This window comes from Oncorhynchus kisutch, linkage group LG8 (assembly GCF_002021735.2).
Source record: "Oncorhynchus kisutch isolate 150728-3 linkage group LG8, Okis_V2, whole genome shotgun sequence".
NCBI lineage: Eukaryota > Metazoa > Chordata > Actinopteri > Salmoniformes > Salmonidae > Oncorhynchus > Oncorhynchus kisutch.
In genome coordinates, this window is record NC_034181.2 from 78,390,292 (window position 1) to 78,462,380 (window position 72,089).

Below are 72,089 nucleotides of genomic sequence, written 5' to 3' on the forward strand. Positions count from 1 at the left end.
CTTTCGACACCTTGTAGAGTCCATGCCCCAATGAACTGAGGCTGTTCTAAGGGCAAAAGGGGGTTCAACTCAATATTAGGATGGTGTTCCTACTGTTTGGCATACTCGGTGTGTAGTGCCCTACTTTTGACCAGTGTAGTGTACTGTAAAGGGAATTAGGGTGTAATTTGAGATGCAATGGGTTTGACTGCATGCAGCCCTCAAACGGAATCCAAGGAGCGTTGCCATGGAAACCGAGTTCTGAGCACCGCACCACTGGGAGATTATACGCCTTGCAGATTCTTAAGGGAGCATCCTCATTATATGCATTAAATATATACAGTATGCTTCACAGGAGGCTGGTGAGGGGAGGACAATTCATAATGACTGTAATGGAGTGAATGGATTGATATCAAACTATGTGTTTCATATCACCAGCCACCTGTGGTATGCATTCTATATAATTCCATATCCAGATACAGTAAATAGGATTATTAAACCTTCATCAGTATTTATAACATTAGTTGTTTAGTTCTAATAGATCGATATCCGTAGTCAGGGAAAGCCAGGGGCTAGAAATTCAACCTGGCGTTTCTAATACCATTATTGTCCTTGAGGCCGTCATTATTAGCCAAATAATGATCGTTCTGCACAGAAACCCTCCCCTCTGTTCTTCTCCAATGGGTTTTGAGAAGGAGGTGAGGAGAGAGGTGAGAGGACACGAGGAGTATGCTATTAAGATTCTCCCAAGGAGAGAGAGGAAGGGAAGGAGGAGAGGATGGGTGTAAATAATATATATGACTACATAAAATCATTCAGAGGCATGCACACACACACATTACTGTGCGAGTTTCCTATAGCTGGTGTCTACACATGGTAGAGCTATAATGAGCATGACATTCGGTTTTCCCTCTGTCTTTTAAAATCATACTTTTGCAAATGTATTAATCAGCTTTTTATGAATCATGGTGTCCAACCCAAATGGTACCCTATTCCCTATATAGTGCAGTACTTTTGACCTATGGGCCTTTGTCAAAAGTAGTGCACTAAATAGGGAATAATGTGCCATTTGGGACTTTGCACTGCAGAGTTTCACTAATTAACATGTTAACAAGGATCTGACTGCACGACATAACCTCTGACCCTGCTAAGACCGGAGAGGAGAGGACTAACCTGACTCATCAGTAGCACTTATAAGAAGCAAAAAACTCACCAACCTTCACTTTGTGAACCCTCTCATTAACATAATGACATCATAGCTACAGTGGCATGATGCCTGGGATGCTCCGGATGCTTCTCATTTACATGGGCCCCAAATGGCACCCTATTCAAAACATATTTCACTACTTTTGACAAGAGCCAATTGGAGCCCAGACATATTGTTTATTACAGTATACAGTATACACAACTCACGCCTTCTCACAGGACCCTTCCTAGTGGGCCACAACTGGTTGCAATGATGGCGTTATAACATACTTCATAACATTATGATCAGGTTGTATACTGGTTGCATAAGGACATTATGTATATTTAGATGTTGGGGGTTCTACTAAGCTACAGTGAGGGAAAAAAGTATTTGATCCCCTGCTGATTTTGTATGTTTGCCCACTGACAAAGAAATTATCTGTTTATAATTTTAATGGTAGGTGTATTTGAACAGTGAGAGACAGAATAACAACAACAAAATCCATAAAAACACATGTCCAAAATGTTATAAATTGATTTGCATTTTAATGAGGGAAATAAGTATTTGACCCCCTCTCAATCAGAAAGATTTCTGGCTCCCAGTCTTTTATACAAGTAACGAGCTCAGATCAGGAGCATACTCTCAAAGGGAGTGCTCCTAATCTCAGCTTGTTACCTGTATAAAAGACACCTGTCCACAGAAGCAATCAATCAGATTCCAAACTCTCCACCATGGCCAAGACCAAAGAGCTCTCCAAGGATGTCAGGGACAAGATTGTAGCTGGAATGGGCTACAAAACCATCGCCAAGCACTTTGGTGAGAAGGTGACAACAGTTGGCGCGATTTTTTCGCAAATGGAAGAAACACAAAAGAACTGTCAATCTCCCTCGGCCTGGGGCTCCATGCAAGATCTCACCTCGTGGAGTTGCAATGATCATGACGGTGAGGAATAAGCCCAGAACTACACGGGAGGATCTTGTCAATGATCTCAAGGCAGCTGAGACCATAGTCACCAAGAAAACAATTGATAACACATTACACCGTGAAGGACTGAAATCCTGCAAGGTCCCCCTGCTCAAGAAAGAACATATACATGCCCGTCTGAAGTTTGCCAATGAACATCTGAATGATTCAGAGGACAACTGGGTGAAAGTGTTGTGGTCAGATGAGACCAAAATGGAGCTCTTTGTCATCAACTCAACTCGCCGTGTTTGGAGGAGGAGGAATGCTGCCTATGACCCCAAGAACACCATCCCCACCGTCAAACATGGAGGTGGAAACATTATGCTTTGGGGGTGTTTTTCTGCTAAGGGGACAGGACAACTTCACCGCATCAAAGGGACGATGGACGGGGCCATGTACCGTCAAATATTGAGTGAGAACCTCAACCAGGGCATTGAAAATGGGTCGTGGATAGGTATTCCAGCATGACAATGACCCAAAACGGCCAAGGCAACAAAGGAGTGGCTCAAGAAGAAGCACATGAAGGTCCTGGAGTGGCCTAGCCAGTCTCCAGACCTTAATCCCATAGAAAATCTGTGGAGGGAGCTGAAGGTTCGAACTGTTAAATGTCAGCCTCGAAACCTTAATGACTTGGAGAAGATCTGCAAAGAGGAGTGGGACAAAATCCCTCCTGAGATGTGTGCAAACCTGGTGGCCAACTACAAGAAACATCTGACCTCTGTGATTTCCAACAAGGGGTTTTCCACCAAGTACTAAGTCATGTTTTGCAGAGGGGTCAAATACTTATTTCCCTCATTAAAATGCAAATAAATGTATAACATCAAAAATCAAAAGGACATTTGTTCTGAAGTGTCTGTCCTATATCTGAGAGATATAAGAAAGCTCAGGAAACATTTGTTATTTTTTAACATGTATTTAAGCCCCTATTTTTGGTACTTAACAGTCTCCATATAATTCCATACATTTTTTCAACTGGTACCGGGGGACCTTCAGACAAGTCTTGTGAGGCCTGTGCTCGTCCCAGAGCAAAACAACCGACATCCGTGAGAGTCTCATACAAGTCTCATACTAGTTTGTTGGCCGTTCGGACGCTACTTTTTGTGAGAGGTATTTTGTGAGAAGACCGATTTTCGGGATGTCTCATGATCTGACAAACATCACTCTAGCTCTGTCACCTTTCACCGTAGATGCTGAAGTGCAAACCAGATATCTATAGTTTAAACTGATAGATTTGTATGTGGATTGTTGTATTATACTAATAAGATGTCTGCCGGGGTCATGGACATCGGCTATAGGGGGTTAATGTCTGTACAGGGTGTTGAAATGTTGAGGTACAGTTATTTATACTGACAAAGGGCATCAATTATCAGAAATTAATGTGTATGAATACCTCACACACTGTCACACACACACACAAGCCCAGAGATGCTAAACATGTTTATGTTAATTAACGGTCATTACCGTGAGACCAGCAGTCATTTACATGACAATTACGGTGACTGCCACAGTCCTACACATATACGCACGCACGCACGCACGCACGCACGCACGCACACACACACACACACACACACACACACACACACACACACACACACACACACACACACATACACACACACACACACACACACACACACACACACACGTTCTGTCTCTCTCTCACACACACACACACACACACACGTTCTCTCTTTCACACACACACACAAATAAATGCCCACAGATAGGCAGACAGACAGTAGATTTACAGCTGCCACTTTACTTGTAGATAAATCACGTAAAGTGCCTGGAGGAATGTTCCGGGGGCAAATGACTGAGCAGAGGACAGGAGACATTATCATCAAAATGAGAATCAACAAGGAGAATATGAATCACAGCAGTCCTTATGCTAGAGAGAGGGAGAGGGAGAGAGAGAGAGGAGGAGGAGAGAGTGAGAGAGAGGGAGAGAGAGAGACAGAGAGATTGAAGGAGGAGGGAGAGTGAGAGGAGAGAGAGAGAGCAAGAAAGAGAGAGAGATCGAGGGAGGAGGGGGGCACACACAATCTGTAGGATAATTGAACATGCCCAGCTGTTGTCTAGGACACACACACAATGTACACTCACTCATGCGAGTACACACACACACAGATGATGCATATGCATGCATGCACACACAATAAACCCCATAGCTTTAGAGTCAAGAGGCCTGGACCCCACGCCTTTAGCATCCTGAGGCATTCTCTCTTCAACCCAGCTGAGGCATTCTCTCTTCAACCCAGCTGAGGCATTCTCTCTTCAACCCAGCTGAGGCATTCTCTCTTCAACCCAGCTGAGGCATTCTCTCTTCAACCCAGCTGAGGCATTCTCCCTTCAACCCAGCTGAGGCATTCTCTCTTCAACCCAGCTGAGGCATTCTCTCTTCAACCCAGCTGAGGCATTCTCTCTTCAACCCAGCTGAGGCATTATCTCTTCAACCCAGCTGAGGCATTCTCTCTTCAACCCAGCTGAGGCATTCTCTCTTCAACCCAGTGTTATGATGACATCATGATTACAAGAGGGTTTACAAGGTGAAGGTTGGTGAGTTTCTGCCACTGATGAGTCAAGTTAGCCCTCTTCGCTACTTCCCCTCTCATCTCCACTCTTCTCCATTCCTCCCCTCCTCTCATCCCTTCATCTCCTCTCCTCCTCTCCTCCATCTTTCATCTCCCTTCTCCTCTCTTCTCCTCAGCCTCTCCTTCCCCCTGTAATAATTACTGTTCCTCAAGACCATCTGCAGGGGAAGAAAGGCTACTCTCTAACACAGATAGTGTGTGTGTGGGGGGGGGGGGTGTTCCTGCCTCTTAATTACAGTAAGCTGAGTCTCAATGGGCAGAGAAATCTGCTACCTCCATTAAACACAGCCACTATCCTGTTCCACTGCTTCACTCGGGGTAGAGGTCTGTGTGTGTGTGTGTGTGTGTGTGTGTGTGTGTGTGTGTGTGTGTGTGTGTGTGTGTGTGTGTGTGTGTGTGTGTGTGTGTGTGTGTGTGTGTGTGTGTGTGTGTGTGTGTGTGTGTGTGTGTGTGTGTGTGTGTGTGTGTGTGTGGACCCAATAACAGTGTTTTCTAGCTCTGTCTATGATAGATGAGATGTTGGGGTGAACTATAGCTCTGTGTAACGAACCATTGTGTTGCCTTGGGATCAAAAATCATTGTTACTACTTCCAATGGTTGACAGTTTCATAAGAAACACACACACACACACACACACACAGGACAGCAACAAAACAAACATATTTACACACACACACACACACACACGATAGCAAATAAAACTTTCACACTGAAATAAGTGTCATTTATTTTCAGCTTGGGAATATTTCAGTAATGTATTGGATTTAATTATTTATTTATTTTTATATATGCATTTTTTCAAATCAATTCAATTAAGCACGTCAAATTACTAACAAATAAAATCCAAGCAAATTCCTCATGATGGAATATAAAGGTAATCATTTAAAAAAATAAAGTAGCTGAGTGGTTGAATCCCAAATGGCACACTATTCCCTACATAGTGCAATATACAGGGAAAATGATGTGATTTGGGACGTAACCACACAATGTGCTGACTATTTCAGGTATTTAAAGTATTTCAGGTATTTGAAGTATTTCAGGTGTTTTTAAGAGCTGAGTATACAGTATAAAGGACTTTACTACAGAAGGTATACAGAGTTTGTTCTCTATGATTACACCTTACAGCAGTAGCCTGATAAGCACTGTTCTAGGAGGAACACAAAACTCTGCATCAGCATTTTCTACTAGGGACTCGACTTACCTGCCAAATCCCCAGAGAATCTCCCAATGGGTTGACTAAAAACTTTTCTTTTCTCTCAGTCTGTGATCTGTAGCTGATGCATTGAGACTTATAACAGTTGTGCTCGAAGTCAGTTGTGTGAAAACACAACAGTTACAAAAGACATGTTGAACACACCAAGCATCAGCAGAGCCCTGCTCACTCCTTCTCTGGAAGGGCTTTATTGGCATGGGAAACATGTGTAAACATTGCCAAAGCAAGGGAGGTAGATAATATACAAAAGTGAAATAAACAATAAAAATGAACTGTAAACATTACACATACAGAAGTTTTTTTTAAATAAAGACATCACAAATGTCATATTATATATATATATACAGTGTTGTAACAATGTACACATGGTTAAAGTACACAAGGGAAAACAAATACGCATAGATATGGGTTATATTTACAATGGTGTGTGTTCTTCACTGGTTGTCCTTTTCTTGTGGCAACAGGTCACAAATCTTGCTCCTATGATGGCACACTGTGGAATTTCACCCAGTAGATATGGGGAGTTTATCAAAATTGTGTTGTTTTTTAAATTCTTTGTGGATCTGTGCAATCTGAGGGAAATAAGTGTCTCTAATATGGTCATATATTGGGCAGGAGGTTAGGAAGTGCAGCTCAGTTTCCACCTCATTTTGTGGGGAGTGTGCAAATAGCCTGTCTTCTCTTGAGAGCCATGTCTGCCTACGGCGGCCTTTCTCAATAGCAAGGCTATGCTCACTGAGTCTGTACATAGTCAAAGCTTTCCTTAATTTAGTGTCAGTCACAGTGGTCAGGTATTCTACCACTGTCTACTCTCTGTTTAAGGTCAAATAGCATTCTAGTTTGTTCAGTATTTTTTGTTAATTCTTTCCAATGTGTCAAGTAATTATCTTTTTGTTTTCTCATGATTTGCTTGGGTCTAATTGTGCTGCTGTCCTGGGGCTCTGTGGGGTGTGTTTGTGTTTGTGAACAGAGCCCCAGGACCCAGCACCACTCCCCAGTATACTTCTCGCCAATGTCCAGTCTCTTGACAACAAGGTTGATGAAATCCGAGCAAGGGTAGCATTCCAGAGGGACATCAGAGACTGTAACGTTCTTGGAAACATGGCTCACTGGAGAGACGCTATCGGAGTCGGTGCAGCCAGCTGGTTTCTCCACGCATCACGCCGACAGAAACAAACATCTTTCTGGTAAGAAGAGGGGCGGGGGCGTATGCCTTATGGCTAACAATACAGGAACTCAAGCCCTTCTGTTCACCTGATTTAGAATTCCTCACAATCACTGTCGACCGCATTATCTACCAAGGGAATTCTCTTCGATTATAATCACAGCCGTATATATTCCCCCCCAAGCAGACACATCGATGGCTCTGAACTAACTTTATTGGACTCTTTGCAAACTGGAATCCATACATTCTGAGGCTGCATTCATTGTAGCTGGGGATTTTAACAAGGCTAATCTGAAAACAAGACTCCCTAAATTGTATCAGCATATCGATTGCGCAACCAGGGCTGGCAAAACCTTGGATCATTGCTATTCTAACTTCCGCGAAGCATATAAGGCCCTGCCCCGCCCTCCTTTCGGAAAAGCTGACCACGACTCCATTTTGTTGATCCCTGCCTACAGACAAAAACTAAAACAAGAAGCTCCCGCGCTGAGGTCTGTCCAACGCTGGTCTGACCAAGCTGACTCTACACTCCAAGACTGATTCCATCACGTGGACTGGGATATGTTTCGTATTGCGTCAGACAACAACATTGACGAGTACGCTGATTGGGTGTGCGAGTTCATTAGAACGTGCGTTGAAGATGTCAGTATAGAGACAAAGTAGAATCTCAATTCAACGGCTCAGACACAAGAGGTATGTGGCAGGGTCTACAGTCAATCACAGATTACAAAAAGAAAACCAGCCCCGTCACGGACCAGGATGTCTTGCTCCCAGGCAGACTAAATCACTTTTTTGCCCGCTTTGAGGACAATACAGTGCCACTGACACGGCCTGCAACCAAAACATGCGGCCTCTCCTTCACTGCAGCCGAGGTGAGTAAAACATTTAAACGTGTTAACCCTCACAAGGCTGCAGCATGCGCAGACCAGCTGGCTGGTGTGTTTACGGACATATTCAATCAATCCCTATCCCAGTCTGCTGTTCCCACATGCTTCAAGAGGGCCACCATTGTTCCTGTTCCCGAGAAAGCTAAGGTAACTGAGCTAAATGACTACCGCCCCGTAGCACTCACTTCCGTCATCATGAAGTGCTTTGAGAGACTAGTCAAGGACCATATCACCTCCACCCTACCTGACACCCTAGACCCACTTCAATTTGCTTACTGCCCAAATAGGTCCACAGACGATGCAATCTCAACCACACTGCACACTGCCCTAACCCATCTGGACAAGAGGAATACCTATGTGAGAATGCTGTTCATCGACTACAGCTCGGCATTTAACACCATAGTACCCTCCAAGCTCGTCATCAAGCTCGAGACCCTGGGTCTCGACCCCGCCCTGTGCAACTGGGTACTGGACTTCCTGACGGGCCGCCCCCAGGTGGTGAGGGTAGGCAACAACATCTCCACCCCGCTGATCCTCAACACTGGGGCCCCACAAGGGTGCGTTCTGAGCCCTCTCCTGTACTCCCTGTTCACCCACGACTCCGTGGCCACGCACGCCTCCAACTCAATCATCAAGTTTGCGGACGACACAACAGTGGTAGGCTTGATTACCAACAACGGCGAGATGGCCTACAGGGAGGATGTGAGGGCCCTCGGAGTGTGGTGTCAGGAAAATAACCTCACACTCAACGTCAACAAAACTAAGGAGATGATTGTGGACTTCAGGAAACAGCAGAGGGAACACCCCCCTATCCACATCGATGGAACAGTAGTGGAGAGGGTAGCAAGTTTTAAGTTCCTCGGCATACACATCACAGACAAACTGAATTGGTCCACCCACACAGACAGCATCGTGAAGAAGGCGCAGCAGCGCCTCTTCAACCTCAGGAGGCTGAAGAAATTCGGCTTGTCACCAAAAGCACTCACAAACTTCTACAGATGCACAATCGAGAGCATCCTGGCGGGCTGTATCACCGCCTCGTACGGCAACTGCTCCGCCCACAACCGTAAGGCTCTCCAGAGGGTAGTGAGGTCTGCACAACGCATCACCGGCGGCAAACTACCTGCCCTCCAGGACACCTACACCACCCGATGTTACAGGAAGGCCATAAAGATCATCAAGGACAGCAACCACCCGAGCCACTGCCTGTTCACCCCGCTATCATCCAGAAGGCGAGGTCAGTACAGGTGCATCAAAGCTGCGACCGAGAGACTGAAAAACAGCTTCTATCTCTATCATCAGACTGTTAAACAGCCACCACTAACATTGAGTGGCTGCTGCCAACACACTGACTCAACTCCAGCCACTTTAATAATGGGAATTGATGGGAAATTATGGGAAAAAATCACTAGCCACTTTAAACAATGCTACCTAATATAATGTTTACATACCCTACATTATTCATCTCATATGTATACGTATATACTGTACTCTATATCATCTACTGCATCTTTATGTAATACATGTATCAATAGCCACTTTAACTATGCCACTTTGTTTACATACTCATCTCATATGTATATACTGTACTCGATACCATCTACTGTATCTTGCCCATGCCGCTCTGTACCATCACTCATTCATATATCTTTATGTACATATTCTTTATCCCCCTACACTTGTGTGTATAAGACAGTAGTTTTGGAATTGTTAGTTAGATTACTTGTTGGTTATTACTGCATTGTCGGAACTAGAAGCACAAGCATTTCGCTACACTCGCATTAACATCTGCTAACCATGTGTATGTGACAAATACATTTTGATTTGGTTTGATTTGAGCTTGCTTATGGGACTCTTCTCCAGGTTCTCCTCTCCGTAGGTGATGACTTTGTTATGGAAGGTTTGGGAATCGCTTCCTTTTAGGTGATTGTAGAATTTAACGTCTCTTTTCTGGATTTTGATAATTAGTGTGTATCGGCCTAATTCTGCTCTGCATGCATTAATTGGTGTTCTACATTGTACATGGAGGATATTTTTGCAGAGTCTCAATTTGGTGTTTGTCCCATTTTGTGAAATCTTGGTTGGTGAGCGGACCCCAGACCTCACAACCATAAAGGGCAATGGGCTCTATGACTGATTCAAGTATTTTTAGCCAGACCCTAATTGGTATGTTGAATTTCATGTTCCTTTTGATGGCAAGAATGCCCTTCTTGCCTTGTCTCTCAGATTGTTCACAGCTTTGTGGAAGTTACCTTTGGCGCTGATGTTTAGGCCAAGGTATGTATAGTTTTTTGTGTGCTCTAGGGCAATGATGTCTAGATGGAATTTGTATTTGTGGTCCTGGTGACTGGACCTATTTTGGAACACCATTATTTTGTTCTTACTGAGATTTACTATCAGGGCCTAGGTCTGGCAGAATCTGTTTGAATATCTAGGTGCTGCTGTAGGCCCTCCTTGGTTGGTGACAGAAGCACCAGATCATCCGCAAACAGTAGACATTTGACTTCAGATTCTAGTAGGGTGAGTCCGGGTGCTGCAGACTTTTCTAGTGCCCGCGTTGATATATATGTTGAAGAGGGTGGGGCTTAAGCTGCATCCCTGTCTCACCCCACGGCCCTGTGGGAAGAAATGTGTGAGGTTTTTGCCTATTTTAACCGCACACTTGTTGTTTGTGTACATGGATTTTATAATGTCGTATGTTTTACCCCCAACACCACTTTCCATCCATTTGTATAGCAGACCCTCATGCCAAATTGAGTCCAAGGCTTTTTTGAAATCAACAAAGCATGAGAAGACTTTGCCTTTGTTTTGGTTTATTTGGTTGTCAATTAGGGTGTGCAGGGTGAATACATGGTCTGTTGTACGGTAATTTGGTAAAAAGCCAATTTGACATTTGCTCAGTACATTGTTTTCATTGAGGAAATGTACGGGTCTGCTGTTTATGATAATGCAGAGGATTTTCCCAATGTTGTTGTTGACACATATCCCACGAGAGTTATTGGGGTCAAACTTGTCTCCACTTTTGTGGATTGGGGTGATCAGTCCTTGGTTCCAAATATTGGGGAAGATGCCAGAGCTAAGGATGATGTTGAAGAGTTTTAGTATAGCCAATTGGAATTTGTTGTCTGTATATTTGATCATTTCATTGAGGATACCATCAACACCACAGGCCTTTTTGGGTTGGAGGGTTTTTATTTTGTCCTGTAGCTCATTCAAGGTAATTGGAGAATCAAGTGGGTTCTCATAAATCTTTAATAGTTGATTCTAAGATTTGTGTTTGATCATGTATATGTTTTTGCTCTTTATTCTTTGCTATAGAGCCAAACAGATTGGAGAAGTGGTTTACCCATACATCTCCATTTTGGATAGATAAATCTTCGTGTTGTTGTTTGTTTAGTGTTTTCCAATTTTCCCAGAAGTGGTTAGAGTCTATGGATTTTTCAATTACATTGAGCTGATATCTGACATGCTGTTCCTTCTTTTTCCATTGTGTATTTCTGTATTGTTTTAGTGATTCACCATAGTGAAGATGTAGACTCAGGTTTTCCTGGTCTCTATGTTTTTGGTTGGACAGGTCTCAATTTCTTTCTTAGATTTTTGCATTCTTCATCAAACCATTTGTCATTGTTGTTCATTTTCTTCGATTTTCTATATGAGATTTTTTAGATTTGATAGGGAAGCTGAGAGGTCAAATATACTGTTAAGATGTTCTACTGCCAAGTTCACACCTTCACTTTTACAGTGGAACGTTTTACCCAGGAAATTGTCTAAAAGGGATTGAATATCTTGTTGCCTAATTGTTTTTTGTTAGATTTCCAAACTGCATTCCTTCCATCTATAGCATTTCTTAATGTTACTCAGTTCCTTTGGCTTTGATGCCTCATCATTGGAGTATTGCTCTGTTCAAGTAGACTGTGATTTTGCTGTGGTCTGATAGGGGTGTCAGTGGGCTGACTGAACGCTCTGAGAGACTCTGGGTTGAGGTCAGTGATAAAGTAGTCTACAGTACTACTGCCAAGAGATGAGCGACAGGTGTACCTACCATAGGAGTCCCCTCGAAGCGTACCATTGACTATGTACATACCCAACGTGCGACAGAGCTGCAGGAGTTGTGACCCGTTTTTGTTGTTTATGTTGTCATAGTTGTGCCTAGGGGGGCATATGGGGGAGGGAATGATGTCACCTGCAGGCAGGTGTTTGTCCCCCTGTGTGCTGAGGGTGTCCGGTTCTTGTCCGGTTCTGGCATTTAAGTTGACACAGACCCTGGGCCTGGAAATGATTGATTACCCCCTCCAGGATGGAGAAGCTGTCTTAATTATAGTATGGGGATTCTAGTGAGGGGGTTAAGGTAGCACACATTTTTCTCTGTTAAGATAATTTCCTTTTGAATTTCTAGCCAAATGTCAAATGTTCCTGTTTTGATTAATTTAATGGAGTGAGTTAGGTTTGCTCTATAGCAAATTAGCATACCCCCAGAGTCCTTTCACAGTTTCACACCTGGTAGTTTGGTGGATGGGACTACCAGCTCTCTGTAACCTAGAGGGCAACCAGTGGGTCCGTCTCTTCTATACCAGGTTTCTTGCAGGATGACAATGTCTGTATTACCGATTTATTTGGTGAAGTCCGGGTTCCTGCTCTTTAGGCAAAAGACAGATGACCTCAGGCCTTGGATATTCCAGGATGATATAGTGAAGGCTTTGTGTTCCATAAAGTGTCCAATGTTGTTGGTCGTGTGGTTTGGCCTTCGGCCAGTAAGTGTGAGCGGAGCCTGCTGAGCATCGGGTACATGCCATTGGCTTGGGCGAGTGTAAGAGTGGGGGTTGGGCCTGTTTGCCTCTCTCTTTCTATCTGTCTCTCTCACTTTCACTCTCTCTGGCTCTCTCTCTCTCTGGCTCTCTCACTTTCACTCTCTCTACTCTTTATCAATTCAATTCAAGGGCTTTATTGGCATGGGAAACGTGTTAACATTGCCAAAGCAAGTGAGGTAGACAACATACAAAGTGAATATATAAAGTGAAAAACAACAAAAATTAACAGTAAACATTACACATACAAATGTCATATTATATACAGTGCCTTGCGAAAGTATTCGGACCCCTTGAACTTTGCGACCTTTTTCCACATTTCAGGCTTCAAACATAAAGATATAAAACTGTATTTTTTTGTGATGAATCAACAACAAGTGGGACACAATCATGAAGTGGAACGACATTTATTGGATATTTCAAACTTTTTTAACAAATCAAAAACTGAAAAATTGGGCGTGCAAAATTATTCAGCCCCCTTAAGTTAATACTTTGTAGCGCCACCTTTTGCTGCGATTACAGCTGTAAGTCACTTGGGGTATGTCTCTATCAGTTTTGCACATCGAGAGCCTGAAAATTTTCCCCATTCCTCCTTGAAAAACAGCTCGAGCTCAGTGAGGTTGGATGGAGAGCATTGTGAACAGCAGTTTTCAGTTCTTTCCACAGATTCTCGATTGGATTCAGGTCTGGACTTTGACTTGGCCATTCTAACACCTGGATATGTTTATTTTTGAACCATTCCATTGTAGATTTTGCTTTATGTTTTGGATCATTGTCTTGTTGGAAGACAAATCTCCGTCCCAGTCTCAGGTCTTTTGCAGACTCCATCAGGTTTTCTTCCAGAATGGTCCTGTATTTGGCTCCATCCATCTTCCCATCAATTTTAACCATCTTCCCTGTCCCTGCTGAAGAAAAGCAGGCCCAAACCATGATGCTGCCACCACCATGTTTGACAGTGGGGATGTTGTGTTCAGGGTGATGAGCTGTGTTGCTTTTAAGCCAAACATAACGTTTTGCATTGTTGCCAAAAAGTTCAATTTTGGTTTCATCTGACCAGAGCACCTTCTTCCACATGTTTGGTGTGTCTCCCAGGTGGCTTGTGGCAAACTTTAAACGACACATTTTATGGATATCTTTAAGAAATGGCTTTCTTCTTGCCACTCTTCCATAAAGGCCAGATTTGTGCAATATACGACTGATTGTTGTCCTATGGACAGAGTCTCCCACCTCAGCTGTAGATCTCTGCAGTTCATCCAGAGTGATCATGGGCCTCTAGGCTGCATCTCTGATCAGTCTTCTCCTTGTATGAGCTGAAAGTTTAGAGGGACGGCCAGGTCTTGGTAGATTTGCAGTGGTCTGATACTCCTTCCATTTCAATATTATCGCTTGCACAGTGCTCCTTGGGATGTTTAAAGCTTGGAAAATCTTTTTGTATCCAAATCCGGCTTTAAACTTCTTCACAACAGTATCTCGGACCTGCCTGGTGTGTTCCTTGTTCTTCATGATGCTCTCTGCGCTTTTAACGGACCTCTGAGACTATCACAGTGCAGGTGCATTTATACGGACACTTGATTACACACAGGTGGATTGTATTTATCATCATTAGTCATTTAGGTCAACATTGGATCATTCAGAGATCCTCACTGAACTTCTGGAGAGAGTTTGCTGCACTGAAAGTAAAGGGGCTGAATAATTTTGCACGCCCAATGTTTCAGTTTTTGATTTGTTAAAAAAGTTTGAAATATCCAATAAATGTCGTTCCACTTCATGATTGTGTCCCACTTGTTGTTGATTCTTCACAAAAAAATACAGTTTTATATCTTTATGTTTGAAGCCTGAAATGTGGCAAAAGGTCGCAAAGTTCAAGGGGGCTTTCAAGAAAACTTTCGCAAGGCACTGTATATATATATATACAGTGTTTATCTCTCTCTAGCTCTCTCTCTCTCTGTCTCTCTCACTTTCACTCTCTCTACTCTTTATCTCTCTCTATCTCTCTCTCTTTCTTTCTGTCTCTCTCACTTTCACTCTCTCTAGCTCTAACGCACACTCTTTCTTTCTGTCTCTCTCTCTTTCTGTCTCTCACTTTCACTCTCTCTACTCGATCTCTCTCTTGCTCTCTCTCTCACTTTCACTCTCTCTACTCGCTATCTCTCTCTATCTCTCTCTCTTTCTTTCTGTCTCTCACTTTCACTCTCTCTACTCTCTATCTCTCTCTAGCTCTCTCGCTCTTTCTTTCTGTCTCTCTCACTTTCACTCTCTCTACTCGCTATCTCTCTCTATCTCTCTCTCTTTCTTTCTGTCTCTCACTTTCACTCTCTCTACTCTCTATCTCTCTCTTGCTCTCTCTTTATTTCTGTCTCTCTCACTTTCACTCTCTACTCGCTATCTCTCTCTAGCTCTCTCTCTTTCTTTCTGTCTCTCTCTCTCTATCTTTCTGTCTCTCTCACTTTCACTCTCTCTACTCTCTATCTCTCTTTTGCTCTCTCTCTGTCTTTCTGCCTCTCTCACTTTCACTCTCTCTACACTATCTCTCTCTGGCTCCCTCTCTCTGCCTCTCTCACTTTCACTCTCTCTACTCTCTATCTCGCTCTAACGCTCTCTCTTTCTTTCTGTCTCTCTCTCTTTCTTTCTGTCTCTCACTTTCACTCTCTCTACTCTCTATCTCTCTCTAGCTCTCTCTCTTTCTTTCTGTCTCTCTCACTTTCACTCTCTCTACTCTCTATCTCTCTCTATCTCTCTCTCTTTCTTTCTGTCTCTCTCTCTTTCTGTCTCTCTCACTTTCACTCTCTCTACTCTCTATCTCTCTCTCGTTCTTTCTGTCTCTCACTTTCACTCTCTCTACTCTCTATCTCTCTCTAGCTCTCTCTCTTTCTTTCTGTCTCTCTCACTTTCACTCTCTCTACTCTTTATCTCTCTCTAGCTCTCTCTCTTTCTTTCTGTCTCTCTCACTTTCACTCTCTCTACTCTCTCTCGCTCTAACGCTCACTCTTTCTTTCTGTCTCTCTCTCTTTCTGTCTCTCACTTTCACTATCTCTACTCTCTCTCTCTAGCTCTCTCTTTCTTTCTGTCTCTCTCACTTTCCCTCTCTCTACTCTCTATCTCAGGGGAATATATGGAGCAGGTGAAAACAGAGTATTACTGTCATATGAGATGCTACAGAGACTATGGCGCAAATGAGAATAACGGCGTTTAGACAATTCATCACAGTTGTAAAAGATCAGATGGAGAGTAAACAAACAAGGTAATAACAGCGATGGTAGATTCAGCACCACTGAAGTGGACAGTGATGATAGATTCAGCACCACTGAAGAGGACAGCTGTGGTAGATTCAGCGAGAGTAGCAACTACCTGGGAGAAAGGGAGAAAGGAGACGAGGGCCTAGACTCAATAAGTTCAGCATTAACCCACGATTACCTACTTACCTATTTAGGCGATGTCAGAGGTGTAACTGAGTTGGAGCTATCAAATCGGTGAACGGCTGCTCTTGTGATCATTGTCACAAAACCAGACCCTTCCCACCTGTGTTAGAAGTTGAGAAGGAGAAAGTGCAGGCTTTGTAGAAATAATGACACTCAAATAGAAAATCATTAAACAAAATTATAAGGATTATATGCTATGCAGTTGTCAGTTATTGTGGGTTAAGGTGGATCTGATTGAAGCCCTAAAACTAAAACCTAAGACTAGAGACAGTATATAACTAAGGGAGGGAAGACTAGATACCTGAGACAGTAAATAACTAAGGGAGGGGAGACTAGATACCTGAGACAGTATATAACTAAGGGAGGGAAGACCAGATACCTGAGACAGTATATAACTAAGGGAGGGAAGACTAGATACCTGAGACAGTATATAACTAATGGAGGGGAGACTAGATACCTGAGACAGTATATAACTAATGGAGAGGAGACTAGATACCTGAGAGAGTATATAACTAAGGGAGGGAAGACTAGAGACAGTATATAACAAAGGGAGGGAAGACCAGATACCTGAGACAGTATATAACTAAGGGAGGGAAGACTAGAGACAGTATATAACTAAGGGAGGGAAGACTAGATACCTGAGACAGTATATAACTAAGGGGGAAGACCAGATACCTGAGACAGTATATAACTAAGGGAGGGGAGACTAGATACCTGAGACAGTATATAACTAAGGGAGGGAAGACCAGATACCTGAGACAGTATATAACTAAGGGAGGGAAGACCAGATACCTGAGACAGTATATAACTAAGGGAGGGGAGACTAGATACCTGAGACAGTATATAACTATGGGAGGGAAGACTAGATACCTGAGACAGTATATAACTAAGGGGGAAGACCAGATACCTGAGACAGTATATAACTAAGGGAGGGAAGACTAGAGACAGTATATAACTAAGGGAGGGAAGACTAGATACCTGAGACAGTATATAACTAAGGGGGAAGACCAGATACCTGAGACAGTATATAACTAAGGGAGGGGAGACTAGATACCTGAGACAGTATATAACTAAGGGAGGGAAGACCAGATACCTGAGACAGTATATAACTAAGGGAGGGAAGACTATATACCTGAGACAGTATATAACTAAGGGAGGGAAGACTAGATACCTGAGACAGTATATAACTAAGGGAGGAGGGACTAGATACATGAGACAGTATATAACTAAGGGAGGGAAGACTAGATACCTGAGACAGTATATAACTAAGGGAGGGAAGACCAGATACCGTTGACAGTATATAACTAAGGGAGGGGAGACTAGATACCTGAGACAGTATATAACTAAGGGAGGGGAGACTAGATACCTGAGACAGTATATAACTAATGGAGAGGAGACTAGATACCTGAGACAGTATATAACTAAGGGAGGGAAGACTAGAGACAGTATATAACTAAGGGAGGGAAGACTAGATACCTGAGACAGTATATAACTAAGGGAGGGAAGACTAGAGACAGTATATAACAAAGGGAGGGAAGACTAGATACCTGAGACAGTATATAAGTAAGGGAGGGAAGACTAGATACCTGAGACAGTATATAACTAAGGGAGGGAAGACTGGATACCTGAGACAGTATATAACTAAGGGGGAAGACCAGATACCTGAGACAGTATATAACTAAGGGAGGGAGGACTAGATACCTGAGACAGTATATAACTAAGGGAGGGAAGACTAGAGACAGTATATAACTAAGGGAGGGAAGACTAGATACCTGAGACAGTATATAACTAAGGGAGGGAAGACTGGATACCTGAGACAGTATATAACTAAGGGGGAAGACCAGATACCTGAGACAGTATATAACTAAGGGAGGGAGGACTAGATACCTGAGACAGTATATAACTAAGGGAGGGAAGACTAGATACCTGAGACAGTATATAACTAAGGGAGGGAAGACTAGATACCTGAGACAGTATATAACTAAGGGAGGGAAGACTAGATACCTGAAACAGTATATAACTAAGGGAGGGAAGACTAGATACCTGAGACAGTATATATCCAAGGGAGGAGGGACTAGATACCTGAGACAGTATATAACTAAGGGAGGAGGGACTAGATACCTGAGACAGTATATAACTAAGGGAGGGAAGACTAGATACCTGAGACAGTATATAACTAAGGGAGGGAAGACTAGATACCTGAGACAGTATATAACTAAGGGAGGGAAGACTAGATACCTGAGACAGTATATAACTAAGGGAGGGAAGACTAGATACCTGAGACAGTATATAACTTAGGGAGGGAAGACTAGATACCTGAGAGAGTATATAACTAAGGGAGAGGAGACTAGATATCTGAGACAGTATATAACTAAGGGAGGGAAGACTAGATACCTGAGACTGTATATAACTAAGGGAGGGAAGACTACATACCTGAGACAGTATATAACTAAGGGAGGGAAGACTAGATACCTGAGACAGTATATAACTAAGGGAGGAGGGACTAGATATCTGAGACAGTATATAACTAAGGGAGGGAAGACTAGATATCTGAGACAGTATATAACTAAGGGAGGGAAGACTAGATACAGTACCTGAAACGGTGAGACAGTGGATGAAAGAGCTTGGCGTTGCCATCTGTCTCTGTAGTAATTACTGCTCCGGTACTCTGCTGGGGCATTGCAGGTTCACTCTGCTCTGCTCACACACACACACACACACACACACACACACACACTAGCTCTCTCCAAACACACACACATACACGACAGTAGGTATTATCTTAGATTTCCATGCTAGCTAACTCCTGCCAGTTTTTCCCTTCATCCCTGGGATTCGAACCGGTTAAGTGACCCGCCTCATAGTGTCCTGCTTCCTAACCACATCAGTGTGTGTGTGTGTGTGTGTGTGTGTGTGTGCGTGCGTGCGTGCGTGCGTGCGTGCGTGCATGTGTGCGTGCATGCTTGACATGGACAGACCTTGGTTGGACAGTAACATCTGTTTCTCTGGACAAAGAGGAATAATCTTTAAATCAAATATACTCCATACCCTGTAAACAATTGTTGGAACAATTACTTGTGTCATGCACAAAGTAGATGTCCTAACCGAATTGCCAAAACTATAGTTTGTTAACAAGAAATGTGTGGAGTGGTTGAAAAAATTAGATTTAATGACTACAACATTAGTGAATATAAACTTCTGACATCAACTGTAATACTCTACCAGCACATGTCTGCAAGGAGCTGTCAGTCTGCAAGGAGCTGTCAGTCTGCAAGGAGCTGCCAGCCTGCAGGGTGCTGTCAGCCTGCATGGAGCAGTCAGAGCTGTCAGTCTGCATGAAGCAGCCGGATACGCCAATCTGCAGGGAGCTGTCAGTCTGCAAGGAGCTGTCAGCCTGCATGGAGCAGTCAGAGCTGTCAGTCTGCAAGGAGCTGCCAGTCTGCAAGGAGCTGCCAGTCTGCAGGGTGCTGTCAGCCTGCATGGAACAGTCAGAGCTGTCAGTCTGCATGAAGCAGCCAGAGCTGCCAGTCTGCAAAGAGCTGTCAGTCTGCAAGGAGCTGTCAGCCTGCATGGAGCAGTCAGAGCTGTCAGTCTGCATAGAGCAGCTAGATCCGCCAGTCAACCAGAATCTTCCAGATCTGCTAGTCAACCAGAATCTTCCAGATCTGCTAGTCAACCAGAATCGTCCAGATCTGCTAGTCAACCAGAATCTTCCAGATCTGCTAGTCAACCTGAATCTTCCAGATCCGCCAGCCAGCCAGGATCTACCGGAGCCTACTACCTACCTGAGCTTCATCTCAGTACTGGGCTTCCTCTCAGTACTGGGCTTCCCCTCAGTCCCGAGCTGCCCCTCAGTCCCGAGCTGCCCCTCAGTCCCGAGCTGCCTCAGTCCCGAGCTGCCCCTCAGTCCCGAGCTGCCCCTCAGTCCCGAGCTGCCCCTCAGTCCCGAGATGCCCCTCAGTCACGAGCTGCTCCTCAGTTCTGTGGGGTTCTGGGTGAGGACTATTAGGCCATGGTCGGCGGCGAGGGTGGACGCGAAGGGGAGGAACTATGACATTTATGGAGTGGGGTCCACGTCCCGAGCCGGAGCCGCCACCATGGACAGACGCCCACCCGGACCCTCCCTATGGTTTTGAGGTGCGTCCGGTAGTCCGCACCTTGGGAGGGGGTTCTGTCACGCCTTGGTCTTAGTATTTTGTGTTTTCTTTAATTATTTGTTCAGGCCAGGGTGTGACATGGGTTATTGTGTTGTCGTATTGGGGGGTTTTGTAGGCATTGGGATTGTGGTTGATTAGGGGTGTGTCGAGTGTAGGCTTGGCTGCCTGAGGCGGTTCTCGATCAGAGTCAGGTGATTCTTGTTGTCTCTGATGGGGAACCGTATTTAGGTAGCCTGAGTTTCACTTTGTATTTCGTGGGTGATTGTTCCTGTCTCTGTGTAGTGTTCACCAGATAGGCTGTAATAAGTTTCACGTTCCGTTTGTTGTTTTGTATTCATTAGTTATTTCATGTATGGTCACTTTTTTTCATTAAAGACATGAGTAACCACCACGCTGCATTTCGGTCCTCTCTTTCGACAAACGAAGAACGCCGTTACAACTACCTAATACTGTACCACCACCACATGTATTATATCATCACTATCTAATACTGTACCACCACCACATGTATTATATCATCACTATCTAATACTGTACCACCACCACATGTATTATATCATCACTATCTAATACTGTACCACCACCACATGTATTATATCATCACTATCTAATACTGTACCACCACCACATGTATTATATCATCACTACCTAATACTGTACCACCACCACATGTATTATATCATCACTATCTAATACTGTACCACCACCACATGTATTATATCATCACTATCTAATACTGTACCACCACCACATGTATTATATCATCACTATCTAATACTGTACCACCACCACATGTATTATATCATCACTACCTAATACTGTACCACCACCACATGTATTATATCATCACTATCTAATACTGTACCACCACCACATGTATTATATCATCACTATCTAATACTGTACCACCACCACATGTATTATATCATCACTATCTAATACTGTTCCACCACCACATGTATTATATCATCACTACCTAATACTGTACCACCACCACCACATGTATTATATCATCACTATCTAATACTGTACCATCACCACATATATTATATCATCACTACCTAATACTGTACCATCACCACATATATTATATCATCACTACCTAATACTGTACCATCACCACATATATTATATCATCACTACCTAATACTGTACCATCACCACATATATTATATCATCACTACCTAATACTGTACCATCACCACATATATTATATCATCACTATCTAATACTGTACCATCACCACATGTATTATATCATCACTATCTAATACTGTACCATCACCACATATATTATATCATCACTACCTAATACTGTACCATCACCACATATATTATATCATCACTATCTAATACTGTACCATCACCACATGTATTATATCATCACTATCTAATACTGTACCATCACCACATATATTATATCATCACTACCTAATACTGTACCATCACCACCACCACGATGTGTATTATATGATCCCTATCTACCTGTCACGCCCTGACCTTAGTTATCTTTGTTTTCTTTATTATTTTGGTTAGGTCAGGGTGTGACTAGGGTGGGTATGTTAGTTTTTGTATTGTCTAGGGTTTTTTGTATATCTTGCGACGGTCACCAGGCCGGGGTCTCCAGCGACAGTCCCCGGCCTGGGGTCTCCAGCGACTGTCCCCGGCCTGGGGTCTCCAGCGACGGTCCCCGGTCCGGGGCCTCCGGCGATGATTCGCAGTCCAGAGACTCCAGCGATGATTCATGGGTCGGTTCTACAAAGGTGGAGGGATCAGTGTATAGAAGGGGGGCGGCGTCCAGAACCAGAGCCGCCACTGAGGGTAGATGCCCACCCAGACCCTTCTCTATAGATCCAGGTTTGCATCCGGGAGTCCGCACATTGGGGGGGGGGGGCTACTGTCACACCCTGACCTTAGTTATCTTTGTTTTCTTTATTATTTTGGTTAGGTCAGGGTGTGACTAGGGTGGGTAAGTTAGTTTTTGTATTGTCTAGGGGGTTTTGTATATCTAGGGTTTTTTGTAAGTATAGGTATTTGTATTGTCTAGGGGGTATTGTATATCTAGGGTTTTTTGTAAGTATAGGTATTTGTATTGTCTAGGGGGTATTGTATATCTAGGTGTTTTTGTAAGTCTAGGTATTTGTATGTCTTTGGTGGCCTGAATTGGTTCCCAATCAGAGGCAGTTGTTTATCATTGTCTCTGATTGGGGACCATATTTAGGTAGCCATATTCCCTTGGATATTTTGTGGGTTCTTATTCTATGTTTAGTTGCCTGTCTGCACTATCCATATTAGCGTCACGTTTCGTTTTGTTTGTTCAGTGTTGCATTTCATTAATAAATTAAGAATGTATGCTTACCACGCTGTGCCTTGGTCTCCTCCATACAAGGAACGTGACAGAAGAACCCACCATAAAAGGACCAAGCAGCATGGAGGAGCAGACTTCATGGACATGGGAAGAGATACTGGAAGGAGCAGGACCCTGGACGCAGCCGGGGGAGTATCGCCGTCCTAAGGAGGAGAGAGAGGCAGTGAAAGTGGAACGGCGATACTACGAGGAGAAGTGTGTGACTGGTCAGGCACCATGTTATGTAGAGATGCGCAGGGTGTCTCCAATTTGCATTCATAGCCCGGTGCGCTCTTTTCCAGCTCCTTGCATTTGCCAGGCAAGGATGGGCATCCAGCCAGGACGGATGGTGCCGGCTCAGCGCTCCTGGTCTCCAATACACCTCATTGGACCAGGATATCCTTCGCCGGCTCTGCGTACTGTGTCTCCAGTTCGCATTCATAGCCCGGTGTGCTCTATTCCAGCTCCTTGCATTTGCCGGGCTAGAATGGGCATCCAGCCAGGATGCATTGAGTCAGCTCTATGTTCCAGATCTCCAGTGCGCCTCCACAGTCCCGTACGTCCTGTGCCTGCTCCCCGCACTTGCCCTGAGGTGCGTCTCTCCAGCCTCTCCAACAAACCAGCACTGCTGTTCACGTCTTGCACAACTAACAAAAGTGTCCCCAGTTCCGAGTTGACCTACTTCTTCATAGAACAAAGGAATAACCTCAACCATATTCCATAGACTGGCGATATCGTTTGGAAGCGGTAGGAACTGAAAATAGGTTCCTATTAAATATCCAATGGCAAAGACAATATAGTGAACAGAGAGGTGGAAAAGAAATCTGAACAGTTAGTCCTCTGGGTTTTGCCTGCTACATAAGTTCTGTTATACTCACAGACATGATTCAAACAGTTTTAGAAACTTCAGAGTGTTTACTATCCAAATCTATGAATAATATGCATATCTTATATTCTTGGCATGAGTAGCAGGAAGTTGAAGATGGGCACGCTATTTATCCAAAAGTGAAAATTCTGCCCCCTAGCTTTAAGAGGTTTTTTAATGCAGCTGCCACCCAATTGTAGCCATTGGACACAGTTTATCATAGCGCTTTATTACAGGCGATAGGATCAGTACACATTGCATTTTGTATTAGAAAGTAGGCCGGCCCTCTTTGAAGTCTTGTAGATCGAAACATTGTGCTCTTATTGTATATAACTCTTGTAGAGTTACAGACACCTAGAGGTTAACCATACTTTAGATCTTGGTTAACCTCTAGGTGTAGCCAGGCCAGGACTCGGTGATGAAGGATTAGATTCATGGATGGATTTATTAGATCAGATACAGATACGGCCAAAACATAGCAAAACTAGTAGCACATAATCAAGGGTAAAACTATAGTCATGAATTGATCATTAAATATTTCCATTGTGGTTCAGACCTGTTGTTCCCCCCTCATCCTTTCTTTGTCTGTGGTCTTTACAGGCTCCTAAAACAGCGGGAGTCTTGGAAACAACAAACAAGAAGATGCCAGAGCTACTCTCACTGAGGAGCTGCTGTGAATGGAGATTATTGCTCTGCTCTTTATGGGTTTCTGCTGCAGTTGTAGTGGATGGCTGAGTTAGCATCACAAAGGGAAATTGTCAGTATCCCAAATTACACCCTATTCTCTTAAAAGAACACTCCTACGTTCCTTTATATGGAGTAAACGCAAGCCAAGACTTAAGATGGCAATATTGCAGCTGCCAAGTTCTATGGGCGGCTTGGACCTGCCCAATATCAGGTTCTATCAATGGTGTGCCCACCTTTGTTATATTTCTGACTGGATCACAAATGATGACTCCTCTATTTGGTTAGACATTGAGACTTCTCTTTCAAAATACCCCTTACAGGATTTTTTTTTTTTCAGAAGTTTCAAGTCTGTAGAGTAAAGTATGCTCTGCTCTTACCCCAATTCTTACCCCAATTCTTAACAACCCAGATTTCAGTCCAGGATTGCTGGATGCTGGCTTTAACTTATGGCTTAATAAGGGCATACGCAGGCTAAATGACTTATTTGCTGATAAGATTTTGTTGTCATTTGAGCAGATGGTCGAGAAATATCGACTCCCAAGCAGGACTTTTTCCGCTTCCTACAAGTAGACATTATATTCTGAAGAGCACCACCTTAATTGTTAACCCTGATGTGTCTGTCATTGAAAGAATGCTTTTTTTCCCACAAAGGAAAATGTCTGTAAGTCTGTTTTGTGATACTTTAAGGTCCTTTTCTGCTGTCAACACACAGAGGGTGAAACAAGTGTGGGAGAAAGAATTGTCTGTTACTATTGACGAAGAGATGTGGGAGGACATTTGGAGATATGCAAAAACAATATCTATATGTAACCGTACTAGCGCAATCCAATTAAGAATAATACACAGATTGCACATATCCCCAAATCGCAGACATGCTTTTAGCCCCACTTCCTCTTCCCCTCAGTGTCTTAAATGCAAAACTGATACAGGCACCCTAACACATTGTTTATGGTCATGTACCAAAATACAAAGATACTGATCTGGTGTTCTGCAAGAAATTGAAAAGATCCTAGGGGTTGACCTAGAATTGGACCCAGTTTCTTTACTGTTAGGTCTCCCTAGTAGGCATGTTACTTCTGTGGGTAAAAGGAGGCTTTACAACATCCTTACCTTCGCAGCGAGGAAAAACATCCTTTTACAGTGGATTAGTGATAAGGTTCCTTCTGTTAAAGATTGGCATAAGATACTATTTGAATGGGTGCCTCTGGAATATCTGACATGTACATTGCATTCTAAAACAGACCAGTTCTACAAAGTATGGGAACCTTATCTAAATTACCTAGAACCTGAGGTATCAGCTATTATGCTGCAAGGATTCTCTTAGAATGGCGGGGATCTATGTATTTCAGAACTACACTGTACGTTCCATGTGTGGAACCTCTTGGTTTAAACTGAGCTTTTTTTTTGTTTGATTTCTGTTTGTAAGTTTGTTTAAAATGTATTGAGAGACGCAATGATGGTGATGGGGTGAGAGAAACACCAAGCGGGAAGAGGAAAATGGTGTACGTATGTATGGGTGTGTATGTGTGTGTGTGCGTGCGCGTATGTATGCGTATGTGTGTGTATATGCATGGGTATATGTATGTGTGTGTATATGCATGGGTATATGTATGTATGCGTATGTGTGTGTATATGCATGGGTATATGTATGTGTGTGTGTGTGTGTATGTGTATGTATGTATGCGTATGTGTGTGTATATGCATGGGTATATGTATGTGTGTGTGTGTATGTGTATGTATGTATATGTATGTGTGTGTATGTATGTGCATGGGTATATGTATGTATGTGTGTGTATATGCATGGGTATATGTATGTATGTGTGTGTATATGCATGGGTATATGTATGTGTGTGTATATGCATGGGTATATGTATGTATGCGTATGTGTGTGTATATGCATGGGTATATGTATGTGTGTGTGTGTGTGTGTGTATGTGTATGTATGTATGCGTATGTGTGTGTATATGCATGGGTATATGTATGTGTGTGTGTGTATGTGTATGTATGTATATGTATGTGTGTGTATGTATGTGCATGGGTATATGTATGTATGTGTGTGTATATGCATGGGTATATGTATGTATGTGTGTGTATATGCATGGGTATATGTATGTGTGTGTGTGTATATGCATGGGTATATGTATGTGTGTGTGTGTATATGCATGGGTATATGTATGTGTGTGTATATGCATGGGTATATGTATGTGTGTGTGTGTATGTGTATGGGTATATGTATGTGTGTGTATGTGTGTGTGTGTATATGCATGGGTATATGTATGTATGTGTGTGTATGTGTATGGGTATATGTATGTGTGTGTATGTGTGTGTATGTATGTATGTATGTGTGTGTGTGTATGTGTGTGTATGTATGTATGTATGTATGTGTGTGTATGTATGTATGTATGTATGTATGTGTGTGTGTGTATGTGTGTGTATGTATGTATGTATGTATGTATGTATGTGTGTGTATGTATGTGTGTGTATGTATGTATGTATGTGTGTGTGTGTATGTGTGTGTATGTATGTATGTATGTGTGTGTATGTATGTGTATGTGTGTATGTATGTATGTGTGTGTGTGTATGTGTGTGTATGTATGTATCTGTTTTTCTTGTTTTTGTTCTGTGTGCTTTGTCTCTGTTGCTGTATCTCTTAATATGGGTGAAAATGGTGAAACTCCAATAAAAATACTGTTACAAAAAACAAAAAAAGAACACTCCTTTGGAACTATAGTAGTATATATAGTACTATAGAGGGAATAGGCTGCCATTTGGGAAACATACTTTTCCTTCCTGAGACTGGAAGTACTGTCACCCTGGACGCAGAAATACCCAAACTAGGGTTGCTGATTTGCTGTTGGTTTGCTGATAGTTGCTTTATTAAGGAAAGTTGAATTACTATGACTGTGAGATGTGGTTGTCGTGCCTAGCTACCTTAAAATGAAGGCACTAACTCTAAGTCACTCTGGATAACAGCATCTGCTAAAATACTTAAATGTAAATGGTTGCAAAATTACGGTAACATTTTAAAAATTCCCTGGTTTTCCAGACATCCTGGTTGGATGATTCCCTGAATCAGGAAGGAATAAGCAGGAAATACAGAACCCTCCAACCAGGACTGGAATACCAGGTCAATTTAGGAGAGTTACCATCATTTTGCAACCCTTGTCTAAATGTACTGTCATGGTTGGGATGGCATGGGTTACTGTACTGTACATGATTAGATTCTCTGATGTTTAATCATCACATGAAAAGGAGAGCAGTAGATCTCTACGGTATAGCCTGAGTACCAGTCTCTTTAGCTAACAAACTTTGGCAGTGACAAGGAGTGGAAAGTTAGCTCAACTTTGGCAGTGACAAGGAGTGGAAAGTTAGCTCAACTTTGGCAGTGACAAGGAGTGGAATGTTAGCTAAACTTTGGCAGTGACAAGGAGTGGAAAGTTAGCTAAACTTTGGCAGTGACAAGGAGTGGAATGTTAGCTAAACTTTGGCAGTGACAAGGAGTTACAAGGAGTGGAATGTTAGCTAAAGAGACTGGTACCCAGGCAATCTACGGTAAGAGTCTGACTGAAAGTAAACTCCTCACTACCATTTCTCTCTTCCTTCTCCAAATGAAGTACTGCCCCCTTCCAAACTTCTCAATTTCTGATTCGTCATCATTATTTGCATATATGCCACTCCAATAGGAGGAAGGTCAGCTCTGCATACCTGTTGTCTGAACACACAGACCATCTGGGTGTGCTTTGAACGCTGTCCTCTCAGAAGCCATGTGTTTGATCTGGTTAGCAGCAGCTGAATAAAACAGGCCTGTGTCCCAAATTGCATGCAATTTCCCTTATAGTGCACTACTTTTGACCAAAGCCCTATGGAACTCATGTTAAAACTGGGCTCCACTTGCTCTAATAGCAAGAATGTATGAAGCCAAGAGTCTGACACACATAGTATGTGTCCCAAATGGAACCTAATTCCCTACATAGTGCATTAATACTACCTTATGAGCCCTGGTCAAAAGTAGTGCACTATAAAGGGAATGGAGTGCCATTTGGGATGCAGTATACACATTCGCCAGTTATACATTGGCATATTTTCCAACTGATGCCCCGAATGACCAAAGATTCTAACATAAACAAACGACAAGACACAAACATATCTATTTTGGTGCTAGAAACCGTCCAATATTTTCCTCACCTCATTCTCAAAGCCCCAGTTTCCACTGGGTATCTGACGGCGTCAGGTCTGCCAACAGATCTGTTGTTTGATACTCTATCTATCTGCCAACCAAACTGTTGGAGACATCTGTTGGCCTGAAATGTAAAATAGAGCCCAGTTTCATCACCCAGACTGAGAGAGAAGAGGAGAGGGAGGATGGGGAGAGAAAGAAAGCGACAGAGAGAGAAGAAGAGAGGGAGGATGGGGAGAGAAAGAAAGAAAGAAAGATGAGCATGGACTCTTATCTATTCAAACAGTCATTATATAGATAAAGAGAAGAGGATTCACCTCACAGTGTGACAGTTTCACACAGATCTAAACGGTTCAGTAGAAGCTTTCTGCATGTCTCTGTAGTATTTTACAGCGCTCTCATACACTATAAGATATGTCCTATTGTTCATTAGTTGAGACTGTCTATGTATGAAAAGAGAAATGCTGAAAAGAAAATATAGGTTGCGTCCAAAATGGCATTCTATTCCCAATAGAACACTAGAATCTCTGTGAAAACAATCTGGCCCTCATCGCCAAGTATTGATTTTCCTCTAGTAGTGTCGCCGTTGGTTGGGCCATGAATTGATTTGAGCATTCAGAATGTAGTTAAATCAACGGCTGTTATGTCTCGTCTGTTCTTTATAAGCCATGGTTCTGAATCAGACCGGTGCTTTTAAATAGTAGATGAGACATAATGGCAGTTGATTTAATTATGTTCTGAATCAGACCGGTGCTTTTAAATAGTAGACGAGACATAATGGCAGTTGATTTAATTATGTTCTGAATCCTAGTTTTCAAAAAGTAGATGGAATACAATGCTGATGTTCAATCAAACCCGGAATGTGACTTATCCACACTGGTCCACTACCACCCTACCAGTACATACTGAGTTCCAAATGGCATGCTATTTACTGTAGTGGACTTCTTAATAGGGTGCCATTTTGGAGGTACGGTATATGCCATTTGACATTAAACCAATACAAAGCAAGGAAACTACCGTTGCACAGTACTAAGGGAGAGGGATGGGGCCTTATGATTAGAAACAGCTAAATAGAGTTGGTGCTACAGTATATTGGATTCTGCGAGATAGAACCATACATACCCACTAATAGATTTCCTCTCAAACAGAGATATTAGGTACATGCTTCCATGTGGTCGCTCTCTTCAATGAATTGTAATAAAGGCCCAGTGCAGTCAAAAACTTGATTTCTTGTGTTGTATGTATATTTCCACACTATGAGGTTGGAGTAATACTGTGAAATGGTGAAAATGATCATAATACATTTTTAGTGTAAGAGCTGTTGAAAAGACCACCTGAAATTACAGCCTGTTGTGGTGTAATGGAGTTTTGACCTGCCTGGTGACTTCAGGCAGTACATTAGTTAATAGACCAATAAGAAGTTCCAAACCTGCCAATAACAGCTTGTTTTCAGTTTCCCCCTCCCCACTCAGACCACTCCCAGACAGTCCTAGCAAAATTCTTGCTTGAGAAATTGCTCTTGCTAAGAAGCTTTTCTTTTTTTTTTACATGTTAATTGAAAACAATCACAGTAAGGTACTTAATTGTTACCCAGAAATGATTTGATATTCAGATAAAAACGGTTGCATTGGGCCTTTAAGTGACCACATGCCAGATGAATACCTGGCCACAAGGTACTACACCCTCTTCTGGCTCAAGTAAATAAATGTGTCTGTCTGCCTCTCTGTCTACCTACCTCTCTGCCTGCATCTCTGCCTGCCTCTCTGCCTGCCTGCCTCTCTACTTGCCTGCCTGCCCGCCTCTCTGCCTGCCTGTCTGTCTCTCTGCCTGCCTCTCTGCCTGCCTGCCACTCTGCCTGCCTCCGTCCCTATCTCCCTGTCTGCCTGCCTGCCACTCTGCCTGCCTGCCTCCGTCCCTATCTCCCTGTCTGCCTGCCTGCCACTCTGCTTGCCTCTCTGCCTGCCTCCCTCCCTATGTCCCTGTCTGCCTGCCTGCTTCCCTGCCTGCCTCTCTGCCTCCCTCCCTGCTTCCCTGCCTGTCTGTCTCTCTGCCTGCCTCTCTGCCTGCCTGCCACTCTGCCTGCCTCCGTCCCTATCTCCCTGTCTGCCTGCCTGCCACTCTGCCTGCCTCTCTGCCTGCCTCCGTCCCTATCTCCCTGTCTGCCTGCCTGCCACTCTGCTTGCCTCTCTGCCTGCCTCCCTCCCTATGTCCCTGTCTGCCTGCCTGCTTCCCTGCCTGCCTCTCTGCCTCCCTCCCTGCTTCCCTGCCTGTCTCTCTGCCTGCCTCTCTGCCTCCCTCCCTGCTTCCCTGCCTGTCTCTCTGCCTGCCTCTCTGCCTCCCTCCCTGCTTCCCTGCCTGTCTCTCTGCCTGCCTCTCTGCCTCCCTGCCTGCCACTCTGCCTGCCTGCCTCTCTGCCTATCTCCCTGTCTGCCTGCCTGCTTCCCTGCCTGCTTCTCTGCCTCCCTCCCTGCTTCCCTGCCTACCTCTCTGCCTGTCTCTCTGCCTGCCTCTCTGCCTCCATCCCTGCCTCCCTCCCTGCCTGCCTGACTTCCTGCCTCTCTGACTGCTTCTCTGCCTCCTTCCCTCCCTGCATCCCTGCCTACCTGCCTCTCTGCCTACTTCACTGTCTGACTTTCCTATCTCCCTGTCTCCCTGCCTGGCCTTTATGTGGTGTGTGTGGTGTGTGGGTTTGTGCGTGTGTGTGTGAGTACAGTTAGTTATCCCTCCCAACCATGTCTACTGAATTAATGACAACAGCAGTTAAAGACAATGTGATCTGCTCTCTGCGACAACCCCAGAGAACAGATCACAGGAACTGAAACAGATTTGTGTGTGTGTGTGTGTGTGTGTGTGTGTGTGTGTGTGTGTGTGTGTGTGTGTGTGTGTGTGTGTGTGTGTGTGTGTGTGTGTGTGTGTGTGTGTGTGTGTGTGTGTGTGTGTGTGTGTGTGTGTGTGTGTGTGTGTGTGTGTGTGTGTTTGTGTGTGTGTGTGTGTGTTACAGTGAAAGACAGTACCCATGGGGCTCCTTGCAGAGAGAGTTCTCCAGGAGGTGAATTGGCCTTGTGGCTTCACCATGCGGCAGCTGCCACACACACGCGCATACACACACATGCACACACACACACAACGCCGCAGGCTGCCTGTCCTGTCTGCCTGAGGTCAGCCCCCCAAGGTGGAAAAGACCTTCTGCTGCTCACATATCTGACAGCTACAACACACACAGACACACCACACACACACACACACACAGTCACACTCACAGTCTCTCAGCATGCCACATCTTCTTGCACGGATCTGTTCTATACTGACACATTGGGATTAAAATGGTGTATACATGCACAAACACAGGCTGCAACACCTGACACACACACACACACACACAAGCTGCGAACCACAGGGAAACGCCCTCAGTATAGCAGCCCAGTAGACAGAGTAACACTGCCTTCTAGTGCAAGGAGAGGGAGGCTGTCTGATCACACCTTATCGTCATCATTCTACACTGAACTGAAATATAAAGGCAACATGCAACAATTTCTAAGGTTTTACTGAGTTACAGTTCATATAAGGAAATCAGTCAATTGAAATAAATACACGAGGCCCTAATCTATGGATTTCACATGACTGAGAATGCAGATATGCATCTGTTGTTCACAAATATGATTTTTTTTAAGGTAAGGGCATGGATCAGAAAACCAGTCAGTATCTGGTGTGACCATCATTTGCCTCATGCTGCGCTGCACATCTCCTTCACATAGAGTTGATCAGGATGTTGATTGTGGCCTGTGGAATGTTGTCCCATTCCTTTTCAATGGCTGTGAGAAGTTGCTGGACATTGGCGGGAACTGGAACACGTTGTCGTACCCGTTGATCCAGAGCATCCCAAACATGCTCAATGGGTGACATGTCTGGTGCAGGCCATGGAAGAACTGGAATATTTCAGCTTCCAGGAATGTGTACAGATCCTTGCGACATGGGGCTGTACAACATGAAACATGAGGTGATGGTGGCGGATGAATGGCATGACAATGGGCCTCAGGATCTAATCACGGTATCTCTGTGCATTCAAATTGCCCAAATGCAATTGTGTTTGTTGTCTGTAGTTTATGCCTGCCCATACCATAACCCCTCCACCACCATGGGGCACTCTGTTCACGTTGACATCAGCAAATGACACCATACACGTGGTCTGCTGTTGTGAGGCCGGTTGGACTTACTGCCAAATTCTCTAAAACAATGTTGGAAGCAGCTTATGGTAGAGAAATTAACATTCAATTCTCTGGCAACAGCTCTGGTGGACATTCCTGCAGTCAGCATGCCAATTGCATGTTCCCTTAAAACTTGAAACATTTGTGACATTGTGTTGTGTGACAAAACTGCACATTTTAGTGGCCTTTCTGAGATCTTTTGTTTCAGCTCGTGAAACATGGGACCAAAACTTTACATATTGCGTTTTTATTTTTTGTTCATTATAGTTCGGTATGTCTTTAGCTCCATTTACATAGGCTGCCTGTTTTTGATCTTTTTTCCACTCAGCTCAGATTTTTTGCCTAATATTGGGTATAAAATCAGATTTGTGCAGCCTGTGTAAACCCACCCTAATGGAGGGAGTTCAATTAAGCTAAACCGGAGTGCACCAGCTATGGCCCGTCATGTGACCGGCAAAAGTGTTGAAATAGAAACGCCCTTCTCAAATCAAACAGTAATCTGAGCTGTCCGGTCATATTATGAGCAGGGCAGCATGTTGCATCGTTCAGAAACACATTATCTTGGTTAACCCAGAAGTAAAGTCTTGCGTAATTGATCAGATGCTCGATTAAGTTCTGGGTCCATATGTTTTAAGAGAAGAGATCGGAACCAGAATGAAGAGCTCCGCCGTCTCTCTTTCCAAGTTACGGGCAAGTCTGTGGGCTAAATTGTCTCCTTCCCTTTCTAAATCGTGATTTGTCCAAAGCACCAAAACGCTCGTTATCTCACACATCCTGTTGTATCATGACAGATCTACGATATCATTTATGTTGACGTAGTCTGTCCACAAGAGATTAAAAAACGGGTTTTCCATAAAAATATATGCTCAAATTTTCTAACTAGTTTTCCTTAGAAAGACAGATGAAGCATGTTGTGTTTTATCAAGATCAAACTAAACTTTTCCATGTGAAAACTTGGAATCCTAAATCAATACTCCACGTGCTTGACATCAGCTTTAACGCCAGGAGGCATCCTGGTTTCCAGTGGTGTAAAGTACTAAAGTAAAACCACTTTACCATTTACTTTTACTACGTTACATGCCTTATGAAAATAATGTACTTTCTACTCCATACATTTCCCTGATACCCAAAAGTACTAGCTACATTTCAAATGCCTAGAAGGACAGAAGAATTGGCCAATTCACACACTTATCAAGAGAACATCCCTGGTCATCCCTACTGCCTCTGATCTGGCAGACTATCCTTAAATTAAGAAAATAAGAAAATGGTGCCATCTGGATTGCTTAAAATATGGAATGTGAAATTATTTATGCTTTTACTTTTGATACTTAAGTATATTTTAGCAATTACATTTACTTTTGATACTTAAGTATATTTAAAACCAAATACTAGACTTTTACTCAAGTAGTATTTAACTTGGTGACTTTCACTTTTACTTGAGTCATTTCCTATTAAGGTATCTTTACTTTTACTCAAGTATGATAACTGGGTACTTTATCCAACTCTGCTGGTATCAAAACAAATGCAATTACTTTTCACCAGGTGAAAATGCCGCCGACCCAGGCCATCAAAAACACACTCACTGTAAACAGCATCTGTGTGCTAGCTTAAGTCCCTGAACTTGCCTCTGACTGGGCTTGAACCAGTGCCCTCTGCCTTACAGAGCTACAGGCTTTAGTTCTAGTCATACAGAGCTACAGGCTTTAGTTCTAGTCCTACAGAGCTATAGGCTTTAGTTCTAGTCCTACAGAGCTACAGTCTTTAGTTCTAGTCCTGGAGAGCTACAGTCTTTAGTTCTAGTCCTACAGAGCTACAGTCTTTAGTTCTAGTCCTGGAGAGCTACAGTCTTTAGTTCTAGTCCTACAGAGCTAGAGGCTTTAGTTCTAGTCCTGGAGAGCAACAGGCTTTAGTTCTAGTCCTACAGAGCTAGAGGCTTTAGTTCTAGTCCTGGAGAGCTATAGGCTTTAGTTCTAGTCCTATAGAGCTACAGGCTTTAGTTCTAGTCCTGGAGAGCTACAGTCTTTAGTTCTAGTCCTACAGAGCTACAGTCTTTAGTTCTAGTCCTACAGAGCTACAGTCTTTAGTTATAGTCCTGGAGAGCTAGTCTTTAGTTCTAGTCCTACAGAGCTACAGTCTTTAGTTCTAGTCCTGGAGAGCTACAGTCTTTAGTTCTAGTCCTACAGAGCTAGAGGCTTTAGTTCTAGTCATACAGAGCTACAGGCTTTAGTTCTAGTCCTGGAGAGCTACAGTCTTTAGTTCTAGTCCTACAGAGCTACAGTCTTTAGTTCTAGTCCTGGAGAGCTACAGTCTTTAGTTCTAGTCCTACAGAGCTACAGGCTTTAATTCTAGTCCTACAGAGCTACCGGCTTTAGTTCTAATCCTACAGAGCTACAGTCTTTAATTCTAGTCCTACAGAGCTACAGGCTTTAATTCTAGTCCTACAGAGGTACAGGCTTTAATTCTAGTCCTACAGAGGTACAGGCATTAATTTTAGTCCTACAGAGGTACAGGCATTAATTCCAGCCCTGGTCCTCGAGAGTTACAGGGTCTGTGGGCTTATGACAACATCTTTGTATAACTACTAACACCAGCCACAACACAAAGTCCATCCTAGGTCACTCCAATCTTGCATAACATCACTGCTCACACATTTAGCTCTGAGAGTACTTTGTTCTACTGATTCCTAACTTTCCCAAATATGAGAAATGGCACCCTATTCTCTATATAGTGCGCTACTTTGTCCAGAGCTTATAGTGCTCTAGTCAAAAGTAGTGCATTATACAGGGAATAGGGTGCCATTTGGGACACATCCATTAGATGCATTCATGCATAGATCCACATGATGAGCACAATAGAGATTTGTAATTCTAAATCCTTCTCTATGACATTTGCTCAGGGAATTCATTATGCATGCGGAATGCATTCGGGACTGCATATGCATGAGACTGCAAAGCATTCTCTCCCGTCAGTTCACTCCTGTCACACACATACACACAGAGAGACAGAGAGACAGACAGACAGAGAGACAGACAGACAGACAGACAGACAGACAGACAGACAGACAGACAGACAGACAGACAGACAGACAGACAGACAGACAGACAGACAGACAGACAGACAGACAGACAGACAGACAGACAGACAGACAGACAGACAGACAGACAGACAGACAGACAGACAGACAGAGAGACAGACAGACAGACAGACAGACAGACAGACAGACAGAGAGACAGACAGACAGACAGACAGACAGACAGACAGACAGACAGACAGACAGACAGACAGAGAGACAGACAGACAGACAGACAGACAGACAGACAGACAGACAGACAGACAGACAGACAGACAGACAGACAGACAGACAGACAGACAGACAGACAGACAGACAGACAGACAGACAGACAGACAAGCACATACATACACACACATGCATAGGGGAGAGGGGGATAAGTTGAGCCATTTTTTACATTCAGCATCACTCTGTCAAGAGAAATATAGTATTCTTTCTAACAAAGATATCTACACATATTTCAGGATGTTGTATATCCCTGGAAGTTTTGAAAAAATAGTTTGTCCAAAAAAGTGGTGTCTTTGCATAAGTGCATATAAGTGGACGCACATGGTATTTCGGCAACTTAAAAAATAAAAAACGTTATATCAGAGTTGTGCCTGTTGTCATAGAGATAGATAGAGGACTCATCATGGATATAACCAGTTTTAGTACGGACATTGTCATTGGCGGCTTCCACCATTTTAAAATAGTCAACTGGGTGGGGATTCCTATGAGTTGGGAGCAATCAGCCAATGACGAAGAAAATGTATTGCTTTAAAATGGAGATAGCCGCAATGGCGCTGCCCATGCTGTCACAGACACTATAATGGCACAGATACAAAGATGAGTGCTCTATCTGCCCTTTCAATGGCTAGAATGGTCCCACCTGATCTCACCTCCTCCTGCCTACCTTTCAGCAGTCACTTGACTATCTTGTAAATATAATCGACAATCTTTGATTCTCCCAAACAATGGGTGCGTATTACACAGGTGTGGCGATTCTGTTGCAAACTGCTTACTCCAAATGCTCTTCAAAGTGACGTAAAAGCTGTTGGGTTCTTAAACGGATGTTGTAGTTCATTTAAATTGTATTGTTTCCACATGTTGCAATTTCAGTCTGAAAAGTCTGCAAAGTGTTTGGCACAAGCTGCACATCTATCCCGAGCCGCATTCTCAGAGCATGCGCAGGCCAGCTGGCTGGAATGTTTACGGACATTTTCAACCTCTCACTATACCAGCCTGTCATCCGCACTTGCTTCAAGTCAGCCACCATTGTTCCTGTACCCAAGCAAGCTAAGGTAACTGAACTAAATGACAATCGCCAATGACAATCATGAAGTTCTTTGAAAGTCAAGGACCATATCAGCACCATCAAACCCAACACACTTGACCCACTACAATTTGCATACCACCCCAACAGATCCACAGACGACGCAATCACCGTTTCACTATCCCACCTGGACAAGAGGAATACCTATGTGAGAAGGCTGTTCATCAACTATAGCTCACCATAGTGCCCTCCAAGCTCGTCACTAAATTCATGGCCTTGGGTCTCCTCCCTGTGCAACTGAGTCCTAGATTTCCTGATGGGCCGACCCCTGGTGGTGAGGTTAGAACAACACCTCCACCGTGATGGTTCTCAACACGGGGGTCCCCCAAGGGAGTGTGCTCAGCCCCCTCCTATACTCCCTGTTCACCCATGACTGTGTGGTCACGCATGACTCCAACTCTATTATAAAGTTTGCTGACGACATGACAGTGGTAGGCCTGATTGCCAACAACAATGAGACAGCCTACAGGGAGGAGGTTAGAGACCTGGCGGAGTGGTGCCAGGAAAATAACCTCTCCCTCAATGTCAACAAAACTAAGGAGCTGATCGTGGACTTCAGAAGACAGAAGGGGGATCACCCCCCCCCCCCCCCATCCTCATCGACGGGGCCACAATGAATAGGGTCAAAAGCTTAAAGTTCCTCGGCGTGCACATCACTGAGGACCTGAAATGGTCTCACCACACCAACACCGTGGTGAAGAAGACGCAACAGCACCTCTACAACCTCAGCAGGCTGAATAAATTCAGCATGGCCCATAAGACCTTCACAAACATCTACACCATTGAGAGCATTCTGTCTGGCTGCATCACCAGAACGACAGCTTTGTACCTTGTCAGCTCGGGGATTTGAACTTGAAGGTTGCAAGTTCAAATCCCCGAGCTGACAAGGTACAAAGCTGTCGTTCTGCACTTGAACAGGCAGTTAACCCACTATTCCTAAGCCGTCATTGAAAATAAGAATTTGTTCTTAACTGACTTGCCTAGTTAAATAAAGGTCAAATAAAATTTTAAAAAATGCGGTTGAGGGTGGTTACTAGTCCAAGGCTTTAACCACTAGGCTACCCTGCCCCCCCACATGGCTCTCTAGAGGATGGTGAGGTCAGCCCAACACATCATCGGGGGGGCAAGCTGCCTGCCCTCCAGGACATTTACCGCATTCTGTGCCAAACACACAGGTAGCCTAGTGGTTAAAGTATTGGACTATATTGGATATATATACATATCATTCTTAGTATATCTTGTGTCATTTTTCAGTGTACATATGTATAGATTGCATTTGGATTACTTTTACAGCGCTATTTGGGTTGTTAATGGGTTTCGTCGTTCTTGATTATTATTATTTACATTTTAATTATTTGTGTACTTGTTTGACATTTGACTGCATTGTTAGAAGCTATTCACGTGAGCATTTCGCTGCACCCACTATAACATCTGCTAAACTGTGTATGCGACCGGTACACTTTGATTTGATTCTTCCGTGCTATCTCCGAAGTGGAGGGAAGATCGCGGTGTTGCTTCCAACTTCTTCGAGCCGCCTATTCTTTTTGAAGAGAGACATGACTGAACTAGAAGTTCCGTTTAAGAAAAAAAATAACTCAATCGCGTTTGGAGTGAATGGTTTGTGTTGCAAGGCTAAACTTTTTGCAACATAATAGGCTTAATGAATACATCACAGGGAAAATGAGACAGGCCGTTTTGTCGTTTGAATGTTTAAGATGAGGCTCAAACTGGTGATTTGCTGTAGAAATAAACATTTTTTTAGGTAAAATAAGTAACGTAATGGCCTTTATTCTAAGTATAATGTAAAGAAGCACTATTGATAACAACACATACAAATGTGACCACTCATCTGAACAAGGATAGGCTTAAATAGGCTATTTGAAATAAACGCGGCAACGCGAGGTAACAATACGGGACGTTGGGCGCGAGCATGTATCATCACATTGCTGTATCTCAAATCGCCAATACTAGCCTACCACTAGCTTATTTACTTAATACCATCAAACATTCTACAACTGTGACAAACGCACTCACCACAACTAATCAGGGCCCGGTTTTCCAAAAGCATCCAAAGGATGCTATGGTTCTAACAATGAATTTAGCGGTAGTCTTAAGATGCTTTTGGGAAACCGGGCCCTGGTCATACTATCCGATCCCCAGTCCAGGTTGTGTGTGGCAGTTGCAGTAGAACGACACCAGATGGCAGCACTGACCTGCAGCAAGGCCAAACCAGCTCAACATGGAGAAAAGAGACAGAGGAGTGTATAGGTGCTGAGGTGTGCCACCAGATGGTGCTGTGACATCATGGAAATTTAAAGATTCCTTTCACTGATTGGCTGCTTCTGGTCGGATAAGAGAAGGATTGATCAAGTCTCCCCGAATACTGATCTGAGGTCAGTTATGTGTTTTTCCTTCTACTGGTTATGGTCAGGTGTTTGGAGGGAGTGAACTTATCATAAATCTGTCTACAGACAACTCACCTTTCAGGGCTCTCCAACGCTGTTTCTGGAGAGCTACCGGCCTGTAGGTTTTCACTCCGACCCTAATCTAGCGCACCTGATTCTAATAATGGTTGATGGAGCTGGTTGATGAATTGAATTGGGTTAGTTACAACTGGGGTTGGATTGAAAACCTACAGGAGGGTAGGTGTCCAGGAACATGGTTGGAGAGCCATGGTTTAGATGTGCATAAGACAACTAACCCTTCAGCTGCTCAGGGAACAGCTCACTGTCATCAGCCACAAGAACACCAGCTGGGGGACAGGTGGGCCAAGACCCTTTTAACACACACACACACACTCCCCCACAGAGCAGGTAAAGCCTGAGCAGGTCTTTTATTAGAGGACAAGGCAGCTTGTCACAGCATCACAACCAGACAAAGAGAGAACAGGGCTGATGGGTCAAACACACACACACACACACACACACACTACACACCACACACACTTACAGGGGCCTCCCCATCTGTACCTGCCTGTGGGTCTTTGTGTCTCTCAGCACGGGGTAGAGGTTTGAGAGAGAGATGAGGGGGGAGAAGAGGGATTGTGAGAGAGAGAGAGAAAGGAGAAAAAATGATTATGCCACCACAAACTTCTCAGCTGTGTGTGTTTGTCTGTGTTTGTGGGAGTGTTTGTCTGTGTGTGTGGGTGCTGGCTGGTGCAGAGCGGTCGGTTGGTTGGGCCTCCTGTGACAGAGGGTTTTATTGGAGCTCAGTGAGGCAGATAGAACATGTTTGACTCTGTATTGATTAAGCATTGTCTTTGCATGAGAGAGTGTCAAAAGGCAGGGTGAGTGTAGTGTGTTTGACAGACTGACTCCTCATCATGATGTTCTCATTTAAAACTGTTGAGCATGTGTGTTGTTTGAGTGTGTGTGTGTGTGTGTGTGTGTGTGTGTGTGTGTGTGTGTGTGTGTGTGTGTGTGTGTGTGTGTGTGTGTGTGTGTGTGTGTGTGTGTGTGTGTGCGTGCGTGCGTGCGTGCGTGCGTGCGTGCGTGCGTGCGTGCGTGAGGTTTTATACATGTGTACATGCCTGAGTCCATGTGTGCATGCATCTTTGCATCAGTGGCGTTCATATGTGTGCATGTTCGTTCATGTGTGCCTGTGTGTGTGCGTGTGTGTGCATGTCTGTGTCTGTTTGTCCATGCATGTGTGTATTTACAGTACCTCCATCTGTGTGATGTGGATAGTGGCCACTTGTTGACTTATGACAGGCTATAACTTTCTGCCTCTTATCAACAGTCGGACAGTAAATAGTGATTAAATAGCGTGTAATGCATTGTAAATACTGTCTAAATGGTGTGTAATAATCCCTAAATGTTAATATGATAAGAGTTAATATGTGATTGGGTGAATTGGCCATCTATTAGGAGAACTGAAGTAAAACCCTGGGAACAGTGGAGGACATGTGTTGTCTACCTGATTCTCCTGTAGTCTTACACCTGGAATAAATTCCAACGGGTGTAACTGGCCTGGGCTGTATTAGGTGCAGCTGTTGTTGTGTTGATTTACAGGAATCTATTTAATCCCCTTCCATCGCTGTCAGTGAAATCGCATGGTACTACAGTACAAGACCAGGCAGTATGACAGTACACTCTTAGAAATAAAAGACCAGGTAGTATGACAGTACACTCTTAGAAATAAAAGACCAGTCAGTATGACAGTACACTCTTAGAAATAAAAGACCAGGCAGTATGACAGTACACTCTTAGAAATAAAAGACCAGGTAGTATGACAGTACTCTCTTATAAATAAAAGACCAGGTAGTATGACAGTACTCTCTTAGAAATAAAAGACCAGTCAGTATGACAGTACACTCTTAGAAATAAAAGACCAGGTAGTATGACAGTACACTCTTATAAATAAAAGACCAGGTAGTATGACAGTACTCTCTTAGAAATAAAAGACCAGGCAGTATGACAGTACGCTCTTAGAAATAAAAGACCAGGCAGTATGACAGTACACTCTTAGAAATAAAAGACCAGGCAGTATGACAGTACACTCTTAGAAATAAAAGACCAGGCAGTATGACAGTACACTCTTAGAAATAAAAGACCAGGCAGTATGACAGTACACTCTTAGAAATAAAAGACCAGTCAGTATGACAGTACACTCTTAGAAATAAAAGACCAGGCAGTATGACAGTACACTCTTAGAAATAAAAGACCAGGCAGTATGACAGTACTCTCTTAGAAATAAAAGACCAGTCAGTATGACAGTACTCTCTTAGAAATAAAAGACCAGGCAGTATGACAGTACTCTCTTAGAAATAAAAGTGCTGTCTAGAACCTAAAAGGGTTAAGATGTCCCTATAGGAAAACCCTTTGAAGAAGCCTTTTTGGTTCCAGGTAGAACACTCTTGGTTCCAGGTAGAACCCTTTTGGGTTCCATGTAGGACCCTTTCCACAGAGGGTTCTACACGGAACCTAAAAGGGTTCTCCCTGGAAACAAAAACAGTTTTCCCTGGAACCAAGAAGGGTTCTCCCTGAAACCAAAAAGAGTCCTATGGGGGTTCTCTATACACTGTGCCTAGTGTTTGGAGGGATGGTTAGAAACGTGATTAATAGAACTCAGGCAATAGAGATCACACAGTAGCAGAAACACACACACCACACAGCGCTAAAGGAAATGCTCTTATTTACATTGATAAATCAGCCAGTCATATAGTAATTTCCCTGTGGTCTAATAGCAGAATAATGGTAGCTGGCAGCGTCGGGACTGTTTGCTGCTGTGCTACTCTGTTTCCCTGCAAACACTTTAATCTCAGTCACATCAAATATCAGACAGTTAAAACATGAAGTTTACAACTACACACCATAAAGCTGACCACACTGATCAATATGCACAGGCACACACACACAGGCACACACACACACACACACATGTATGGACGTACACACACACAAACAATTTAATGGCAGCTGCTCTGCATGGAGAGACGGATACAGAGAGAGAGAAAGAGACACGGGTAGATAGAGAGGGAGGGATAAAGAGAGAGAGATACAGAGAGGTGGTGATGGGGCTTCTATGATGGGGTTCAGCTGAACTATAATCCAATGCTCCAGAGTTATTAAATGAATAAAGAGGAGAAGATGCTGAATACTATTGATTTCTCACAACTCCCTGAGGCTGCTGAGGCTTTCAGGCAGAGAGAGAAGGAGAAGACACACACCTCATAGACAGACTACACACACACACACACACACACACACACACACACACACACACACACACACACACACACACACACACACACGGGTTAAGGCAGGGGTGTAAAACATACTGTATGTAAAAAAAACAGCGGGTGGGTGGAACCAACTCAATATACTTAAACATTACTAAAACCAAATCTAAACTGTAGAAATTCTAATGGAACTACATTCAAACAGTTTCTTGACCATGTCCAGCTCGCTAATAATCACTGAAATGAAAGCTAGACAGTCAGGGCTCTTAATGTAAACATGTTCCTTGGTAGCACTGGTGCTGCTAACTGTAAAAAGTAACCAGCACCACATAACATTTAGGAACAACAGAAAAATATATGTTTTAATTGATTGAGATATTGCTTACATTGGGCTTTTCTTTTATCACCTTTATTTAACTAGGCAAGTCAGTTAAGAACAAATTCTTATTTTCAATGACGGCCTTGGAACAGTGGGTTAACTGCATGTTCAGTGGCAGAACGACAGATTTGTACCTTGTCAACTTGGGGGTTTGAACTTGCAACCTTCCGGTTACATGTCCAACGCTCTAACCATTAGGCCTATATGAATCCTACTTTCTTTTGATGCACATCTCATGGAGATGATATCATTTTTGCTTTCTTTCTGTGCCACCAAATGTTTGCATATACTGGTAAAGTTACAAGATTGTTAGCACAATATAGGCAAAAAATCTCATTGTGATTTTTCAACCAAATATTGCAAATGGACTTGTGATATAGATCAAAACACTTGGGTGATTCTATAGCAATAGAATGATTGTTCTAATTTTATGGTTGGTGTTGTTTGGCATGACAAGAAATAAAAAATCCAGGTAGGAGTTATGACAGGGTAGGAACCAAAGTGTTGGTCAGTGTTTCCCAGGGGACCCTAATCACATTTATATAGATGTTGCATTTAGACAAAGATACCAGTCAAAAGTTTGGACACACCTACTCATTCAAGGGTTTTTCTTTATTTTTACTATTTGCTACATTGTAGAATAATCGTGAATACATCAAAACTATGAAATAACACAAATGGAATCATGTAGTAACCAAAAAATGATTCCATGATTGTTATTTAATCGTTGTGATGTCTTCACTATTATTCTATAATGTAGAAAATAGTACAAATAAAGATAAACACTTGAATGAGTAGGTATGTCCATGGGGTTGCATGTTATTTTGACATTAATACGTGCCACATATCAGTTTGAAAACAATGTAAACAAACAAAAAAATAATAATCATTGAGTTAATAAAGCCACATACAAACTTGGTGTCTTTTTTGCTTTTTAAGTAAGGCAGCTCCAAAATGAAAGTGTTTTAGCTGAGCTCAGAGCTTTATGTGGTGATGGGGCAGCCAGCAGAAAATACGGAGCGTAGGGGTTGGTAATGTTCTCTAGTTGCGCTGGGATTGGCTCAGTGTTCTGTCATTCAAGGGGACACTACGTCACCGCCGAATCCACGGGTAGTGCTCAAAAATTCAACCCCCTTGGGTGCTGCCATAGAGTTGCATGAGAAGTGTCCATCCAAGAAGGCTCAAGGTCATTGCCCACAGATAAAATGACATCAAATCACGTTATATCCACAGTAGCTTTGAGTGGACTGATCATGTCAACATCATGCTTTCAAAATATTAGCTAGCAAGCTAGTAGTCATCATCATGAATCAAGTCGACAATTTACTGGAAAATGTTTTTTAATCGTTGTTATATGAAGATAAATAATGGAGAGATTTTAGATCAAATATATCTGTGCTCATCGGCCATTGGACATAAACATTACACAACAGATTGGATGTCAAAAATTCAATAATGAGTGGTTTGGAAGGAATTAGTGCCTAACTACAAGCATTGCAAAGCAATCACTAACCTGCTATTCAGTGAATTGGATTTGTGGTTCCAAGTCTGGGGTTAAGGCTCTCTTTTCCAAGATTAAAAGGATAAACATTCAACATTGGCCATGTTGTCAATCCAGCATGACTTCTGCCGTGCTCAAAACAACTGGAAATCTGACTTCAAAGAGTTCAAGAAAACTGGGAACTTGGGAAAAAATTAGCTCTGACTGGGAAAATATATTTTGAATGGTCATCCAACTCTTTCTTGACCTCCGACCTGAAGATGACTAACGTCATCATGATTCAACCTTGTTTTTTTCCGAGTTCCCAGTTGTCTTGAAAGCACCATAAATTTTGACAAACTTTGATGACAATATTTGCCCACGAAAGACCTTCCTGTTCAAGTGAGAACAGCACAACAGGGTGAGTACAAAAATGTATTGTATGTAATATGTCAGGTAGATATTATACTGCAGCTAAGAAAGTAATGCTAAGTGTATGTTGTGTAGTAAGCTGTTAGTAGCCCATGTGCCTCACCCTAATAATTTGGTCCCTTTTCCTCCTCTTAATTTCACCTACTGTTCTGACTCGGTCGTGCACATGTAGCCTACAGCCTGTTTTAGAGAAATGTAATCATTGAATATTGTAAGAGCTTTCAATGTCAGCTTATATTTATCCTACGGTTCTGACTTAGTATTCAGGGAGAATACTGTAAGAACGGCCCCATGTTTTGAATTCTGTCGGTGTTTCATTTCAATGTGCTGAACAAATAGTTATATTAACTACGCCCGTCCTAGCTCGCTCATTAATGTCTTCATCGAAATTACGGATGGCCTCTTATCCGCTCATCATCCATTTATGCCATAGTTTGTACATCTCAAATGTCAGTAGGAACCACATTTCTTTAAGCAAGTCAGCCATATCACCTCTGTTTTTTTTAAAGGCAGTAAATGAGGTTGAATGAACTGTTTCACTGCCAGACAAAGCTCCACTGATAGCCAGGTGTAGCAGTGGTAAGATGTTGGGACTGCTGTTGGGACAGCTTTATGTCGGCCCTAACAGTTTGTGGGCACCATTTGACACCGTTATAGTGCAATTAATGTATTGTTTAGTGTTGTGTTGTGTTGTGGCTTTGTTGGCATGTATAAAAATCTATATTTGTTTTGTCTGCCTCAAGAACATTTCTATGCTAGAATCACCACTGAGAAAGAGTAGCACGGTAACGCTGTCTTATGTACAATGTTGTCAACAAAATTAGGTTGCTATTGCAGAATGCAGCCTTTCGACAGCATGTGCTAAAGTCGATTAATCCACACTAGTCCCCTAGTTTGGTGATTGGCGTTTAGGCTGTGACAAGGAAAAGGCAGCAGACAGACCTGCAGTATGTTTTAGCAGGGAAGTTTGGTCGGGTGACCTGATTTGTAACTATGAAAATAATTTTGTCAAACAGATTGTGAACCCAAAAGTGGAAGTTTTATTATTCTAGAGGGGGGACAATAAATAGAACAGTAATTTGGTTAGGGAGTTGGGGCAGATGTGTCATCTTGTCCTCAGGAGATTTGATTATTTATGTACTTTTAGTCTGATCAGTGGAACATTTCTCCCTCTAAACAATGGTCTAACATACAGGGGAATTACTCTGCTTGTCAGCAAAAACACTAACCCAGGACTCTAACCCGGAAGCTTACAAGAAATCCCGCTATGCCCTGCGACGAACCATCAAACAGGGAAAGCGTCAATACAGGGCTAACATCGAATCATACTACACCGACTAGTACGTCCCCATTCTCATCGACTCAGTGGAGCAGGTTGAGAGCTTCAAATTCCTTGGTGTCCACATCAACAACAAACCAGATTGGTCCAAACACACCAAGACATTCGTGAAGAGGGCCTATTCCCTCTCAGGAAACAAAAAATATTTGGCATGAGTCCTGAGATCCTCAAAAGGTTCTACAGCTGCAACATCGAGAGCATCCTGACCGGTTGCATCACTGCCTGGTACGGCAATTGCTCGGCCTCCGACCGCAAGGCACTACAGAGGGTAGTGCATACGGCCCAGTACATCACTGGGGCTAAGCTGCCTGCCATCCAGGACCTCTACACCAGGCAGTGTCAGAGGAAGGACCTAAAAATTGTCAAAGACCCCAGCCACCCCAGTCATAGACTGTTCTCTCTACTACCGCATGGCAAGCGGTACCAGAGTGCCAAGTCTAGGACAAAAAGGCTTCTCAACAGTTTTTACCCCCAAGCCATTAGACTCCTGAACAGGTAACAGGTACCCGGACTATTTGCATTGTTTGCCCCCCAACCCCTCTTTTACGCTGCTGCTACTCTCTGTTTATCTTAAATGCATAGTCACTTTAACTATACATGTACATACTACCTAAATTGGCCCGACCAACCAGTGCTCCCGCACATTGGCTAACCGGGCTATCTGCATTGTGTCCCACCACCCGCCAACCCCTCTTTTACGCTACTGCTACTCTCTGTTCATCATATATGCATAATCACTTTAACGATACCTACATGTACATACTACCTCAATCAGCCTGACTAACCGGTGTCTGTATGTAGCCTCGCTACTTTTATAGCCTCGCTACTGTATGTAGCCTTGCTACTCTTTTTTCAAATGTATTTTTACTGTTGTTTTATTTCTTTACTTACCCACACACACACATACCTTCAACTAATAGTCATAAATCACATGAATATTCATCTTCTACTAGTAGTCATGTTATGGTGGAGTCATTAAAACTTGTTTTTCAACCACTCCACACATTTCTTGTTAACAAACTATAGTTTTGGCAAGTCGGTCAGGACATCTACTTTGTGCATGACACAAGTAATTTTTCAAACAATTGTTTACAGACAGATTATTTCACTTATAATTCCCTGTATCACAATTTCAGTGGGTCAGAAGTTTACATACACTAAGTTGACTGTGAATTTAAACAGCTTGGAAAATTCCAGAAAATTATGTCATGGCTTTAGAAGCTTCTGATAGGCGAATTGACATAATTTGAGTCAATTGGAGGTGTACCTGTGGATGTATTTCAAGGCCTACCTTCAAACTCAGTGCCTCTTTAATTGACATCATGGGAAAACAAAAATAAATTTGTCAAAAATAATTGTAGACCTCCACAAGTCTGGTTCATCTTTGGGAGCAATTTCCAAATGCCTGAAGGGACCATGTTCATCTGTACAAACAATAGTACAAGTATAAACACCACGCAGCTGTCATACCAGCTGTCATACCAGCTGTCATACCAGCTGTCATACCAGCTGTCATACCGCTCAGGAAGGAGACGCGTTCTGTCTCATAGAGATGAAGATACTTTGGTGCGAAAAGTGCAAATCAATCCAAGAACAACAGCAAAGGACTTTGTGAAGATACAGGAGGAAACAGGTACAAAAGTATCTACAGTATATACACAGTAAAACAAATCCTATATCGATATAACATGAAAGGCCGCTCAGCCAGCGAGAAGCCACTGCTCCAAAACCGCCATAAAATAGCCAGACTACGGTTTGCAACTGCACATGGGGACAAAGATCGTACTTTTTGGAGAAATGTCCTCTGGTCTGATGAAACAAAAATAGAACTGTTTGGCCATAATGACCATTGTTATGTTTGGAGGATAAAGGGGGAGGCTTGCAAGCCGAAGAACACCATCTCAAACGTGAAGCATGTTGTCGGCGTGCTTTGCTGCAGGAGGGACTGGTGCACTTCACAAAATAAATGGCATTATGAGGCAGGAAAATTATGTGAATATATTGAAGCAACATCCAAGACATCAGCCAGGAAGTTAAAGCTTGGTCGCAAATTGGTCTTCAAAATGGACAATGACCCCAAGCATACTTCCAAAGTTGTGGCAAAATGGCTTAAGGACAACAAAGTCAAGGTATTGGAGTGGCCATCACAAAGCCCTGACCTCAATCCTATAGAAAATTTGGGGGCAGAACTGAAAAAGTGTGTGCGAGCAAAGAGGCCTACAAACCTGGAAGGAAGGCTACCTGAAACGTTTGACCCAAGTTAAACAATTTAAAGGCAAATACTAATTGAGTGTATGTAAACTTCTGACCCATTGGGAATGTGATGGAAGAAATAAAAGCTGAAATAAATAATTCTCTCTACTATTATTATGACATTTCACATTCTTAAAATAAAGTGGTGATCCTAACTGACCTAAAACAGGGAATTTTTACTCTGACTAAATGTCAGGAATGATTTAACTGAGTTTAAATGTATTTGGCTACGGTGTACGTAAACTTCCGACTTCAACTGTATGTGAAGGGTCATCAAGATATAGCAGCACTATATCTTGATGCATCTACCCCAAGCAAAGTGAGAATAAGAGCACCACATTGAAGCTGCCCAGCAACACCTGTTGGGGTGGTGTTGTCATCATGTTTGACAGTCTCCTGGAGGGGAAGGAGTCTCTCCAAGAAATGGCCATATCACAGTCTGCCAATATGGACAGCCCCATCAAGAGGATCCTCCTGGATGATGTATTTTGAGTGGTAAATGGTAAGCAGCCTGAAACTCCTGAAACCTATAGCAGTTGCCATTGCACGGATTGAGGGAGACAATGTCATCCTGTCTGATGTTCAGACTCTGCTTTCAGATGTAAGAGAAGTAATCCGTACTGCCTTGCCCATTTCACTGTTGCTCCAAGCAGAGGAAACTGCAGTTCTAAAATACATCAAAAAGCGTGAAGACTCCTGCCTGAAGCCCATACACGCCGCAGCGTACATGTTGGACCCCAAGTATGCTGGCAAGAGCATCCTGTCTGGTGCAGAGAACAACAAGGCTTATGGTGTCATCACTACTGTGTTTCACCACCTTGGCCTGGATGAGGGCAAGATTCTTGGCAGTCTGGCGAATTACACTTCCAAGCAAGGGCTTTGGGATGGAGATGCAATATGGCAGTGGTGCCAACATATCAGCCACCTGGTGGAGGAATTTGTGGATCTGAGGTTCTTTCCCCTGTTGCCTCCATCATCCTCCAAATCCCACCAACATCAGCCACCTCAGAGTGCAACTGGTCCTTGTTTGGGAACACGCACCAAAGCACGCAACAGGCTGACCAATACAAGGGTTGAAAGATTTGTGGCCATCCGGACAAATATGAGGCTTTTTGAGCCTGACAACGAGCCATCCTCAACAAGGTTGGAAAGTGACAGTGAAGATGAGGCCTCAGAGTCTGATGTTCAAGAGGTGGACATTGAGGAGGTCCAGGGAGAAGACATGGAAGCCTGAGAGGAAGACAACCAAAGCTTCAGTTTCTAGACTATCATTTTATGTTGAAAACGTTTTTTGGGAGATATGATGGATCATTGGGGATCATTCAATATTCCCTTTATTCTGTTGTTCAGTGAAATCATCCCATGTGAAGAGTCAACTCATTTAATTAAAGTTCAGTTAGTAACTAAATAGTTTTTCTTATTTCTATTTCTAATCATTTACAATAATGTCTACTTATGACAAGGTAAAAGGTTTTTGTTTCTGTCTCCATATGATATGGTAAATATATCCAATGCAAAAAACATCTACATTTAAATGGTATTAACATTCATTTGCATATATTTCCGTTCATTCCCATATATTCCCGTAAATTCCCATATATTTCCGTTAAATCCCACAGAAGTTGGGAAGTTTCCACCTCTGAATATTCCCCAATATTTGCAACCCTAGTCCTTACTTTTTAAGCAGTCTATTTAGAAGGAAACTGCAATATATGAGTTGGTTACCCACTGCCATCAACCATTAATATTAAAATGTACTTTAAATTGAATCCCCCCAAAATCTTAATGCAACAAATCATCGAATTATGAGTGTTCATGTAATGTTCAAAGCAACATGAAAACACCCGACCTGTGGTTTTAATTGTTTTCTTTTCCACCTTGGTCATATGCCTAAGCCATTTCAAAATATGTAGAATTGCATGAAATTAGCTTTCAAACGGTACATTTTTCCATCTGGGGGTTGAACCAGGGGGTAATGAAATTCACATAGTAAATCTCCAGCTAGCATTATGTTAGGAACATGCCAGCTTCCTTGGACTAACTAACTCGTGTTTTGCAGAGAGCAAGATACACAAACTAACTATATAACAGAGAAAACATCTGGATTCATATTTAGAAGCAACCTGGAAAGCAGTATCTTTTTGACAGCATTCTGAGAGAATAACAGTGTGGGGGAGCTGTGTGCTAACTGCTTGAGTGGCAGGGGGCGGGTCTTGATGTGTGTGGCCCGGAAAATGGAAGCCAGCAGCCACGTGAGGCAGCCAGCAGCAACGTGAGGCAGCCAGCAGCCACGTGAGGCAGCCAGCAGCCACGTGAGGCAGCCAGCAGCCACGTGAGGCAGCCAGCAGCCACGTGAGGCGGCCAGCAGCCACGTGAGGCTGCCAGCAGCCACGTGAGGCGGCCAGCAGCCACGGGAGGCGGCCAGCAGCCACGGGAGGCGGCCAGCAGCCACGGGAGGCGGCCAGCAGCCACGGGAGGCGGCCAGCAGCCACGGGGGGGGCAGCCAGCAGCCACGGGGGGGGAAGCCAGCAGCCACGGGGGGGGCAGCCAGCAGCCACGGGGGGGGCAGCCAGCAGCCACGGGGGGGGGCAGCCAGCAGCCACGGGGGGGGCAGCCAGCAGCCACGGGGGGGGCAGCCAGCAGCCACGGGGGGGGCAGCCAGCAGCCACGGGGGGGGCAGCCAGCAGCCACGGGAGGCAGCCAGCAGCCACGGGAGGCAGCCAGCAGCCACGGGAGGCAGCCAGCAGCCACGGGAGGCAGCCAGCAGCCACGGGAGGCAGCCAGCAGCCACGGGAGGCAGCCAGCAGCCACGGGAGGCAGCCAGCAGCCACGGGAGGCAGCCAGCAGCCACGGGGGGGCAGCCAGCAGCCACGGGGGGGGCAGCCAGCAGCCACGGGAGGCGGCCAGCAGCCACGGGAGGCGGCCAGCAGCCACGGGAGGCGGCCAGCAGCCACGGGAGGCGGCCAGCAGCCACGGGAGGCGGCCAGCAGCCACGTGAGGCGGCCAGCAGCCACGGGAGGCGGCCAGCAGCCACGGGAGGCGGCCAGCAGCCACGGGAGGCGGCCAGCAGCCACGTGAGGCGGCCAGCAGCCACGTGAGGCGGCCAGCAGCCACGTGAGGCTGCCAGCAGCCACGTGAGGCGGCCAGCAGCCACGGGAGGCGGCCAGCAGCCACGGGAGGCGGCCAGCAGCCACGGGAGGCGGCCAGCAGCCACGGGGGGGGCAGCCAGCAGCCACGGGGGGGGCAGCCAGCAGCCACGGGGGGGGCAGCCAGCAGCCACGGGGGGGGCAGCCAGCAGCCACGGGGGGGGCAGCCAGCAGCCACGGGAGGCAGCCAGCAGCCACGGGAGGCAGCCAGCAGCCACGGGAGGCAGCCAGCAGCCACGGGAGGCAGCCAGCAGCCACGGGAGGCAGCCAGCAGCCACGGGGGGGCAGCCAGCAGCCACGGGAGGCAGCCAACAGCCACGGGAGGCAGCCAGCAGCCACGGAAGGCAGCCTGTCTAGTTTGAGAGGTGTAGAGAAGTGTTGCGGTGAAATATTGTTAAGCACTGGTGCTTCCAAAATAAAACTCCATGTCGCACAAAAAAATATTTTGTTGCATATCTGACTTCACTTTAGAGCCCTGGATAGAGGACCATTTTTTGTCAAATTTTGAGTGATGAAATATAACACCTTTTTTTAAATTGAACCTTCAAGTCAGTTAAGAACAAATTCTTATTTACAGTGACACCTCATTGAGGAATGTGGCCCCCGTGTTAGGATAATAGTACTAGCAGTTACAGTCGCCCTTAAACTTTAGTTCAGGTTCAAGCTCTCTCACCAGCCAACCAATCAACTGTCGGCTAGCTGCTGAAAGGATTCTGACATCACACTGTATATTGTTGGTTCTCTTTCTCGACTACCTCTCCCAATTATCCCATTCTAACTCTCTTTCTCTATCACACCTCCTCACTCCCTATTCATGTCCTTTAACACACACACACCACACACCACACACCACACACCACACACACACACACACACACACACACACACACACACACACACACACACACACACACACACACACACACACACACCACACACACACACACACACACCACACACCACACATCACACACACACACACCACACACCACACACACACACACATACACGGGTGCATCGATAAAGCATGTTAATCAAGAGCTGTAATTAAATGAATGTAGTCCATTAGGAGTCCCTAAAGAGTGAGTAAGTTAATATCAGACTGAAGACATGGATTCACTCTAAACACTCTAAACTCAGTAACCTTCATGACTATCTTTAAATACCCTGAATACTCACCTGATTCTCTGTTATTCTTATCCAATAAAATAACTAATCCACCCCTAAAGACATCACATCATATTATTCACATTGATCATACCAGTAATTCAGGTGTTGATTAGGCCCAGTTGAAACGGTTTCTATTAGCAACTAAACTAAAAAAATCAATGAGGATACTTCCAAATACAGTACATCTTGCCCAACATTGACCATCTGTCCTTGAAAAGTCACCTCTCTCACCCTATCCCCTCTTCCCTAACTCCCTCCGGCCCCTCTCTCACCCCTCCCCCTCTCACCTCCTTCCAGCCCTATCTACCATGCAGCCTCTGACCCCTATAACACCCCTCCGGCCCCTCTCTCTCACCCTCCCTCTCTCTCAACCCTTCCCCTCTCACCTCCTTCCAGCCCTATCTACCATGCAGCCTCTGACCCCTATAACACCCCTCTTGTCCCTCTCTCTCCCCCTCCCCCTCTCACCTCCTTCCAGCCCTATCTACCATGCAGCCTCTGACCCCTATAACACCCCTCCGGCCCCTCTCTCACCCCTCCCCCTCTCACCTCCTTCCAGCCCTATTTACCATGCAGTCTCTGACCCCTATAACACCTCTCCGGCCCCTCTCTCTCCCCCTCCCCCTCTCACCTCCTTCCAGCCCTATCTACCATGCAGCCTCTGACCTCTAACACCCCGCCGGCCCCTCACACCTCCTTCCAGCCCTATCTACCATGCAGCCTGTGACTTCTAACACCCCTCCGGCCCCTCTCTCTCCCCCTCTCACCTCCTTCCATCCCTATCTACCATGCAGCCTGTGACCTCTAACACCCCTCCGGCCCCTCACACCTCCTCCCAGCCCTATCTACCATGCAGCCTGTGACCCCTAACCCCCTCCCATAGTTCTCCATCCAGCTCCTAGTGGACAACTGGACCTGACCTTAACTGTGGACACTACACCTCAGTGAACCACTGGGGAGCTTCTGTAGAGGGGCAACATTGAAAAGAGAGAAGGAGGAGAGAGATAGAGGTGGAAACTGAGCTGCACTTCCTGACCTCCTGTCCAATGTATGACCATATTAGAGACACATATTTCCCTCAGCTTACACAGATCCACAAAGAATTTGAAAACAAACCCAATTTTGATAAACTCCCATATCTACTGGGTGAAATTCCACATTGTGCCATCACAGCAGCAAGATTTGTGACCTGTTGCCATGAGAAAAGGGCAACCAGTGAAGAACAAACCCCATCGTAAATACAACCCATATTTATGCTTATTTATTTTCCCTTGTGTACCCTTAACCATTTGTAAATCATTGCAACATTGTATATATAGGCAATATGACATTTGTCATGTCTTTATTGTTTTGAAACTTCTGTATGTGTAATGTTTACTGTTCATTTTTATTGTTTACTTCACTTTTGTATATTATCTACCTCACTTGCTTTGACAATTTTAACACATGTTTCCCATGCCAATAAAGCCCCTTGAATTGAACAGAGAAAGTAGTGTACTGAGACAGATATGGAGAGAGAGGGAGAGGGAGAGAGAGAGAAAGAAACAGACACCAAAGTGATTCATGGAGAGGATCTGATGATGAGGAGGAACCGAGTGAAGCTGAAGGTTGCTTGCGTTTGTGATTGTGTGTGTGATTAATGATCAAGGCTGTGATGGTTGGATAGTGTGTAGCTGATAGAGCTGATTGTTAGATATGTCTCCTCGCTCTCTCTGAGTGGCAGTGTGTAAAGTACCCTTTATCTGTGTAGAGCCCTCAAACTACACTCTGGACCTCGAAGCCAGTTACACTGCATTTGTTCATTGACCCAACTAATCAGGGACTGATGTAGACCTGGGACACCAGATTGGTGCAATTAATTATCAGGTAGAACAGAAAATCAGCAGGCTCCAGACCTTGTAGGGTAAGAGTTGAGTACCCCTGGTGTAGAGAATTTGGGGGGGTAAACACACACTTAGACACACACACACACACAAACATATATACACACACATGTGTAACGGAGGTAGTTCAGTTAACCACGATCCAGTGATGAGTAATCTTTCCTGAAACCTGAAGACTGGCGTTAGCTCCCCAAGCTAATGCCTAGGCTTTTCCTCAGTCGGCTAAGACAGACATTTGGCATACAGGAGATACGGTTTTGAACCCAGTTAATCACATACACAAACACACAGAAACACACACACACAATAACACACAGACAGACAGAGAGAGATGTGTGTAATGGAAGAGGTGCCCCAGCTACCCAAGGACACTCCACAATGAAAAGGATCAAGGCTTTGTAATGTGTCCTAATGGAGTCCTTAGAGCTGAAGAACACATTAACACACACTCACTACACACACACACTACACAAACACACACACACACACTACACAAACACACACACACACACACACTATACAAACACATATACACAATACACAACCACACACACTACACAACCACACATACACTGGCTGGAGCACCTTAAAAGGCTTCGCCTAGACAGTGATGATGCGTCTTTCTCAATCAGTCGTTGAGGGACTTAAGACATTCAAGATAAAGGCTGTCGTTCTCCCCTTCTCCTCATTCTCTCTACCATTACAGATACAAACACTGGCCTCTGTCACTCACTGGTTCATTTGTTAAAGGGGGTTATATATCTTTTACATATTTGTTATAGTTCTGCACACACACAATCAGACACACGCACACACAGATGCACACTTGCAGACAGACAGACATGCACACTTGCAGGAACACACACACACACAACACACACATACACATACACACATACACATGCACACATATACATATACACACACTCATACACACACACATGCACACACACTCACACACACACCCATGCAGCTCAGGTTCACTAGCACATCTGTATTATTTAGGAGAAATCAATATGTCTCCAATTTGATCCTTTTCTTTTCCATTCCTTCCATTTCTTTCCTTTCATGTCCTTATCTTTCCTTTCCTCCTCTCATAAAAGTGGTCTTTATCGCTAAGGTAACAGTTCTGTAGATTTGGAGAATTCTATGCAATATCTAGTGTAGATTATACATAACATCTTTACAGGGCACTATTCTCCTCTGTATCCTTATGGCTGAGCTATCTTAACCTATCTTAAGAGTCATTCTACTGCAGAATTAAAGAAACCAGAATCTAGTGAAAACCTCAACGATGAAGAATATAGCAAAACCCAATAGTCTCTTTAGGGGGGGGAGAGATCTCTCACCCAACTCTCTCTCTCTCTCTCCCCTAGAGACTAATGTGTTTTGCTATATTCTTCAAGTTTTCACTAGATTCTGGTTTCTTTAATTCTGCAGTAGAATGACTCTTAAGATAGGTTAAGATAGCTCAGCCATAAGGATACAGAGGAGAATAGTGCCCTGTAAAGATGTTATATATAATGGTTGTGAGGTCTGGGGTCCGCTCACCAACCAAGACTTCACAAAATGGGACAAACACCAAATTGAGACTCTGCATGCAGAATTCTGCAAAAATATCCTCTGTGTACAATGTAGAACACCAAATAATGCATGCAGAGCAGAATTAGGCCGATACCCACTAATTATCAAAATCCAGAAAAGAGACGTTAAATTCTACAACCACCTAAAAGGAAGCAATTCCCAAACCTTCCATAACAAAGCCATCACCTACAGAGAGATGAACCTGGAGAAGAGTCCCATAAGCAAGCTGGTCCTGGGGCTCTGTTCACAAACACAAACACACCCCACAGAGCCCCAGGACAACAGCACAATTAGACCCAACCAAATCATGAGAAAACAAAAAGATAATTACTTGACACATTGGAAAGTATTAACAAAAAAACAGAGCAAACTAGAATGCTATTTGGCCTTAAACAGAGAGTACACAGTGGAAGAATACCTGACCACTGTGACTGACCCAAACTTAAGGAAAGCTTTGACTATGTACAGACTCAGTGAGCATAGCCTTGCTATTGAGAAAGGCCGCCGTAGGCAGACATGGCTCTCAAGAGAAGACAGGCTATGTGCTCACTGCCCACAAAATGAGTGGAAACTGAGCTGCACTTCCTAACCTCCTGCCCAATGTATGACCATATCAGAGACACATATTTCCCTCAGATTACACAGACCCACAAAGAATTCAAAAACAAATCCAATTTTGATAAACTCCCATATCTACTGGGTGAAATTCCACAGTGTGCCATCACAGCAGCAAGATTTGTGACCTGTTGCCACAAGAAAAGGGCAACCAGTGAAGAACAAACACCATTGTAAATACAACACATATTTATGCTTATTTATTTTCCCTTGTGTACCCTTAACCATTTGTATATATACGTAATATGACATTTGTAATGTCGTTATTGTTTTGAAACTTCTGTATGTGTAATGTTTACTGTTCATTTTTATTGTTTATTTCACTTTTGTATATTATCTACTTCACTTGCTTTGGCAATGTTAACACATGTTTCCCATGTCAATAAAGCCCATTGAATTGAATTGAGAGAGAGGAGGGGGGGTAGAGAGAGATAGAGATAGGTAGAGAGAGATAGAGATAGAGTTGGGAGAGAAATAGTTGGGGGAGAGTGAGAGATAATTGGGGGAGAGAGAGAAAGAGTTGGGGAGAGAGAGAGAGGGAGAGAGATAGTAAGTAACTATGCCATCTAGGCATTCCTGTATACTTTGTACTGACAGTAATCAGAAATGATGGATTGCATGTGTGCGTGTGTGTGTGTTTCTCCTATCAGACAAAGTGTAAGCCAACATGATGTTAACGCAGTAAGGGACTGTGAGTAGATGCAGCCTTAGAGAGATGATTAAATCCCCTTCTCTCTTTGTTTTAACACAGCACCCTCTAATGTACACACGCAGACACACACACTCCTCCTTGTTTTAACACACCATCCTATAAAGCAGCTCTAATGACATTAAGGAGAGTATTTTTAAACTAAGTGAAATCTCTGAGGCGCCACCTCTGTCTGCCTGCATCCTACACACACACACACACACACACACACACACACACACACACACACACACACACACACACACACACACACAGCCCCACAGACACAGTCCCTCTCCCATCACGTCCGTCTGTCTGCATGCCCAGTGCTGCGAAGGACAGAGACACACTGAGAGGAACTAATGCTCTTCCTAGTGACGGTTACTGGACTGGCAGTACACTGACGCTAACACTGGGAGGCAATGTGAGCCATAACACACACACACACGTACACACACACACGTACACACACGCACACACACACACACACACACACACACACACACACACACACACACACACACACACACACACACACACACACACACACACACACACACACACACACAGTGTGTCAGGTGTAATAATCCATTAAACAGAGCTCCATCACAGGATTAGGTCTGGTCATCAGATAGATGACTGCTCTGCCTTCACTCCTCCTAAAAGGGATGAGGTGCAAGTCAACACAAACACACGCCTACCAAACACACCTACCACACACACACACTGTGTTGCAGGTTAGACATTCAGTAATAAGATGATGCTGCAAGTTTGTAGGCTATCATAGTCACACACACATACACACACAAACACACACAGATACACATACAAACACAGACACACACACATACAAACACAGACACACATACAGACACACACACACATACAAACACACACAAATACAGACACACACAGACACACACATGCTCTCTCTTACACAAACACTCATAGGCATGTAAGAATGACAGAGAGTGGAGGGGAGTGTGTAACACGATCTCAGAGAGATATAATCACTTAGACTGAGACTTGTGGTAACATTTCAAAAGAGCCTAATCACACTTTATTACATTCAACCTGCACAGACATTTAGCCCGACCAATAACCAAAGAGCTGCCAGTTTGAATTTCTGTGGAAATGGATAATAACGACTCACGACTTCACACTAAAGGTTAGTATATTTAATCGGGAGGTTATAAGACCAACTGAACCTGTAGACATAGTACTCTACTAATCTGGCACGTTGCATGGTTGTGCCCCAAATATTTCCTAAGATCTCCCAACATTGGGACGTTGTCCACACATAAAACGTAGAACTTTATTGTTTTATTCTTTATTATTATAAAATAGTTTATGGCTTAAATGGTATCGTTCTTAATCAACTGGCCAGTGATCAGGTGTTGTGAGGGTTGAGTTGATGCTTCTTCTTTAGTGAGGGGTGATCTGCTCTGATGGCTGATGCCTGTGTGTGTGTGTGTGTGTGTGTGTGTGTGTGTGTGTGTGTGTGTGTGTGTGTGTGTGTGTGTGTGTGTGTGTGTGTGTGTGTGTGTGTGTGTGTGTGTGTGTGTGTGTGTGTGTGTGTGTGTGTGTGCGTGTGTGTGTGTGTGTGTGTGTGTGTGTGTGTGTGTGTGGCTTTAAGTGATACGGGAAGATTGAAGACAGACAATTCACTTCAGCTTCTTCACCATTCCTCCTGACAATCATAGCAATGGGTATCTGTAAAGCATGGAATGTCAGTCCCCCTGCGCCGTGAGGCCTCCTGCAACGTGAAGCCTCCTGCACCATCAGGCCTCCTATACGTGAGGCCTCCTGCACCATAAGGCCCAGTGGCAGTGGATGAGACTGAAGAGGTCTGAGGTCTGATCTCTGAGGTCATTAGCCAAAGCCCTGTGGCCAGCCCACCTGCTTGCCACCAACACACACACACACACACATGCATACAGTCAGGCCTGGACACAGGAATCATGATGAATCATTGACACTCTGCAGCCCCAGATTGTTTTCTAACAATTAAATCAGTTTCTTCCTTTGCTTGGATGAGCAGCCGTGTGTGTGTGTGTGTGTGTGTGTGTTATGGATCTCTGGTTTAATGTAGTGCAGCAGCTCAGAGAGGGGTCCCAGTCGCTGTGGAAATTATGGAGCCTGATCAATACTCAAGGTTGTGACCTCCTCCCTACCCTCTCTCCTCCCTCTCTCCTCACCCCCTCCCTCCCCCTCCCTTACCCCTCCTCACCTACTCCTCCCTCCCTCCCTGACCCCTCACCACCCCCTCCTCCCTCCCTCCGTCCCTACCTCCCTTACCCCTCCTCACCCCCTCCTCACCCCCTCCCTTACCCCTCCTCACCCCCTCCTCCCTCACTTCTCTCCTCTACACCCCCTGAGGTCGCTGTCCACCTCTCAAAAAAAATCTCCATCCATATTCCTCTTTCCATTCTGTTTTTCACCTGTTCTTATTCATTCTCCATTCTCCATCTTCTTACTGGAACCCCCCCCCCCCCGCTCTATATCTGTCTAAAATGTTCCATATGGTAGGGATAGAGGAAAGGAGAACAGGGGGAAGGTGGAGGTAGGAAGAATGGATAGAGTGAAGGGGAACAGGGGGAAGGTGGAGGTAGGAAGAATGGATGGTGAAGAGGGGGGGGGGGCTGAGGTGGAGGGGTTTAGTGGAGGGGGATGGTGTGTCTGTGACTGAGTAACATTAAAGCAGTTAAACCCTGTTCCAGTTGTGTTTTGACAATGGCCAGTAAACGGTGCGAATAACAGTGTTTCTCTGTTCAGTGCTGCTCTGCTCAGACAGCCTTTATAGGTGCCTGTCAGCCAGTCACACAATACACTGCTATCATCACACACACACACACACACACACACACACACACACACACACACACACACACACACACACACACACACACCAGACAGAGCTATCATCATCACACACATCATTTAACACAGAAAACTTTCTCTCCCCTTTATGTGTCTGTCCTATTCTGTCCTGGCTGAAATTACACACTGACTTTGTTGTTACCTCAAATTACAGGCCTGCAAGATTGCACAGAGTGTTTTGGTGAAGGGAAATCAATGTTGTGTGTGTGTGTGTGTGTGTGTGTGTGTGTGTGTGTGTGTGTGTGTGTGTGTGTGTGTGTGTGTGTGTGTGTGTGTGTGTGTGTGTGTGTGTGTGTGTGTGTGTGTGTGTGTGTGTGTGTGTGTGTGTGTGTGTACTTGTGCGCTTGTGTGTTCAGTGCTCTGTCTAGTAAATGAATAGCCAACAGGTAAATTAATGTTTGTTTAAGGAGCAGAGGTTTCAGGGAGATATCTCCTCTCTCCACGATTTCCTTTTTCTCTAGCTGTACTTGCCTGGCCTCTCATTGGCCACAAACCGGATGTGGAAACTCGTCTCAGGCGTTTTCTTTTACACCTGCTACGTTCAGTTAGCCTCAGCCTGGAGATAACAATGTTTTCTGGCATCTCATTGGCTACAGCCTGGAGACAACAATGTTTTCTGGCATCTCATTGGCCACAGCCTAGAGACAAACAATGTTTGTCATTGTACAATGTTTGACCTTGACTGAACCTTACAGTTAACAATATTGTATCAGAAATCATTTATTTTACGTTGTCCATAAGAAACGACTATATAACATGCATTGTATTCATGGAATCTGTAATGATCCATGTAATAATATCAATTTTCACTCTGCATGCAATCTACATTCTCCATCAGACCATCCGAATATGAACAGAGGGGAGTGGAGGTCTGTGTGGATGAATTGATGAAAGGAGGACTGAGAAAAAGATAAGAGACAAGAGGGGAGGACAAAGACTATGTGGGATGAGGAAAGAGGTAAAGGGAGAGGGGGAAGGAGGAGGAGGGGAGGAAGGGAGGAGGGAGGGAAGGCGTGTCTAGTGCCATCAATGAAGAGAAAGATGGGAGAGAAAGAAAGGGATGAAAAGATTTAAGTGAAAATCAATAGGAGAAGGCAAGCAAGCAGAGGAACGGGGAGAAGATAATAAGAATAGGATGAATGAGGGATGGAGGGATGGAGAGGAGAAGAGAGGAGGAGAGAGGAGAAGAGAGGATGAAAAAGGAGGAGAGAGGAGGAAAGAGGAGAAGAGAGGAGGAGAGAGGAGAAGAGAGGAGGAGAGAGGAGGAAAGAGGATAAGAGAAGAGGAGACAGGAGGAGAGAGGAGAAGAGAGAAGGAGAGAGAAGGAAAGAGGAGAAGAGAGGAGGAGAGAAGGAAAGAGGAGAAGAGAGGAGGAGAGAGGAGGAGAGAGGAGGAGAGAGGAGAGGAGAGGAGGAGAGAGAAGAAGAGAGAAGGAAAGAGGAGAAGAGAGGAGGAGAGAGGAGGAGAGAGAAGGAGAGAGGATGAGAGAGGAGGAGAGAGAAGAAGAGAGAAGGAAAGAGGAGAAGAGAGGAGAAGAGAGGAGAAGAGAGGAGAAGAGAGGAGAAGAGAGGAGGAAAGAGGATAAGAGAAGAGGAGACAGGAGGAGAGAGGAGAAGAGAGAAGGAGAGAGAAGGAAAGAGGAGAAGAGAGGAGGAGAGAAGGAAAGAGGAGAAGAGAGGAGGAGAGAGGAGGAGAGAGGAGGAGAGAAGGAAAGAGGAGAAGAGAGGAGGAGAGAGGAGGAGAGAAGGAAAGAGGAGAAGAGAGGAGGAGAGAGGAGGAGAGAGGAGGAGAGAGGAGAAGAGAGGAGGAAAGACAAATGGGTCAAGGCAAAACCATACTCACAAATACGGCTGTTTTCTACTGCTGTTTTCTCTTGGCAGTAGAAAAAAGCCGTAGTGTGAGTATGGTTTTGCCTTGACGTGTGCGTGCGTGTGCGTGTGTGTTTGTGCGTGAACTCCTGTGGCACACAGCACACACCACAGCCTTGTCCAGCAACTGAGGTGCAATGGTATTGAAATGAATATTGTTCTGTTGGACCTCAAACAAGCAATACCGCAGTCAGTCTGCACAAGGCCTTAGAAAATAAACACAAACACACTTACTGCAATACACATTACACACACCGACACACACAGACACACACAGACACACACACACACACACTGGGCGGCTCAGAGGGGGCCTGGCTGGACGGCACTTATTCCATCTGTGATTCTTCAAAGAGTTGGTCTGTTATTGATTTAGTGTCAAGGTTAGCAGCTCATTCAGACACACTGCATTCAGACGCAGCTGGGTGGAGAGAGAGGGGCAGGGAGGCAGGGAGGCAGGGAGGCAGGGAGGGAGGGAGGGAGGCAGTGAGGGAGGGAGGGATGGAGGCAGGGAGGGAGGGAGGGAGGGAGGCAGTGAGGGAGGGAGGAAAGACTCCAACCTTGAGTTGGAATGCTCCTCAGTGAAACAAAAGGCATCTGCAGAGAATTCGTAGACAGGGCCAACGGAGCAGAGCTCAGTGTTTTGCGATGTAGTTTTTCATTACAAAGGAAACGGCTCCTTGTAACACTCTCTGTATTGAGACCCAACGTATCATTCCTTCCGCTGCCGCGGGGGCAGTGTTGTCGCTTGGTTCCTTGATTCCTTAGGGCTCCCGAGTGGTGCAGCGGTCTAAGGCACTGCTTCGCAGTGCAAGAGGGGTCACTTCAGTCCCTGGTTTGAATCCAGGCTGTATCACATCCGGCCGTGATTGGGAGTCCCATAGGGTGGCGCACAGTTGGCCCAGCGTCATCCAGGTTTGGTCAGGGTAGACCATCATTGTAAATAAGAATTTGTGCTTAACTGACTTGCCTAGTTAAATAAAGGTTACATTTAGAAAATAATAAAAAATGATCTGCTATATAAACTATTCATCAAAGTAGCCTATTTTGCATTGATAACCAAATATAATCTCAGCAATTGTTCAAACAATAAACCAAACAACATTGTAGCCTTATAGAATCCCCCCAAAATATATTTTGTTTAGAAGTGATAATGTTATTCTAAGCTAAAACAGATAGTCATGTGCTTTTTCTTTTCTCCGTGACCAAAAAATGATTAGATTAGATTTTTCGCTGATATGGGAGTGAATACATTGAAGCAGCATATCAAATTAGGATAATGTTGTAGGTTACACTGGCAAGTATAAGAATATTTGCTAGGGCATATTATTTCATTATAAATCTAATTATTTCACATGGAGATGTGGGACGCTAGCTAGCTTGCATTGTTTAGCCAACTTGCTAGCAAGGGAAGACAAGAGACTCTTTTTCGCTTTCACCACAAATGAGAAGACAACAAGAAAACCCTACAACCCACCCCAAAAGGTATTTTATTTAGAAGTAATAACTAGTGATCTATGATATGGATATTATTATTATTATATATAGGATATTGTGAAATGGTAGAACCTGCTGTAGCCGACTAGCTAGCCATGTGACTTTTTATCCTCTGTGACCAAAACATGATGTTCTATTTTAGCTGATATGGTAATGAATACACAAGCAGCATATCACACTGGGACAGTAGAAGGATATTTGCCAGGGCATATTTTTTTATTATGAATCAGATTATTTCACATGGAGATGTGGGAAGCTATAAAGGTTAGATAGCTTGCTATGTTTTTAGCAAGGCTAGAGCCAGCAGACAAGGCTGGCAGCTAACTACTAGCAGGCTACTACTAGCAAGGGAATGCGACTCTTCCTTGTTGTTTACTAAATGAAAAGACAACAATTCAAACTGTAGCTATTGTACCCTTGTGAATGGAAGTGGGACAGGCGAGGATACCATGTTACCAAGTGGTGTTCGCTACTCCACGCACGTACGGAGTGGAGCTTGTAGTAACCTAAACAGACAAACCAACATACAAACGTACACACAGACACACACGTAGGAAAGAAGTGTGTTTTAATCCTCTGCTGCAAGACCACAGAGCGTTCTGTTAGCTGAGGTAGAAACCAGTTTTCTCTGGAACCTGATTTCAACCTAGAGAACCGTTAACACGCACACACATTCCTCTATCTTTGTCTTGCTGGGTCGTCGACGCCTCTCTGAGGATCGATAGGAGCGATTCTGGAGAAATATGCTGTCACCATGGTAACCAGGCCTCCGATCCACAGCAGGATCCTCCAGAGAGAAACACCCCCACACTCGCACACACAAACACACACGGCTTAAACACACCAGCTGTGTGTGTGTGTGTGTGTGTGTGTGTGTGTGTGTGTGTGTGTGTGTGTGTGTGTGTGTGTGTGTGTGTGTGTGTGTGTGTGTGTGTGTGTGTGTGTGTGTGTGTGTGTGTGTGTGTGTGTGTGTGTGTGTGTCTGGCGTTGTTCCAAGGCTGCCATGCTCCAGTGGTCTGACGGACGCCAGCGATCAGAAACACAAACGCAGGTGACAGATCAGCTGCTAAAAATACACTCCTCTCACACTTTCTCATCTCATCTCCACCTCTTTTACTCTCCTTTCATCATCACTCTAGCTGTCCTATCTCCATCTCTATCTAATGCTCCTCTATCACCTCCCTTATGTCCTCCTCTATCACCTCCCTCATCTGCTCCATAACCATCTTCCTTATCTCCTCCTCTACCACCTCTTCTACCACCTTCCTTATCTGCTCCTGCACCACCTCTTCTACCACCTCCTCTATCACCTCCCTTATCTCCTCTACCACCCTTCTCATCTCCTCCTCTACCACCTCCCTTATTTCCTCTACCACCCTCCTCATCTACTCCTCTACCACCTCCCTCATCTGCTCCTCTACCACCTTCCTTATCTCCTCCTCTACCACCTCTTCTACCACCTTCCTAATCTGTTCCTCCTCCACCACTTCTTCTTCTACCACCTCCTCTATCACCTCCCTTATCTCCTCTACCACCTTCATTATCTCCTCCTCTACCACCTCTTCTACTACCTCCCCTATCTGCTCCTCCATCACCTCTTCTACCACCTCCTCTACCATCTCCCTTATCTCCTCTACCACCTTCCTCATCTGCTCCTCTACCACCTCCCTTATCTACTCCTCTACCACCTTCCTTATATCCTCCTCTTCCACCTTTCTTATCTACTCCTCTACCACCTTCCTTATATCCTCCTCTACCACCTTCCTCATCTCCTCCTCTCCACCTTCCTTATTTACTCCTCTACCATCTTCCTTATCTACTCCTCTACCACCTCCCTTATCTACTCCTCTACCACCTTCCTTATATCCTCTTCTACCACCTTCCTTATCTACTCCTCTACCACCTTCCTTATCTCCTCATCTACCACCATCCTTATCTAGTCCTCTACCACCATCCTTATCTCCTCCTCTACCACCTTCCTTATCTCCTCCTCTACCACCTCCCTTATCTACTCCTCTACCACCTTCCTTATATCCTCCTCTACAACCTGCCTTATCTCCTCCTCTTCCACCTCTTCTACACCTTCCTTATCTGCTCCTCCACCACCTCTTCTACCACCTCCTCTATCACCTCCATTATCTCCTCTACCACCCTCCTCATCTCCTCCTCTACCACCTCCCTTATTTTCTCTACCACCCTCCTCATCTGCTCCTCTACCACCTCCCTCATCTGCTCCTCTACCACCTTCCTTATCTCCTTCTCTACCACCTCTTCTACCACCTGCCTTATCTCCTCCTCTTCCACCTTCCTTATCTCCTCCTCTTCCACCTCTTCTACACCTTCCTTATCTGCTCCTCCACCACCTCTTCTACCACCTCCTCTATCACCTCCCTTATCTCCTCTACCACCCTCCTCATCTCCTCCTCTACCACCTCCCTTATTTCCTCTACCACCCTCCTCATCTCCTCCTCTGCCACCTCCCTTATATCCTCCTCTACCACCTTCCTTATATCCTCCTCTACCACCTTCCTTATCTACTCCTCTACCACCTTCCTCATCTGCTCCTCTACCACCTCCCTTATCTCCTCCTCTACCACCTCCCTTATATCCTCCTCTACCACCTTCCTTATATCCTCCTCTACCACCTTCCTTATCTACTCCTCTACCACCTTCCTTATCTACTCCTCTACCATCTTCCTTATATCCTCTTCTACCATCTTCCTTATCTCCTCCTCTACCACCTCCCTTATCTACTCCTCTACCACCTTCCTTATCTCCTCCTCTCCACCTTCCTTATCTACTCCTCTACCATCTTCCTTATATCCTCTTCTACCATCTTCCTTATCTACTCTTCTGCCACCTTACTTATCTACTCCTCTACCACCTTCCTTATCTCCTCCTCTACCACCATCCTTATCTAGTCCTCTACCACCATCCTTATCTCCTCCTCTACCACCATCCTTATCTCCTCCTCTACCACCTCCCTTATCTACTCCTCTACCACCTTCCTTATATCCTCCTCTACCACCTGCCTTATCTCCTCCTCTTCCACCTTCCTTATCTCCTCCTCTACCACCTCTTCTACCACCTTCCTTATCTGCTTCTCCACTACCTCTTCTACCACCTCCTCTATCATCTCCCTTATCTCCTCTACCACCCTCCTCATCTCCTCCTCTACCACCTCCCTTATTTCCTCTACCACCCTCCTCATCTGCTCCTCTACCACCTCCCTCATCTGCTCCTCTACCACCTTCCTTATCTCCTTCTCTACCACCTCTTCTACCACCTTCCTTATCTGCTCCTCCACCACTTCTTCTTCTACCACCTCCTCTATCACCTCCCTTATCTCCTCTACCACCTTCCTTATCTCTTCCTCTACCACCTCTTCTACTACCTCCCCTATCTGCTCCTCCACCACCTCTTCTAGCACCTCCTCTACCACCTCCCTTATCTCCTCTACCACCTTCCTCATCTGCTCCTCTACCACCTCCCTTATCTCCTCCTCTACCACCTCACTTATATTGTCCTCTACTACCTTCCTTATATCCTCCTCTACCACCTTCCTTGTCTACTCCTCTACCACCTCCCTTATCTACTCCTCTACCACCTTCCTTATCTCCTCCTCTACTACCTTCCTTATCTCCTCCTCTACCACCTTCCTTATTTACTCCTCTACCACCTCCCTCATCTGCTCCTCTACCACCTTCCTTATCTCCTTCTCTACCACCTCTTCTACCACCTGCCTTATCTCCTCCTCTTCCACCTTCCTTATCTCCTCCTCTTCCACCTCTTCTACACCTTCCTTATCTGCTCCTCCACCACCTCTTCTACCACCTCCTCTATCACCTCCCTTATCTCCTCTACCACCCTCCTCATCTCCTCCTCTACCACCTCCCTTATTTCCTCTACCACCCTCCTCATCTCCTCCTCTGCCACCTCCCTTATATCCTCCTCTACCACCTTCCTTATATCCTCCTCTACCACCTTCCTTATCTACTCCTCTACCACCTTCCTCATCTGCTCCTCTACCACCTCCCTTATCTCCTCCTCTACCACCTCCCTTATATCCTCCTCTACCACCTTCCTTATATCCTCCTCTACCACCTTCCTTATCTACTCCTCTACCACCTTCCTTATCTACTCCTCTACCATCTTCCTTATATCCTCTTCTACCATCTTCCTTATCTCCTCCTCTACCACCTCCCTTATCTACTCCTCTACCACCTTCCTTATCTCCTCCTCTCCACCTTCCTTATCTACTCCTCTACCATCTTCCTTATATCCTCTTCTACCATCTTCCTTATCTACTCTTCTGCCACCTTACTTATCTACTCCTCTACCACCTTCCTTATCTCCTCCTCTACCACCATCCTTATCTAGTCCTCTACCACCATCCTTATCTCCTCCTCTACCACCATCCTTATCTCCTCCTCTACCACCTCCCTTATCTACTCCTCTACCACCTTCCTTATATCCTCCTCTACCACCTGCCTTATCTCCTCCTCTTCCACCTTCCTTATCTCCTCCTCTACCACCTCTTCTACCACCTTCCTTATCTGCTTCTCCACTACCTCTTCTACCACCTCCTCTATCATCTCCCTTATCTCCTCTACCACCCTCCTCATCTCCTCCTCTACCACCTCCCTTATTTCCTCTACCACCCTCCTCATCTGCTCCTCTACCACCTCCCTCATCTGCTCCTCTACCACCTTCCTTATCTCCTTCTCTACCACCTCTTCTACCACCTTCCTTATCTGCTCCTCCACCACTTCTTCTTCTACCACCTCCTCTATCACCTCCCTTATCTCCTCTACCACCTTCCTTATCTCTTCCTCTACCACCTCTTCTACTACCTCCCCTATCTGCTCCTCCACCACCTCTTCTAGCACCTCCTCTACCACCTCCCTTATCTCCTCTACCACCTTCCTCATCTGCTCCTCTACCACCTCCCTTATCTCCTCCTCTACCACCTCACTTATATTGTCCTCTACTACCTTCCTTATATCCTCCTCTACCACCTTCCTTGTCTACTCCTCTACCACCTCCCTTATCTACTCCTCTACCACCTTCCTTATCTCCTCCTCTACTACCTTCCTTATCTCCTCCTCTACCACCTTCCTTATTTACTCCTCTACCACCTTCCTTATCTCCTCCTCTACCACCTTCCTTATTTACTCCTCTACCACCTTCCTTATCTCCTCCTCTACCACCTTCCTTATCTACTCTTATACCACCTCCCTTATCTACTCCTCTACCACCTTCCTTATATCCTCCTCTACCACCTGCCTTATCTCCTCCTCTTCCACCTTCCTTATCTGCTCCTCTACCACCTCCGAATATATTCTCCTCTACCACCTTCCTTATCTCCTCCTCTACCACCTATTCTTATCTCCTCCTCTTCCACCTCCCTTAACTGCTCCTCTACCACCTATTTATCTCCAATAGCACCTCCCTTATCTCCTCCTCTACCACCTCCCTTATCTCCTCTACCAACTCCCTTATCTGCCCCTCTACCACCTCCCTTACCTCCTCTACCACCTTCCTTATCTCCTCTACCCCCTCCCCTGTCTCATTTATCTGCTCCCCGTATCTCATCTACCACCTTCCTTATCTGCTCCTCCACCTCCCTTATCTCCTCTACCACCTCCCTTTTCTAATCCTCTACCACCTCCCTTATCTCCTCTACCACCTCCCTTATCTTCTCCTCTACCATGTTCCTTATCTGCTCCTCTACCACCTTCCTTATCTCCTCTACCACCTTCCTTATCTCCTCCTCTACCACCTCCCCTATCTCATTTATCTGCTCCCCTTATCTCATCTACCACCTTCCTTATCTGCTCCTCCACCACTTCCCTTATCTCCTCCTCTACCACCTCCCTTACCTCCTCTACCACCTTCCTTATCTCCTCTACCACCTTCCTTATCTCCTCCTCTACCACCACCCCTATCTCATTTATCTGCTCCCCTTATCTCATCTACCACCTTCCTTATCTGCTCCTCCACCCCTTCCCTTATCTCCTCCTCTACCACATCCCTTAACTGCTCCTCTACCACCTATTTATCTCCAATACCACCTCCCTTATCTCCTCCTTTACTACCTCCCTTAATTCCTCTACTACCTCCCTTATCTCCTCTACAACCTCCCTTATCTCCTATACCACCTCCTCTACCACCTCCCTTATCTTCTCCTCTACCATGTTCCTTATCTGCCTCTCTACCACCTCCAAGATGGCGTAGCAGTCAGACGTCTTGTCGTGTCGTGTCCCTTGTATATATCGTTTTTTCGCATATCTTTTAAAACATTTTGCTAAACCTCAACTTCTAAATACTCTCCTGCAACCCGCCTCACCCAATGTAGCTATTTTTATTTAGTATTTATATTTACTTCGGATCCGGAACACCTCAACTGAAGCTAGCCAGCTAACTACCAGTTATCAGTCAGCAAACCATTGCTAGCGGTCTTCAGCTAACCGGTCATCAGCTAACCTTTAGCTCGGAAAGCTCTCGCCAGTTCGAACAACGCGACTCTAACCAGAGCATAACGGACCTATTATTTTTTTATCCCCGGATTCCCACCGCAAACGGAACATTTTCAGCTGGATCTTCACAACTAGCTAACTAGCTAACCGCAACCCGGATGATTACTCCTGGCTAGCGTTTCCACCGACTTAGCTTGAAGCTAGCCCGGCCAGAGCTCCTGTGCTACCACCGAAGCATACTCCTGGGCTACAATATCCGGACCCACGACCGGTCTATCGATATCACCGCATGAAGAGGAATAAACAGACTCACCCCATCGCGACGTCCCCCAAAGGCTAACTTTCTAGCCCTTGCTATCTCCTTGCTTGCTAATTCGGCCTGCACTTCCGGCGCCGACAGAGATGGCCGCCTCGCTTCGCGTTCCTAGGAAACTTACGGTTGCCCTCAACCGTAAGGCTCTCCAGAGGGTAGTGAGGTCTGCACAACGCATCACCGGGGGCAAACTACCTGCGCTCCAGGACACCTACACCACCCGATGTTACAGGAGGGCCATAAAGATCATCAAGGACATCAACCACCCGAGCCACTGCCTGTTCACCCCGCTATCATCCAGAAGGCGAGGTCAGTACAGGTGCATCAAAGCTGGGACCGAGAGACTGAAAAACAGCTTCTATCTCAAGGCCATCAGACTGTTAAACAGCCACCACTAACATTGAGTAACATGCATACGTATATACTGTACTTTATATCATCGACTGTATCCTTATGTAATACATGTATCACTAGCCACTTTAACTATGCCACTTTGTTTACATACTCATCTCATATGTATATACTGTACTCGATACCATCTACTGTATCTTGCCTATGCTGCTCTGTACCATCACTCATTCATATATCCTTATGTACATATTCTTTATCCCCTTACACTGTGTATAAGACAGTAGTTTTGGAATTGTTAGTTAGATTACTTGTTGGTTATTACTGCATTGTCGGAACTAGAAGCACAAGCATTTCGCTACACTCGCATTAACATCTGCTAACCATGTGTATGTGACAAATAAAATTTGATTTGATTTGATTTGATTTGAACTGCCAGCTTGTTTAGCCCCGGTCCGCTAACTGCTACCTTGCTTAGCCCCGGTCCGCTAACTGCTACCCTGTTTAGCCCCGGCCTACTAACTGTTAGCTTGTTAGCACAGGCCTGCTAACCATCTGAATCGCCACGTCCCAAACACTCACTGGACCCATATTTACTTTCTATCTCTTTTCGTTTTTTTATTTGTTTATACCTTCCGGTAACCTGCCTCACCCAATGTGATACGGAATCGCTATTATTTTTAATTTTTAGAACACACTCAAGAACCTCCAGAAGCTAACCAGCTAATTAGCTACAAGCTATTTAGTCGTTGTTAGCCACTGCTAGCGGCTTTTACCTTTTACCTTCTGCACAGCCAGACAGTTTTTTAAAACCTGGATAACACTCGCCAGTCCAGCTTCCCTGCCCCATCCACCGCTGCCCCCTGGACACTGATCACTTGGCTACATAGCTGATGCATGCTGGACTGTCCATTAATCACGGTACTCCATTCTGCTTGTTTATGTTTTATCTGTCGGCCCCAGCCGCACTCAGGCTCTGTGTGTAGTTAATCCGACCCTCCCTGCCTAGTCAACGCCATTTTACC